Source organism: Nicotiana tomentosiformis, chromosome 2 (assembly GCF_000390325.3).
Source record: "Nicotiana tomentosiformis chromosome 2, ASM39032v3, whole genome shotgun sequence".
Taxonomy (NCBI): Eukaryota; Viridiplantae; Streptophyta; class Magnoliopsida; order Solanales; family Solanaceae; genus Nicotiana; species Nicotiana tomentosiformis.
This window is the reverse complement of record NC_090813.1, coordinates 149856109-149928197: the sequence shown is the minus strand read 5'-3', so window position 1 is coordinate 149928197 and position 72089 is coordinate 149856109. Positions and strand designations below refer to the sequence as shown.

Genomic DNA, 72089 nt, shown 5'->3' with positions numbered 1-72089 from the left:
CATAAGCGTTTCTTTCTATATGATCCTTATGTTGTAAGCCTTTCTTGATAGATATGTTCATGTCCTTTATTCATTCTTTACTGGTGGCATTTCCTTTAAAAGATGTTCCCGGAATGTATCGTAAGGTCGTGAAGTATGATTCACTTTGAGTCTAACCTTGATGTCTCTTGAATGTGGTCTTGCATTGCACTTATATGTATATGTATCTATTTTATTTTGCCGAGTCGCGCTATAGTCGGCTGGGTACGCCACCTATTGTGCAGCCACTGATCAGTTTGGTATGATGAGATATGATGTGAAATGTTTACCGAGCCCTTATGTGGCCGGGTACGACCGAGTCCTGTATGAGAGCGAGTACAGAATGATGTATCATGTGACGTTCTTGACGTTTTTGCAATTTTAAAGTCCAAATTTTGAACTTTTTAAGTACAATTTTGATATAATAAGATTGAGACAATACTAAACCTTGAGGGGTCTTAATAATCTTAATTCCCAAAATTAAATCGGCAACTCCTAAATCTTTCATATCAAACTTACTAGTAAGCATGCGCTTAATAGCATTTATGTTAGCAATGTCATTACTCATTATCAATATATCATCCACATATAAACAAACAATGATTATTTGATTCAGAATATTCTTAATGTAAACACATATTTACACTCATTGATTTTGAAACCAATTGATAATATTATTTGGTCAAATTTTGCATGCCATTATTTTGGTGCTTGTTTTAGTCGGTAAAGTGACTTAACAAGTCGACACACCTTCTTTTCTTTTCCAAAAACCACGAACCCTTCAGGGTATTCCATATAAATTTCTTCCCCCAAATCTCTATTTAAGAATGTTGTCTTCAAATCCATCTAATGGATTTCAAGACTATACATAGCGGCTAACGCTATTAACACTCGAATAGATGTAATCCCCGTTATCGACGAGTATGTGTCAAAGTAATCAAGACCTTCTCGTTGCCCAAATCCTTTGATAACTAATCTTGCCTTATATTTCTCAATAGTACCATCAGCTTTCATTTTCGTTTTGAAAATCCACTTAGAATTCAAAGGTTTATTTTTATGGAGGAAGATCAACCAATTCCCAAGTATGATTACTTACTATGGATTCTATCTCACTATTGACTGCTGTTATACCCCAAACCTCTCCCCCACGTATGAAGTTGAAGGTTAATAAGGTTTTAGTACAACCAACCATATGTCAGCACGTTATAAGGACAAAAAGACGGTTATATTTGACCAAATTGCACCAGCTATCCCATCGGGCGCAGCGGCCAGTGTGGGGCAACCCGTTTGGAATTCGGGGTAGCGAAAATTCCTAAACATGGTATAAAAAGGGAAGTATAGCTTTTCTCTCTTTCATTCTAGAACATATCAACAACTTTAGTTCACCAAAATGCTCTAAAACCTCCTTGAGAATTCCTAAATAGTCTAAGGCTAAATCAAAGGCAAATTCAGTGGGATTTAGTGTGATGAATTTTGAGAACACCACCGTATCATTGATCTTCTTGTTACACTGATATTTTTTGGAGATTCATTGGAGGCGGAGTTCATCATCATAAAGGCCTAAGAACTCAAAAAGTGTAGCTAGTTCTTCAACAAGGTATGTAAGGCATCTTTCTTTCTTGGCATGACTTGACATAAGCGTTTCTTTCTATATGATCCTTATGTTGTAAGCCTTTCTTGATAGAGATGTTCATGTCCTTTATTAATTCTTTACTGGTGGCATTTCCTTTCAAAGATGTTCCCGGAATGTATCGTAAGGTCGTGACGTATGATTCACTTTGAGTCTAACCTTGATGTCTCTTGAATGTGGTCTTGCATTGCACTTATATGTATATGTATCTATTTTATTTTGCCGAGCTGCACTATAGTCGGCTGGGTACGCCACCTATTGTGCAGCCACTGATCAGTTTGGTATGATGAGATATGATATGAAATGTTTACCGAGCCCTTATGTGGCCGGGTACGACCGAGTCCTGTATGAGGGCGAGTACGAAATGATGTATCATGTGAGATTACCGATTCCTCTTGAGACTGAGTACGCCGAGTTTTGTTGAGGTTGCGTACATTCGAGATCTCCTGTGGCTGGGTAAGACCAAGTCCTCCTAAGGCCGGGTATGCTGATTCCTGTTAAGGCTGGATACAATCGAGACCTCTTGAGGCCGGGTATGGAGTGAGTCCTCTTCGAGGACAGGTACGATGTGATATGATACGCCCCAAAGAGCGGCTGAATGATACTATATTATATATATAATGCATAGGCCCAATGAGTGGCCTCCCTTTTACAAAACTTGCATATATTTGAGATTCATGATTTCCGTAGTGTACGCCCCCAGTGGATTGTTTCTGTTATCCAAGTTGAAGTTGTGTACTCATACCTCTTATGTTATGTCTTCGATTTACTTGTATATTATTAGCTTTACATACTCAATGCATCTTTTGTACGAACGTCCCTTCTTTTGGGCGATCTGTTCATGCCCATAGATACAGATAAGTCCGGTGACATTACTCCCTATTAGGTATACATTGCAGCTATTGGTTGTCGTACTCCACTTCTCCGGAGTAGCTGTTCAGAGGTCGATACGTACTGAAGTGGCTTTAGTCATTTTGGGTACGATGGGGCCTCGTCCTGACCAAGTTGTGTCAATACACACACACACACACACACACACACACACACACTATATATATATATATATATATATATATATATATTGTGACACTCTTAGAGGCTTACAGACTGGTGTTCAGATCAGTGTTTTAAAAGACGTTTTCGGGGCGAGCTCTGGGGCAAGGCGCACCAAAAATGTCCCGAGGCGATGGTGTGAGGCGAAAGTCTCAAGAGGCGTACGCCCAGCAATTCGGGGTGTACGCCCGGGCGTTTGAGGCGCGTTTTTGAAGTGAGGTGTAAGCCCTAGAGACTTTTTCAAATTAAAATAAAATTTGTTGAATAAGTCCTTCATATAATACCCAAATTCTCAAAAATCAACTTGTAATTACTCAAAAGTTTTAAAAAGGAACTGAAATGTATTAAATTTAAAAGTAAAGACCTTTTTATTGATTGAAGCCCTAATTTATGAACTTTTCTAATTCTTTATCTTGTCCGCTAGTCTGTTAATATCTCTCAAAAGCAACGAATATTCAATTTTTTTTTTACAAATACAAAGAGAAAACTCCATTCTTTTTCATAGTAGCAAATTCAAAGTTCAAATTGCAGGTTAGTCATCCTTTTTATTTCTCCATGTAAAAATTTTTATTCTTTTCGACTCAAGCTATTTGTGCTTGTTAGTAGCGTATAATAGATTATTTTGACTAATTGTTTGTGGGGATGGAGCACACACACACACACACATATATATATATATATATATAGTTTTTTGTGGGGATGGAACACATCTATATATATATATATTTCACATATTTATAGTTTTCTTCAATTTTTATGCAATTTTACCTGTTTATAAATATTTATTGTAATTATATTATTTTATAAAATATTAAAAATTAAATACCCATGGGGCTTACGCCCCGTTCCTCAGGGTTTACGCCTCGCTGAGGCATATGTAAAACGCCTCGCCTTACGCCCACGCCTTTTAAAATACTGATTCAGACGTATATATAAGGGTTGGTTATGACCTTCTTGGTAATGATTGTGAATATTCATAAGATGTTAATGTTTCTTTCACAATCAATTATGAATCTTTATTAACTTTTGGATATCACCCATGAAGGCCTGGTCGTCCCAGAATCATGATAAGAGATGTAAGTATGGACATTGGTTCGCACAGGCCTTCGGGCGTCATGTGTCGGTCGCACCCCCCGAGGTTGTGGTGTGACAACTGCCTCTTTCCAATTCGAGGAACACATTTCTTCTTTGAACGTTTGAGCTCATTTTCCAACAAGAATGTCGGAAAATCTGGTCCAAAGGAAGTAGTTGTCTTTTGACGTTTATTACGTCTTAGAGTTTTCATTAAACGTGCTTTCCTTTATGTCTTCCCGAGGTCGCTTAGAGTTTTCACTAAACGAGTTATATTCTTTTTTATACAGATAAATATTCACAAAGAATTCAACCTTATTTGATATGATTACCGTATTAATATGAATGTTGGGATTTACTGATTTATGAATCGAAAATCGATATGCCTTACTATTTGTTGCATATCCTATGAAAATGTAATCAAGGATTTTTTGTCCTATCTTTACCTTTTGGGTTTAGGAGCTTGCCCTTTAGCCAAACTGTCACGACCCAAAATCCATTAAGGTCGTGATAGCGCCGGACACCACTGTCAGGCAAGCCAACAATAAATACTAAATTGGGCTCTCATTTTTAATATTTCTGAAATCATATTTCCTTCAATTAAATAGTAAAAGATGGAGTTTACAAAATACATAATAATATCTTTAAAAATTTTAATAGAGTGCAACCCATAACCGCCCAAAAATCCGGTGTCACAAGTGCATGAGCATCAACTAGGAATATAAAATAAAAGACATTATCTGTCCGGAATACAAATTGGACAGGAAAATATAAATACTCTGAAGGAGACTCTGTTGGCCGCGGACTCGTAACGTGGAATGCAGCTCACCTAATTCCCCGCAATAACCGCGCCTCTGTGCCCACAAGGCCACTAGACATATATGCACCTGCATAAAAATGTGCAGCAAGTGTAGCATGAGTACACAAATCAACGCGTACCCGGTAAGTATCTCGCCTAACCTCAAAGAAGTAGTGACGAGGGATCGACTTCGACACTTACTAAGGGCCAACAATATGATATTATTAAATTCTAATTAAGCATGTTATATATAATAATAAAACTCAGAACAAGAAATAACTGAATAATTTATCACCCTATTTAAGGACCCAAATCACTTCCTTCATTAAAAATAAATAAACTTTCAAATAATGAATTTATACCAATTATAAAAGGAACTTGTCGAATGGCGCGAACTATAGATGCATCTATTAACCTGCCAAGGCGAACGACCTGCTCCCATGAGAGTAGTAGAAGAAATACACCGCTCGCGAATCATACATACGACACGGTCAAATATAAATTATCAACAAATCATAACTCTTTCTTGATTCTTTTCAAAATAAAGACAATTCAACTTGAAGCTTTTAAATCCATAAAATCCTTGACTTAGTTCCATTTGATACAATTAACAAATATAATCAAATAACGGTGTCCACAAATCATGGTGCAAACCTAAAACCACCCGGACACAAACAGGAATAGTAGCTACGTACGGACTCTCGTCACTTCGTGTGCACGTAGCCCCCACATAGATGACAAAAATCTCCCTTCCAGGAGCTCCAAAAAGCGCCCAACCAAATGAAAAATGCAGGAAAAATGGCCAAATCCCCGTCTTTAAAACTTCACTGCCCAGGTTCGCCCTTCTTCGCGATCGCGGAAAGACCATCGCGATCACGAAGGCCAAAGAAACACTGCCTCCAATTTTCCTCTTCGCGTTCGCGACACTCTGATCGTGTTCGCGAAGGTCGCCTGCTCAGACCCCTCGCGTTCGCGTTCTCTTCTACGCGTTCGCGTAGACCAAATGACCTTAGGACCAGCTCCCCCTCTCTTATTCGTGTTCGCGAAGGCCAACCCAGCAGCCTCACAAATTTCCTCTACGCGAATGAGGGACTTCCTTCGTGTTTGCGAAGGACACCGGACACCAGCAACAGCAGTCCAAAACATCCCGAAATAATCCGAAATCACCCCGAAACACATCCGAGGCCCCCGGGACTCCATCCAATCACACCAACCAGTCCCATAACATAATACGGACCCGCTCGAGGTCTAAAATTATATCAAACAACATCAAAATCATGAATCACACTCCAATTCAAACTTAATAAACTTTAGAACTTCAAACTTCTACATTCGATGCCGAAACACATCAAATCATGTCTGATTGACCTCACATTTCGCACACAAGTCACATTCGACATTACTGACCTACTCTAACTTCCGAAATCGGAATCCGACCCCAATATCAAAAAGTTCAATCTCGGTCAAACTTCTCAAAAACCTTCAAATTTCTAACTTTCGCCAAATGACCCCAAAATGACCTATGGACCTCCAAATCCATATCCGGACGCGCCCCCAATACCAGAATCACCTTACGGATCTATTACTTGACTCGAAACCCCAAACGGACATCGATAACATTGAAATACACTTCAACCCAAATTTATGAAATTCTTCCAAAATGCCAATTTCCACAATAGGTGCTGAAACGCTCCCGAGTCATCCAAAATTCGATCCGGACATACGCCCAAGTCCAAAATCACCATATGAACCTGTTGGAACCTTCAAATCCCGATTCCGGGGTCGTTTACTTAAAAATCACATTTTAGTCAATTTCTCCAAATTAAAGCTTCCTAAATTTGAATTTTCTTTCCAAATCGACTCTGAACTTTCCGAAATTAAATTTCGACCACACGTACAAGTCATAATACCCGAAGTGAAGCTGCTCAGGGTCTCAAACCACTGAATGATGCGCTAGAGCTCAAAACGACCGGTCGGATCATTACACAAACATCCTCACACTTTAAAATATTTTAAGTTTGATTTCCTTTCTTTTCATTTTTCATATGGAATAAATTGCGTTCTGCTATGGGCAACTCTATTGAGTATTCGGTTAGCTGTAAGAATAGCTTTCTCTCACAAGTTCTGGGGTAAACCAGAACTTATTAACAAGGCATTCATCATCTCTTTTAATGTTTTGTTCTTTCTTTCTGCAATTTCATTAGATTGCGGTGAGCAAGGGATAGTTGTTTGGTAAATAATTCCATATTCCAAATATATTTCTTCAAAAGGAGATTCATATTCGCCACTCCTATCACTTCTTATCATTTTGATCTTTTTGCTTAGTTGCATTTCAACTTCATTTTTGTATTGCTTAAATGCATCAATTGCTTCATCTTAATTGTTAAGTAAGTAAATATATTAATATCTATTAATATCGTCAATAAAAGTTATAAAACACTTTTTCCCACCGCGAGATGGTATTGACTTCATGTCGCAAATATCTGTGTAAATTAAGTCTAAAGGATTTAAATTCCTTTCAACTGACTTATAAAGATATTTAACATACTTCGATTCCACACATATGTAACGACCCGACCAGTCGTTTTGAGTATTTACGCTCCTTTCAATTATTTGAAATCTTGAATAGCTTTATATGAAGTATTATGACCAGTGTGTATTGTCGGATTTGGTTTTTAGGTGTTCGGGATTAGTTCGGATGAATGGAATTCATGTTGGAAGCTTAAATAAAAAGGACTAACTGTAGTTTGACTTTTGTGCAAACGACTCCGAAATTGAGTTATGATAATTTCAATATCTCTGTATGGCGATTTTGGACCTAGGGGTGTGTCCGAAAAATTATTTGGAAGTACGTAGTTAAATTAGGCTTGAAATAATAAAAATAGGAAATTGAATATTTGAAAGTTTAACCGGGAGTTGACTTTATGATATCGGGGTCAGAATCCAATTCTGGAAATTGGAATATGTTCGTTATATCATTTATGACTTGTGTGAAAAATTTGAGGTCAATAGAACTTGATTTGATACGTTTCGGCACGAGATTTGAAAGTTGGAAGATTCAAAGTTCATTAAGTTTGATTTGAGGTGTGATTCGTTATTTCGACGTTGTTTGATGTGATTTGAGGCCTTGAGTAGGTCCATAATATGTTTTGGGACTTATTGGTATATTTGGTTGGGGTCCTGGGGGCCTCGGGTGTGTTTCGGGTATTATCGGATCATTTTGGGCTACTTTGGATCCTGGTTTTCTGATGTCTAGTTTTGTTCTTCGCGTTCGCGAGGATCCTCTCGCTTTCGCGAAGAAGGATTTGGCTTCTGGGATTTTGTTCTTCGCGTTCGCGAAGAAGGAACTCCTAGTGTCCATCGTCCGACTTTGGAAGCTTATCTATCGAAATTTATAAGGAATTTGGAGATGATCAAAACATGAAAGTTGTAGCTCTTGATGTCTAGTTTTCAGAAAGTTAAACCATTTGTCATTTGGAGTTTTGTACAAAAGGTTATGACCATTATACTAGAGGCTGTCTGGAAATAGTTTGGAAATGGCCGTTGAGGAACTTGTTCATCGCGAACGCGAAGAACAAACTACCATTTTCCATTTTTAACGATTTGGAGCTTGGGGATAGGCGGATTTCGGGAGATGTTCAAGGGAAACAGCGGGATAAGTGTTCTTAACTCAATTTTGGTCAAATTACCCGAATCTATTGCTATTTTTAGCATTTAATTGGTGTTTTAAGTTGAAAAAATTGTGCAAAACCCTTAAGGTTAAATTGAAGATTTGAGGGTCGAGTTGATGTCGGAATTTGGTAAATTTGGTCTCCTGGTTGAATGGGCGTTCATATTTTATAACTTTTGTCGAGTTCCGAGACATGGGCCCCACTGGCGATTTTTGAGTGTAATTTCAAATTTTGTGGGAAAATTAATATTTTCATATGAAATTAATTCTTATAAATTGTGTTGACTGTATCGAATTAATTGTGACTAGATTCGAGGTGTTCGGAGGCCGATTCGCGAGGCAAAGGCATATAGGAATAAAGAATTACACGGTTTTAGGTAAGTAATACTTCTAAACTTGGTTCTGATGGTATAAATCCCTGAATTACATATTATGTGAATTATATCGAGGTGACACACATGCTAGGTGACAGGCGTGTGGGCGTGTACTATAGAAATTGTGACTTAATTGATTCCGTGGAGTTGCATAATCAAATAATCATGCCATTATCCACATATTCTCCACGTGTTAGAGGAAATTGAGCTGAGACTCATGTTAAAGATCATGTTTAGGCTACGTGCCGATATTTTTGTAATGACCCGACTTGTCATTTTAAAATTTATATCGCGTTCGATGGCTTAAGGTCTTGAGCATCTTTGAAATATGTATTATGACTTGCGAGGGTGGTCAAGTTTGGTTTTCGGATGATTTAGGATTTAATTGAAAAAATAAATATTATTTTGGAAGCTTAAGTTGAAATAATTCACCGAATGGTGAATTATATGTAAACGACCTTGAAATGGAATTTTGATGATCCCAATAGCTCCATATGGTAATTTTGGACTTAGGAGCGTGTCCAGAAAAGTTTTTGGAAGTCCGTAGTGAAAGTTTGCTTGAAATGGCGAAAGTTGAATTTTTGGGAAGTTTGACCGGGGAGTTGACTTTTTGATATCGGAGTCGGAATCTAGTTTTGAAAATTTTCATAGATTTGTTATGTCATTTATGACTTGTGTGCAAAATTTGAGGTCAATCGAAATTGATTTGATAGGTTTCGGCATCAAATGTAGAAGTTGGAACTTCTTAAGTTCTTTAAGCTTGAATTGGCGTATGATTCATGGTTTTAGCGTTGTTTTATGTGATTTGAGGTTTCAACTAAGTTCGTATGATGTTTTAGGACTTTTTGATATATTGGGTTGAGTTCCTAAGGGCCTCGGGTGAGTTTCAGAGTGGTTTGAGATCATTTTTAACTGCTGGTTTTTTGACAGCAATGCGCGAATTTTCTGATGGGCAGAGCTGACTTTGGAAGCTTATATCTCGAAATCTATAAGGAATCTGGAAATTTTCATAACATGAAAATTGTAGCCCTTTGATTTAATTTCCAGAATGATAAACCATTCATCATTCAGACATTTGTACAAAATGTTATGATCGATTAACTGAAGTTGGTACTGTAGATTTTGCCTACAGCAGTGTGCAGCGCTAGATATTTCTGCTGCAGAGGGTTGATTTTGGGAGCTTATATCTCGCAATCTATTAGGAGTTTGGCAATGAGAAAAACATAAAAGTTGTAGCCCTCTATATCTAGTTTACAGATATGTAAACCATTTGGCAGTTAGAGTTGATTACAAGAAGTTATGGTTGATACACTACAAGCTATCGGGAAAGAGTTTTGGAAGAGTTTGATGTTTTCAGTATAAGCATGTAATGATCCAAAGGTCTATTTTTAAATCTAGAGATCTAAATTCGATTTGGAGACTTCAGGGCTTTTGATAATGAATTATAGGAGTGATCTGGAAAGTTTGGTCTAATTTCATCAAGTCGCGATTGGGTTTTTAGCGCGAAACATGAGTTAATTGTTTAACGAGCGAAATCGGTATCGCATTGAACAAATGAGCTTCGAATTAAGTTTCGATTGAACGACTAGGTTCGTATTATTATTTGTGACTCATAGGAACAAGAATCGTCGAATTCCGAGTTCGTATGATGCAGTTAGAGTCTTTTTAGTGAAAAGAATAACTGTTGGTGCAAGCAAGTTCTGGTGTGGACTTTTAGTAATGATAAATGGACTTTTAGTGAGGGAAAATGGGCTTTTAGTGACGGATTGACAGAAACTTAAGGACCAAAAATGGTCATTTCCTTCATTTCGTTTTGGATTTTTGGAGCACGGTTCTTAGGCAATTTTAAGGATTTCTTCACGACTTCGACTTGGGTAAGTGTCCTATATCCAAAAGTGATTATATTGCATAAATCCATGGTTATATTCATCATTTATTTCGGATTTAAATGGAAGAAATCAAGATTTTTGCAAAATTTTTCAAGAACGAAAATTTTAGATTTAGAGGTCGAGTTATTATCGAAAATTGATAAAATTGGTATGGGTGGACTCGTAATTGAATGAGTTGTCAGATTTTATGAGTTTCATCGGATTCCGAGATGTGGGACCCACGGGCGATTTTTGAATTAAATTTTGGATTTTTGTTGGAAAATTAGTATTTTCATATGGAATTAATTCCTATAATTAGTATTGACTGAATTGAATTAATTTGAATAGATTTGAGCTGTACGGAGGTCAATTCAAGCAAGAAGGCAATTTTGGAATATCGGCCTAACTTCAAAAAAAAGTAAGTATCTTGCCTAACCTTGAATGGGGGAATTACCCCTTAGGCATCGAGTCTTATGTGCCATTTATGAAATGTGAAAAACCTTGTACGCGAGGTGACGAGTACGTACTCGGGTTTATATGTGCAAAATTGATTGGGTTAAAGTCTTAGGCATATTGTGTAGTAAATTGGATAATTGTTGGCATTTATTAAATCATCTATTTGCCATGCCTTAATTCGCATTTGTTGAATTTGTTTTCATATGACAATTTGATGTGGTTATTGCTTGTATATTTATGTGAATTCCGTGAGTTTGGTGATTTGATATTTCCTGGAAATAATTATATTATGAATTTTCCATCTGTAAATAATTAATTAAATAAGTTTAAACTGAGGCGTTATATAATTATCAAGAATTTCGATTAATGAAGGTGTTGCCCTATACTGAGTATTTTGCATCTCTGTTGTTGTTTTGAGGTTTTATACACATTGTGTGGAGGCTTGGGCTATTTGTTGTGAAATTAATTGATTTTGTTATATCTTTGGAATTGGTTGTGGCCATTGGACAAATTGTGATATGAATTGATTTTGTTATGTTGTCGTGATAATATTCCATGTAAATTGTTGTATTATTTGAGTTATTATTTTGAAGATAAAAGGGTGGAATTTCACTATTGATATTATGTGGGTATAAGGATGGTATTTCATTGTTGTTATGTGTGTTGGGATATTGTATGGGCGGAGCGATAAGGATGGCTATAGGAGAGATAAGGGTGCCTACATGTCACGACCCAAAACTCAAACATGTCATGATGGCGCCTATCAATGATACTAGGCAAGCCGACTTTTTCAAAATACCCCAGTAATTCAATAGAAAAGGTAGTTTAAAATTTTTTCATATCAGAAATTTTCATTTAAACCAAATTTGAACTCAATATAGAATCAAAATACGGAAACCAGCCCCAAACATCGGGGTGTCACTAAGTCATAAGCATCTAGATAACCAAACTAGTACAACCAGTGTCTAAGTATAAATGCAAGACAGAAAGAAATATAGAAGGAGAGACAAGGTCCTGCGGACACCGGCAGCTACCTCGTAGTCTCCGGTACTCGATCGCGCCCGAACTTAACGACCTCCATGATCAAACACACCTGGATCTGCACATGAAGTGCAGGGTGTAGCATGAGTACAACCAACTCAGCAAGTAATAGATATAAATAAGGAAATGAAAATAGTGACGAGCTATACAATTATAATTCATTTTCAGTAATTCCAGCAAAGAATGGACATGCTTTCAAATCCGCCAGTTTAAGTCAAATCAATTTTATACAATTCAAGTTCATGTAATCCGGATATAAAATCCTTCAGAAATTTCACCACAACAACATATAGCAACTAAGTGCATCAACCAATGAAAAACAAGTACAACCTCTCAGAACAACAATCATTCACTGGGCTCCCATCCCTCAGCACTCACACTCAATGGGTACCCGCAATCACTGGGGGTGTACAAACTCCGGAGGGGCTCCTACAGCCCAAGCGCTATAATCTGCACGGACAACTCACGTGCCATAATATAAATATCTGGATCCGCACGGCCAACTCACGTGCTATAGTATAATATAAGGATCTGCACGAACAACTCACATGTTGCACGGACAACTCACGTGCTATAGTATAATATCTCACAATCAGGCCCTCGGCCTCACTCAGTCATAAAACTCTCCAGTATCTCGGGCCCTCAACAATCATAAAATCATCCCAAACAACAATGATATGATACATCAATAATGAACAACAGAGATTGAGATAAAATAATCAAGTAAGTTGTGACTCAGTACAAAACAACAATTTAAGCAGATAATTCAACATGTACACGACCTCTGTGGGTCCCAAGAATACCAACATATAGCCTAAACATGGTTTCTAGCATGACTTATAGTCAAGTTTCCACAACACATAGAGGGCACATAACTATCAACAAGTTATTTAGCTTTACAGTTTACATGGGACGAACCAAGTCACAATCCCCTCGGTGCACAGTGCACACCCACACGCCCGTCACATAGCATGTGCGTCACCTCCAAAATAATCATATGACACAAAATCTGGGGTTTCATACCCTCAGGACCAGATTTAAAACGGTAACTTACCTCAGGGCGTGAAATTCTTTACCCTGCTATGCCTTTGCCTCGCAAATCGGCCTCCGAATGCCTTGAATCAAGTCACAAATAATTCGTTTCAGTCAATAAAATTTATTGGAATTAATTTTATATGAAAATACAATTTTTCCATAAAAATCCGAATTTTACTCCAAAAATCGCTTGTGGGGCCCATGTCTCGTAACTCAACAAAAGTTATAAAATATGAACCCCCATTCCACCACGAGTCTAACCATACCAAAATTACTAAATTCCGATAAAAATTCAGTCCTCAAATCCACAAATTTATCCAAGAGGGTTTTCAAACTTTTCCAACTTAATTCACCAATTAAATGATAAAAACAACCATGGATTCGGGTAATTTAACCAATATTGAGTTAAGAACACTTATCCCGTTGTTTCCTCTGAAAATCTCGCAAAAGTTGCCTCAATCCGAGATCCAAATCGTTAAAAATGGTCCCATTTTCAGAACTTAAACTTTCTGTCCAGACCTCTATTCTATGCGATCGCGGACCAAGTCATGCGATCGCGAAGCACACATTTCCACTGCCAAAAATTGACCATATGCGATCGCGGATTATTTCACACACGAACACGGTTGACTCCAAGCGAACGCGGAACACTGCCTCTCAAACCTACGTGAACGCGTTAAGACCCACGCGATCGTGTAGAGCAATTTCCTCCCCTCATCCACTATTCAAATCCTTCTATGCGAACGCGACCTCATCCACGCGTTCGCGAAGCATAGCTTAATACACGTACATGATCACGTTCCTTCCTCTGCGACCGCAAAACAAAAATATCCCTGCCCCAAATAACCTTACGCGATCGTGGATGGACCTATGCAATCGCGTATAAGGAAACTAGAAGAAGGCAGCAACAGATATCAGCAATCTCACCAAGGCCAAAAATGATCCGTTAACCCCCTCGGAACTCACCCGAGCCTCCCGGGACCTCAACCAAACATACCATCAAGTCCTAAAACACCATACGAACTTAGTCGAACCCTCAAATCACCTCAAACAACGCTAAAACTATGAATTACACCCCAATTCAAGCCTACTAAACTTTGAAATTTCTAATTTCTTCAAATAACTCCGGAACCTATCAAATCACGTCCGATTGACCTCAAATTTTGCACACAAGTCATAAATAACATAATGGAGGTATTTCAATTTTCAGAATCGGATTCCCACCCCGATATCAAATAAGTCAAACCCCAGGTCAAACTTTTCAAAAATTCAACTTTCGGCATTTCAAGCCTAATTCCACTACGAACCTCCAAATAATTTTCTGGACACGCTCCTAAGTCCAAAATCACTATACGGAGCTATTGGAATCATCAAAATTCAAATCCGAGATCGTTTACACATAAGTCTTCATCTGGTCACTTTTCTAACTTAAACTTTTTTAATTATGAGACTAAGTGTCTTATTTCACTTTGAATTCCTTCCGGACCCGAACCAACTACCCCGGCAAGTCATAAAATAACTGTAAAGCATAAATTGAGTAGTAAATGGGGAAATGGGGTTATAATACTCGAAATGATCGGCCGGATCATTATATTCTCCCCCTTTTAAACAAACATTCGTTCTCGAACGGGTTTAGAATCATACCTAGAGTAACAAATAGGTGTGGATATTTGCTCTGCATCTCCTAATAAATCTCCCAAGTAGCTTCTCCGACTGGCTGGCCTCTCTATTATAGCTTCACTGATGTTATGTTCTTTGACCTCAGCTTTCGAACCTGCCGGTCTAAAATAGTCACCGGCTCCACATCATAAGTCAAATTACCATCCAGCTGCACTGTACTGAAATCTAGAATATAAGAAGGATCCCCGACATATTTTCGGAGCATTGATACATGAAACATTGGATGAACACTTGATAGACTAGGTGCAAAGCAAGTTCATAAGCCACTTCTCCAATCTTCTTAAGTATCTCAAAAGGCCCAATATACCGAGGGCTCAACTTGCCTTTCTTCTCGAACCTCAACACACCCTTCATGGGTGAAATCTTGAGCAGAAACTTCTCCCCAACCATGTGAACAACATCACGAAGCTTCTTGTCGGCATAACTCTTCTGTCTAGACTGTGCCATGTGAAGTCATTCTTGAATTACTTTGACTTTCTCTAAAGTATCCTGAACTAAGTCAGTACCCAATAGCCTAGCCTCACCCGGCTCAAACTAACCCACCAGGGACTGACACCGTCTCCCATACAAAGCCTCATACAGAGCCATCTGAATACTCGACTGTTAACTGTTATTGTAAGCAAACTCCGCGAGTGGCAGAAATTTATCACAAGAACCTCCAAAATCAATGATACAAGAGCGTAGCATATCCTCCAATATTTGAATAGTGCGCTCGGACTGCCCGTCTGTCTGAGGGTGAAATGTTGTACTCAACTGAACCTGTGTGCCCAATTCTCGCTGCACTGCTCTCCAAAAATGTGATGTAAACTGTGTGCCCCGATCTGATATGATGGACAATGGTACACCATGTAGGCGAACAATCTCACGAATATAAATCCCAGCCAACCGCTCCGATGAATAATTAGTACCAACTGGAATAAAATGCGCAGATTTGGTCAACCGATCTACTATCACGCAAACAGCATCAAGCTTTCTCAAAGTCCGTGGGAGCCCAACTACGAAGTCCATGGTAATACGCTCCCACTTACACTCCGGAATTTTAAGTCTATGGAGTAATCTGCCCTGTCTCTGGTGCTCGTACTTTACCTGTTGACAGTTTAGACATCGAGCTACAAACCCAACTATATCTTTCTTCATTCGCCTCCACCAATAGTGCTGCCTCAAATCCTGATACATCTTCATGGCGCCTGGATGAATAGAGTACCGCGAACTGTGAGCTTCCTGGAGAATCAGCTCAGGCAAACCATCTACATTAGGCACATATAGCCTGCCCTACATCCGTAATACACCGTCATCTCCAATAGTGATTTCCTTGGAAACACCGTGTTGAACCACGTCCTTAAGGACAAGCAGATGTGAATCATCATACTGGCGCTCTGTGATGCGATCATATAAAGAAGACTGAGAAACCACACAAGCCAAAACTCGATTCGGCTCGGAAATATCCAATCTAACAAACTGGTTGGCCAAGGCCTGAACATCCAATGCTAAAAGTCTCTCTGCCACCGGTAAGTATGCTAAGCTGCCCAAACTCTCTACCTTACGACTCAAGGCATCGTCCACTACATTGGCCTTTCCGGGATGATAGAGAATGGTGATATCATAATCCTTAAGCAACTCTAACCACCTTCGCTGCCGCAAATTTAGATCCTTCTGTTTAAACAAATGTTGTAGACTCCGATGATCGGTATATACTTCATACTGGACACCGTACAAGTAATGCCGCCAAATTTTCAAGGCATGAACAATAGTTGCTAACTCAAGATCGTGGACTGGATAATTCTTCTCATGTACCTTTAACTGTCTCGACGCATAGGCAATCACCCTACCATCTTGCATCAGCACTGTGCCGAGACCAATACGTTACGCGTCACAATACACAGTATAAGACTCTTAACCTGTAGGCAATACCAATACTGGAGTTGTAGTCAACGTTGTCTTGAGCTTCTGAAAGCTCTCTTCACATTCATCCGACCACCTGAACGGAGCACCTTTTTGGGTCAATTTAGTCATAGGCGATGCAATAGACGAGAAACCCTCCATGAAGTGATGATAATAACCGGCCAAACTAAGAAAACTCCGAATCTCAGTAACTGAAAATGGTTTGGGCCAATTCTGAACTGCCTCTATTTTCTTCGGATCCACCTTAGTTCCTTCACTGGACACTATATGTCCTAAGAATGCCATCGAACTAAGCCAGAACTCACACTTAGAGAATTTGGCATAAAGTCTCTCCTCTTTCAATCTCTATAATACAATACCCAAGTGTTGTGCATGCTCCTCCTGGTTACGTGAATACACCAGAATATCATCAATAAATACCACTACAAATAAATCAAGATATGGCTGGAATACACTATTCATCAAATGCATAAATACTGATAGGGCATTGGTTAGCCCAAAAGATATCACAAGAAATTCATAGTGGCCATAACGAGTTCTGAATACCGTCTTTAGAATATCCGAATCCCGAATTTTCAACTGGTGATACCCAAACCTAAAATCAATTTTGGAGAACACCCTCACTCCCTGGAGCTGGTCAAATAAGTCATCAATACATGGCAAAGGATATTTATTCTTGATTGTAACTTTGTTCAACTGCCTATAATCAATGCACATCCGCATAGTACCATCTTTCTTTTTCACAAACAAACTGGCGCACCCCAAGGTGACACACTACACCTAATAAACCCCTTCTCAAGGAGTTCCTGAAGTTGCTCTTTCAATTTTTTTAACTCAGCTGGTGCCATACGATACAGATGAATAGAAATGGGCTGAGTGCCCTGCACCAAGTCAATACCGAAATCAATATCCCTGTCGGGTGGCATACCCGGCAGGCCTACAGGAAATACATCTGGAAAGTCTCGCACGACCGGTACTGAATCAGTAATAGGAGTATATGCATCAACATCTCTCACAAAGGCCAAATATGACAGACATCCCTTTTCAACCATACGTTGGGCCTTCAAATAAGAAATTACCCTGCTAGGAATAAAATTTAGAGAACCTCTCCATTCAACCTTTGGCAACCCCGGCATCGTCAACGTAATGATTTTTGCGTGACAGTCCAGAATAACATGACATGGAGACAACCAATCCATACCCAGGATTATATCGAAATCAACCATACCGAGTAATAAAAGATCAACTCTAGTCTCCAGTTCCCCAATAGTTATCACACACGATCGATACACACGGTCCACAGTAATAATATCGCCCACCGGAGTAGATACACAAACAGGTGAAACTAAGGATTCACATGGCATATCCAGATAATGAGAAAAATATGATGATACATATGAATAAGTGGAACCAGGGTCAAATAATATAGAAGCCTCCCTGTGGCACACTGAAACAATACCTGTGATCACTGCATCTGAGGTAACAGCATCTGGCCTGGCAGGAAAAGCATAGAATCGAGCATGCCCGCCACCTGATCGGCCTCCCCTTCTTGGGCGACCCCTAGCTAACTGACCCCCACCCCGAGTTGGCTGGGCGGGTGGTGGAACTGCTGGTGCTGGTGCCGTCAGTCGAGGACTCTATTGTGGAGTCCCACTCAACAGCCTAGGACAATCTCTCTTGAAATGACCAAATTCTTCACATTCAAAATAACCCCTCCTCTGACTGAACTGCTGCTCCTGATGACCCGAGGAATTAATTGCAGAAGCCTGAGCGGATGAGGCATGATAAGAACTCTGCGCTGGTAGTGCACTGAATGAAGACTGGCCTGAGTGAGTACTATAAGAACGGTGGCTAGCTGATGCACCATGATGAGCTGGATGACCCGTCTGCTCGTGTCTGTAAGAATGACCCTTACCGTGGTAAAACTGACCCCCTGAAGGAACACCGCTGTAATCACCTGGACCACGAGGCCTCTTAGCCTCTCTCTCTCCACGTTCCTGGCTATGAACCATCTCTATCTGCCAAGCAATGTCCACTACCTCATCAAAAGTAGCACCAGATACTCATTCCCTAGTCATAAGTAACCGCAACTGATATGTGAGGCCATCAATGAACCTCATAATCCTCTCCCTATCAGTGGGAACCAACCAGACTATGTGACAAGCCAACTTAGAAAATCTCATCTCGTACTGCGTCGCGGACATATCACCCTGGCGAAGCTGCTCTAACTGTCTGCGCAGCTCCTCTCAGCGGGACTGAGGCATGAACTTCTCCAAAAAGACCACGGAGAACTGCTGCCAAGTAAGGGGTGCCATACCAACAGGCCTACACCTCTCGTAAGTCTCCCACCATCTGAGTGCAGCCCCAGAAAATTGAAAAGTAGTGAATGAGACCCAACTAGTCTCCAGAATACCTGTTGTCCGAAGTATCCATTGACACCTATCCAGAAAACCCAGAGCATCCTCTGACTCAGTACCGCTAAATGGTGGAGGTCGAAGCCTCTCAAATCTCTCAAGTCTCCTCTGCTCATCATCTTCCATAACAGGAACTACCGGGGCATGAGCAGCTACAACCAGCTGGGCTGGTAGTGCTCTCGGTATATGAAGTCCCTGCACTACCTGGTCTGGAGTACGTACAATAGGGGTATGAGTACCTCCCCGGCCTGAGAAGTGGCAGGTGTGGCCTGAGCCGAAACCGCCTGAGACAGACCAGTGCAAGCTGCCAATATCTGGGCCAAAGTCTCCTGAAGGCTTGGAATCTTAATGGGCACAGCTGGTTCCTGAGCTGATCCTGTCGGCTCAGCTATATCTGGAATCTGCTCCTGAGTTGGAGCAATTGGTGGTACTACAGGTGCTGGTCCAACTGTGGTACGAGCTACACTTCGACCTCTACCTCGACCTCGGCCTCTACCACAGCCGCGGCCTCTCGCGGCCCTAACTGGTGGCACTGGTGGCTAACCTTCCGATCTAGTAGTACGTGTCCTCACCATCTATGAGAGAATAGAATAACATAAATTTAGTTTCCGGAATCAACAAATTTGCACGACAGAATACAAGAAAGTGAAATTTTCCTAAGGGTTCTGCAGCATCTCGAAGATAAGTACAGACGTCTCCGTACCGATCCGCAAGACTTTACTAAACATGCTCATGACTCGTGAGACCTATGTAACCTAGGCTCTGATATCAACTTGTCACGACCCAAAACTCAAACTTGTCATGATGGCGCCTATCGATGGTACTAGGCAAGCCGAATTTCCCAAAATACCCTAGTAATTCAATAGAAAAGGTCGTTTAAAACTTTTTCATATCAGAAATTTTCATAAAAACCAAAGTGGAACTCAATATAGAATCAAAATACGGAAACTAGCCCTAAACATCAGAGTGTCACTAAGTCATGAGCATCTAGATAACCAAACTAGTACAACCAGTGTCTAAGTATAAATGCAAGACAAAAAGAAATATAGAAGGAGAGACAAGGTCCTGCGGACGCTGGTAGCTACCTCGTAGTCTCCGGTACTCGATCGCGCCCGAACTCAATGACCTCCGTGATCAAACACGCCTGGATCTAAACATGAAGTGCAGGATGTAGCATGAGTACAACCAACTCAGCAAGTAACAGAAATAAATAAGGAACTGAAAATAGTGACGAGCTATACAATTATAATTCATTTTCAGTAATTCCAACAAATAATGGATATGCTTTCAAATCCGCCAGTTTAAGTCAAATCAATTTTATACAATTCAAGTTCATGTAATCCGGATATAGAATGCTTCAGAAATTTCACCACAATAACAGATAGCAACTAAGTGCATCAACCAATGAAAAACAAGTACAACCTCTCAGAATAACAAACACTCACTGGGCTCCCATCCCTCAGCACTCACACTCAATGGGTACTCGCGCTCACTGGGGTTGTACAGACTCCGGAGGGGCTCCTACAGCCCAAGCGCTATAATCTGCACGGACAACTCACGTGCTGCATGGACAACTCATGTGCCATAATATAAATATCTGGATCTACACGGCCAACTCACGTGATGTACGATCAACTCACGTGCTATAGTATAATATAAGGATCCGTACGGACAACTCACATGGTGCACGGACAACTCACGTGCTATAGTATAATATCTCATAATCAGGCCCTCGGCCTCACTTAATCATAAAGCTCTCCAGTATCTCGGGCTCTCAATAATCATAAAATCAGCCCAAACAACAATGATATGGTGCATCAATAATGAACAATAGAAACTGAGATAAAATAATCAAGTAAGCTGTGACTGAGTACAAAACAACAATTTAAGCAGATAATTCAACATGTACACGACCTCTGTGGGTCCCAATAATACCAACATATAGCCTAAACATGGTTTTTAGCATGACTTATAGTCAAGTTTCCACAACACATAAAGGGCACATAACTATCAACAAGTTATTTAGCTTTACAGTTTCCACGGGACGGACCAAGTCATAATCCCCTCGGTGCACGCCCATACGCCCGTCACCTAGCATGTGCGTCACCTCCAAAATAATCACATGACACAAAATCCGGGGTTTCATACCCTCAGGACCAGATTTAAAACGGTAACTTATCTCAGGGCATGAAATTCTTTACTCTGCTATGCCTTTGCCTCGCAAATCGGCCTCCGAATACCTCGAATCAAGTCACAAATAATTCGTTTTAGTCAATAAAATTTATTGGAATTAATTCCATATGAAAATATAATTTTTCCATAAAAATCTGAATTTTAACTCCAAAAATCTCCCATGGGCCCCACATCTTGTAACTCAAAAAAAGTTACAAAATATGAACCCTCATTCCACCACGAGTCTAACCATACCAAAATTACTAAATTTCGATAACAATCCAACCCTCAAATTCACAAATTTATCCAAGAGGGTTTTCAAACTTTTCTAACTTAATTCACCAATTAAATGATAAAAATAACCATGGATTCGGGTAATTTAACCAATATTGAGTTAAGAATATTTACCCCGTTGTTTCCTCTAAAAATCTCCCAAATATCGCCTCAATTCGAGCTCCAAATCGTTAAAAATGAAAAATGGGAGGAAGTCCCATTTTCAGAACTTAAATTTTCTGTCCAGACCTCTCTTCTATGCGATCGCGGACCAAGTCACACAATCGCGAAGCACACATTTCCACTGCCAAAAATTGACCTTATGCGATCACGGATTATTTCACGCGATCGCGTAGCACAAAAGAGGCTGCCCCCAAATTTGGCCTTTTGCGAACGCAGTTGACTCCACACGAACGCAGAACACTGCCTCTTAAACCTATGCGAACGCGTTCAGACCCACGCGATCGTGTAGAGCAATTTACTCCCCTCATCCACTGCTCAAATCCTTCTACGTGAACGCGACCTCATCCACGCGTTCGCGAAGCATAGCTTAATACACGTACGCGATCACGTTCCTTCCTCTCCGACCGCATAGAACAAAAATATTCCTGCCCCAAATAACCTTACGCGATCGTGGATGGACCTATACGATCACGTATAAGGAAACCAGAAGAAGGCAGTAGCAGATATCAACAATCTCACCAAGGCCAAAAATGAACCGTTAACCCTCCGAAACTCACCTGAGCCCCCCGGGAACTCAACCAAACATACCATCAAGTCCTAAAATACCATACGAACTTAGTCGAACCCTCAAATCACCTCAAACAACGCTAAAACCATGAATTACACCCCAATTCAAGCCTAATGAACTTTGAAATTTCTAATTTCTACAAATGACTCCGGAACCTATCAAATCACGTCCGATTGACCTAAAATTTTGCACAAAATTCATAAATGAAATAACGGAGGTATTTCAATTTTCAGAATCGGATTCCAACCCTGATATCAAAAAAGTCAACCCCCTCGTCAAACTTCCCAAAAATTCAACTTTCGACATTTCAAGCCTAATTACACTACGGACCTCCAAATAATTTTCCGGACATGCTCCTAAGTCCAAAATCACCATACTGAGCTATTGGAATAATCAAAATTCAAATATGAGGTCGTTTACAAATAAGTCCGCATCCGGTCACTTTTCTAACTTAAAATTTTTTAATTATGAGACTAAGTGTCTCATTTCACTCCGAATTCCTTCCGGACCCAAACCAACTACCCCCGCAAGTCATAAAATAACTGTAAAGAATTAATTGAGTAGTAAATGGGGAAACAGGGTTATAATACTCGAAACGATCGACCGGGTCATTACACTATATGAGCGATAAGGGTGGCTATTGATATTGTTAGGGCGGAGGGATAAAGGAGGCTATTATAGGAGTGATAAGGGTGGCTATAGGAGAGATAAGGGTGGCTATTGTCAGGGATGATATGTGATGACATGGAGTTATTGCGTTGGTAATTTTCATGTGATGTTGTGATTTTCCTTATGTTTATTTTTATACCTTGTGCAATTTGTCTTGTTGTTGGTAAATTGATAATAGTCTGATCTATGTTGAAATTGGGAGCATGTGGTTATCGCTAGGCGGATTATGAAATAAAATGTGGGAATGAGGTGCCGTGAGTAAATAATGATGATATTGGCACGTGAACTGTCTGTGCAGTTGTGATATGAAATGTGGGCACGATGTGCCGTGAGTAAATAATGATGATATTGGCACGTGAATTATCCGTGCAGTTGTGATATGAAATGTGGGCACGAGGTGTCGTGGTTAAATGATGATGATATTTGACACGTGAGTTGTCCGTGCGGCTGTGATAGAGAAATTGGCATGAGGTGTCGTGGAAATATGAAAGTGGGTTGAGACCCGTATTTTATGATTTTGAAATGATGTGTCATAGGGTGACTTTTATTCGAAAGAGATTTATTTGAAAGAATTTTATTTGAAAGATATTTATTTGAAGGAATTATATTTGAAAGAGATTTATTTAAAAGAGATTTATTTGAAAGTATTATATCCTGAAGATTTCTATTTGAAAAACATATAGGCGAAAGATTTATATTGGAAGGACTTGATTAATTAGTTGTAGTTGTATTCATTATTTGTTGCGCAATATTTATGGTGTTCTTGTCACCCTGCTGTGTATATCACTGGTTGATTATTGTTGCCATCATTGTTATTTGTTTCCTATTATTTTTGTATACTACATTGCACAAGTTATTAGACTAGTGAGTGTCTCGGCTGTACCTCGTCACTACTCCACTGAGGTTAGTTTTGATACTTACTGGGTACCGACCGTGGTATACTCATACTATACTTCTGCCTATTTTTGTGCAAAACCAGGTATTAGAGCTATCGGATTCGGACAAAGTTAAAGTGTGATCGCAAGGATTCAAGGTAGAGTTGCTTGATCGTCGCAGTCCCTTGAAGTCTTTCCATTTTATTGTACTGTTAATTATTAATCAAATAGTATTGAGTATTCGATCCTTGAGATTATTTCATGTATTCAGTTAGAGTTCGTGACTCAGTATTACTAGTCTTGGGAGGTTTTTATATTTGTAATTATTTTCGATGTTGGTTTTTATATATATATATATATATATATATATATATATATATATATATATATATATATATATATATATATATGGCTTGAATTATTATTATAATCGGCTTACCTAGTCTTACAGACTAAGTGCCATCACGATGCCTATGGCGGAATTTTGGTTCATGACAAGATGGTATCAGAGCTTTAGGTTCATATGTTCTACGATTCACGAACGAGTTTAGTAGAGTCTTGCGGATCGATACAGAGACGTCTGTACTTATCTTCGAGAGGCTACAAAGCTAGTAGGAAAATTTCCACTTCTTTCATTCCTTATTGTGCGTCATTTATTCAGTTTGAAGCATATATCTTATGTTCTTTTGCATCCACTCGTGTATGAAATTGCACACTCGGTATCAACTATGAGCCAATGGTTCGTGATACTACAGAGGGTTATAAGGGAGCCAGGGTGCTCAACCATTGTTACCACATGTCGTCCAAATCGAGGATGCGGAAGTTTTGAGAGATCATTCAGTTGTGCATATGGTGGTGCAGCAGGTTCTGACATCTGGTTGATAAGTACGATCTTAAGAAGGTTTAATTAGTTGCCTAATCCTCACAATCGTGGTAGGGTCACGAGGTGGATGTAGATCTGAAGATAGTTGGTGGTATTAGAGACTATGTGGTTCGTATGAGACTTTTATTTAGCGAAGGGTACATACTAGCAGCCAAGACACTGAAGGAAGCGAGTTTAACTGTCACGAGGATGACATGCGCCAAATAAATAGTTTGAGGTGTCTTATGACCGGTGTCGTACGAGCGATGAAGGTTAGTATTGTGGATCATCAGAATGTGTCTTATGGCTTCGTGCCAAGTGAGGGGAGTCCACTATCAACGATCATATTACGGGATCATGTATTATATCCGTTTTGGCTTGAGATGTATTTATGTGGTATTGAAAGGTTCTCCGAAACTTGTATATGATTAAGAGTTGAGATTTGTATGGGATGATGCTGGGACTTGCGGTATTCCCGCGTCCTTAATAATTCTACATTTCAATATCAGCGGGGTCATGGAAATAATTTCAGAATACTCGGGGTGTTCCAGTAAGTTCTTTTAATGCACCACCGGCACGGGGTTCCTATAATGGTTATTCCAGTTATTCGGCACAGACTCAGTATGAGCAGCCGAACCCGTAGAGGGATTGTTATATGTGTGGTGATACTAGGTACATCATGAGAGATTGTCCGAGACTTGGGAGAGGCAGATTTCATCAGAATACTCAGGCTACATGCTTTTTTTAGTTAATACTCCACGTGCACAACCAGTTAGGGGTGGAGGACAGGCGGGTAGAGGGCACCCAAGAGGGGAAGGCCCGGCCCATTGATATAATTGCTATGATTTGGCTGAGGTCGATACACCAGATGGTGTCTTTACAAGTATGATTTAATTTATAACAGATGAGCACTATTCTTATTTTGATTCGACTCCGATTATCAAGGCGAAAGCTCCTTTCATGCTCCTTATATGGTGAGTTTGTGAATTTGTACTCCACTCACGTGCTTATCCCTGTTGGGAGATTTGATGGTGTTAGCCCGTGTCTATCATGTTATTTTGCACACTATTGAGGGCTATGAGTCCAAAAGTGACTTTCTGTTACTCACTACAGTGGTTTTTGATGTAATTTCGGGATAATTGATTACAATTTTAGGAATTATATGCCCTACCGATATAGGGGTTCATTATGTGTTGTGAAATTATTTCACGGAATTTATCAAAAATAAAATTGAAAAATTTCAGTTGCCACAATGTGCAAAGTACTCGTGAGTCACAGTTGAGGATGGGATCCTCGCGGTTTAATATGATTTGATATGTTTAACCCGGGCTACGTGTCGCAGTGGAAGTAAATCAGGATGAGATCCTTGTGGTTAAATTCATGTGTTTTAAATTCTTCCTTTGTGAAATTTAATTTGTACTATAGTACTAATAGGGAGTCATGCTTGTTAGGCTTATTTGATAATTCTTTTATATGTTTCTATGCATATTTAGCCATATTCGTGTTGTAAACATTGCGTTTTAGCTTATAAGGTGAGTGCCCAGGTGGTGTTAAATGCGACTCGTTGATTCAGATAAATAATTATGAGGTCTTCATGCCTCACGTGTTGCTGTCAATGTTGCGAAAATTTGAAATGAGATTTTAGTTAATATGAGATTAATAGAGGATGCTGGAATTAATTATAAATAGCTATTATGACCAGAGATGTGGTTATGGGCATACGTTGATGTGTGCGTAGGCACGAGTTGTTGTAGCTGGTTGAAACTAATACCGTGTGTTGATGTGATAATAAGGCCTTTTAAAATTAATTGGAGTGTAAGAAGTTGGCTTTAAAGTTTATAAATAAGGATAAAAGAAATAATCTCAACTGAGATGGTGTTGTCGGACCCATGCTAAATTGTGGTGACGTAGAATCACCCGCGAGTATGTGTGTAATAATACACTCAGAAATTTAATGTCCTCGGAATAATTCTTAGCACGTTCAAGGACGAACGTATGTTTTAAGAGGAGGAGGATGTAACGACCCGACTTGTCATTTTAAGAATTTACGTTTCGTTCGGTGGCTTAAGGTCTCGAGCAGCTTTGAAATGTGTATTATGACTTGGGAGTGTGGTCAAGTTTGGTTTTCGGATGATTCAGAATTTAATTGAAAGAACAATTTTTGTTTTGGAAGCTTAAGTTGAAATAATTGAGCGGATGGTGAATTATGTGTAAACGATCCCGAAATGGAATTTTAATGATCTCAATATCTGCGTATGGTAATTTTGGACTTAGGAGCGTATCCGAAACTTTTTTTGGAAGTCCGTAATGAAATTTTGCTTGAAATGGCGAAAGTTGAATTTTTGGGAAGTCTGACCGGGGAGTTGACTTTTTGATATCGAAGTCGGAATCCAGTTATAAAAATTTCATAGATTCGTTATGTCATTTATGACTTGTGTAAAAAATTTAAGGTCAATCGGAATTGATTTGATAGGTTTCGGTATCGAATGTAGAAATTGGAAATTCTCAAATTCCTTAAGCTTGTATTGGGGTATGATTCGTGGTTTTAGTATTGTTTTATGTGATTTGAGGTATCAACTAAGTTCGTATGATATTTTAGGACTTTTTGGTGTATTGAATTGAGTTCCCGAGGGCCTCGGGTGAGTTTCGGAGTGGTTTCAGATCATTTTTAACTGCTGGTTTTTTTGACAGCAATGTGCAAAATTTCTGATGCATAGAGATGAATTTGAAAGCTTATATCTCGAAATATATAAGGAATCTGGAAATTTTCAAAACATGAAAGTTGTAGATCTTTGATTTTAGTTTCCATAATGATAAATCATTCATCATTCGGACATTTGTACAAAAAGTTATGATTGATTAACTGAAGTTGGTACTGCAGATTTTGGCTACAGCAGTGTGCATCGCCAGAAATTTCTGTTGCACAAGGCTAACTTTGGGAGCTTATATCTCGCAATCTATAAGGAGTTTAACGATGAGAAAAACATAAAAGTTGTAGCCCTCTCTATCTAGTTTGCAGATATTTAAACTGTTTGGCAGTTGGAGTTGATTACAAGAAGTTATGGTTGATATACTATAGACTATCGAGGAAGAGTTTTGGAAGAGTTTGATGTTTTCAGCATACGCATGTAATGATCCCAAGGTCCATTTTTAAATCTAGAGATTGAAATTTGATTTGGAGACTTCCGGGATTTTGATAATGAATTATATGAGTGATCTGAAAAGTTTGGTCTAATTTCATCAAGTCGTGATTGAGTTTTTAGGCGCAAAATATGAGTTAATTGTTTAACGAGCAAAATTGATATCTCATTGAACAAATGAGCTTCGAATTGAGTTTCGATTGAACGACTAGGTTCGTATTATTATTTGTGACTCATAGGAATAAGAATCGTCGGATTTCGAGTTCGTATGATGCAGTTAGAGCCTTTTTAGTAAAAAGAATAACTGCTGGTGCAAGTAAGTTCTAGTATGGACTTTTAGTGACGAAAAATGGACTTTTAGTGACGGAAAATGGGCTTTTAGTGACGGATGAGCAGAAACTTAAGGAACCAAAAATGGTCATTTCCTTCATTTCGTTTTAGATTTTTGGAGCACGGTTCTTAGGCGATTTTGAGGATTTCTTCACGACTTCGACTTGGGTAAGTGTCCTATATCCAAAAGTGATTATATTTCGTAAATCCATGGTTATATTCATCATTTATTTCGGATTTAAATGGAAGAAATCAAGATTTTTGTAAAACTTTTCAAGAACGAAAATTTTAGATTTAGAGGTCGAGTTGTTATCGGAATTTGATAAAATTGGTATGGGTGGACTCGTAATTGAATGGGTTATCGGATTTTGTGAGTTTCATCAGATTCCGAAACGTGGGCCCCATGGGCCATTTTTGAGTTAAATTTTGGATTTTTGTTGGAAAATTAGTATTTTCATATGGAATTAATTTCTATAATTAGTATTGACTGAATTGAATTAATTTGGATAAATTTTAACTGCTCGGAGGTCAATTCAAGCAAGAAGGCAATTTTAGAATATCGGTCTAACTTCAAAAAAAAGTAAGTATCTTGCCTAACCTTGAGTGGGGGAATCACCCCTTAGGCATCGAGTCTTATGTGCCATTTGTGAAATGTAAAAAGCCGTGTACACGAGGTGACGAGTACGTACTCGGGCTTATATGTGCAAAATTGATTGGGTTAAAGTCTTAGGCATATTGTGTAGTAAATTGGATAATTGTTGGCATTTATTAAATCAACTATTTGCCATGCCTCAATTCGCATTTGTTGAATTTATTTTTATATGACAATTTGATGTGGTTATTGCTTGTATATTTATGTGAATTCCGTGAGTTTGGTGATTTGATATTTCCTGAAAATAATTATATTATGGATTTTCCATCTGCAAATAATTAATAAAATAAGTTTAAATCAAGGTGTTATATAATTATCAAGAATTTGGATTAATAAAGGCGTTGCCCTATATTGAGTATTTTCCATCTCTGTTGTTGTTTTGAGGTTTTATACACATTGTGTGGAGGCTTGGGCTATTTGTTGTGAAATTAATTGATTTTGTTATATCTTTGAAATTGGTTGTGGCCATTGGGTAGATTGTGATATGAATTGATTTTGTTATGTTATCCTGATAATATTCCATGTAAATTGTTGTGTTATTTGAGTTATTATTTTGAGGATATAAGGGTGGCATTTCACTATTGATATTATGTAGGTATAAGGGTGGCATTTCACTGTTGTTATGTGTGTTGGGATATTGTTTGGGTGGAGCGATAAGGATGGCTATAGGAGAGATAAGGGTAGCTATATGAACGATAAGGGTGGCTATTGATATTGTCAGGGCGAAGGGATAAGGGATGTTATTATAGGAGTGATAAGGGTAGCTATAGGAGAGATAAGGGTGGCTATTGTCAGGGATGATATGTGATGACATGGGGTTATTGCGTTGGTAATTTTCATATGATGTTGTAATTTTTCTTATGTTTATTTTTATACCTTGTGCAATTTATCTTGTTGTTGGTAAATTGATAATAGTCCGATCTATGTTGAAATTGGGAGCATGTGGTTATCGCTAGGCGGATTATGAAATAAAATATGGGAACGAGGTGCCGTGAATAAATAATGATGATATTGGCACGTAAACTGTCCGTGCAGTTGTGATATAAAATGTGGGCATGATGTACCGTGAGTAAATAATGATGATATTGGCACGTGAATTATCCGTGCAGTTGTAATATGAAATGTGGGCACGAGGTGCCGTGGTTAAATGATGATGATATTTGGCACGTGATTTGTCCGTGTGGCTGTGATAGATAAATTGGCATGAGGTGTCGTGAAAATATGAAAGTGGGTTGAGACCCGTATTTTATGATTTTGAAATGATGTGTCATAGGGTGACTTTTATTCGAAAGAGATTTATTTGAAAGAATTTTATTTGAAAGATATTTATTTGAAGGAATTATATTTGAAAGAGATTTGAAAGATATTTATTTAAAAGAGATTTATTTGAAAGTATTATATCCTGAAGATTTCTATTTGAAAAATATATAGGCGAAAGATTTATATTGGAAGGACTTTATTAATTAGTTGTACTTGTATTCATTATTTGTTGCGCAATATTTATGGTGTTATTGTCACCCTGCTGTGTATATCACTGGTTGATTATTGTTGCCATCATTGTTATTTGTTTCCGATTATTTTTGTATACTTCATTGCACAGGTTATTAGACTAGTGAGTGTCTCGGCTGTACCTCGTCACTACTCCACTGAGGTTAGTTTTGATACTTACTGGGTACCGACCGTGGTGTACTCATACTATACTTATGCTTATTTTTGTGCAAAGCCAGGTATTGGAGCTATCGGACTCGGACAAAGTTAAAGTGTGATCGCAAGGATTCAAGGTAGAGTTGCTTGATCGTCGCAGTCCCTTGAAGTCTTTTCATTTTATTGTACTGTTAATTATCAATCAAACAGTATTGAGTATTCGATCCTTGAGATCATTTTATGTATTCAGTTAGAGTTCGTGACTCAGTATTACTAGTTTTGGGAGGTTTTTATATTTGTAATTATTTTCGATATTGGTATATATATATATATATATATATATATATATATATATATATATATATATATATATATATATATATATATATATATATATATATATAAATGTGCTTGAATTATTATTATAATCGGCTTACCTAGTCTTACAGACTAAGTGCCATCACGATGTCTGTGGCAGGATTTTGGTTCGTGACAATTTTGGGATCCACAGAGGTCTTATTGCTATTGAATTACTTGTTTGAATTGTAAGTTTGTACTCAATCACATCTATTATTTGCATATCATATCTCAGTCTTTGTTATCATTCATTGATACATCATATCATCATGTCGGGTTAATTTTTATGTCATTGAGAGCCTGAGAGACTGGAGATTTTGAGTGATATTTATGGGATCGGGCTGTACGCCACAACATGTTTTATTTATTTATATCTGGATCTGGCTATTATAGCGCTTAGGCTGAAGGAGCCCCTCTGGAGTCTGCACCCCCCACAGTGAGCGCGATTGATTTTATATTGAGGGATGGATCTTCCCTGGACATAGATCTTGTCCGAATTATTTATATTTGGGGATGGACTTCCTTTGGGCATGGATCTTGCCCGAATCATTTATATTGAGGAATGGATCTTCCCTAGACATGGATCTTGTCCGAATCATTTATATTTGGGGATGGATCTTCTCCTGGGCATGGATCTTTCCCGAATCATTTATATTGAGGGATGGATTTTTTTCTGGACATAGATCTTGTCCGAATTATTTATATTTGGGGATGGATCTTCCCTGGCATGGATCTTTCCCGAATCATTTATATTGAGGGATGAATCTTCCCTGGATATGGATCTTGTCCGAATCATTTATATCTGAGGATGGATCTTCCACATGACTGGATTGCCTTATACAGTACTGATTGACTGATTGTCAGTTGATGTGTATATATACGGGATGGATCTTCCCTGAGCTGGATTGGCCATAAACAGTACTGAGTGATTGAGTATTTTGAGATTTGTGCGTGCACGAGATTTTCACCGAGGTGCATCACATACAGCATCTACATTGGCATGTAGATATAGAGAAGTCACATTCCTCATATCATTTAGAATTGATCTATTTTATTTGTTCTGAGTTAACTATTGAACTTGAAAGCATGCCTACATTTATGTACTATTATTTCTATATTAGACTGTACCTGTGGAGCTCGTCACTACTTTCATCCCAAAGGTTAGTCTTGTTACTTATTAAGTACATGAGGTCGGTTGTACTCATACTACACTTCTGCACCTTGTGTGCAGATTTTTGATGTAGCTGCGTACGGTGGGAGCTGGATATGAAGATGTACCTGCGTTCCAGTCATTACTGCCTCTTGTTCATGGTAGCTTTAGAATTTTTAATCTGTTCATGTATACTTCAGACAGATGACGTATTTTTATTTCACATCAACTTTATAAATTCTAATCTTAGAAGCTCATGATTTGTACTATCAGTCCTTTGGGAGTGTATTAAAGTCAGTTAAATATTAATTAAATCGAATTGTTGTTATTTGACTTACCTAGCGGATAAGGTTAGGTGCCATCACGAATAGTTAGATTTTGGGTCATCACAACATATTTGACATTTCGAGTTATTGTATTCAAACTTAGGCAATACTTCTAAATTAATCATTTTTCGCAGAGTTTTGAAGTTGACGTGGTTCATGCCATAAATTATTTGACTCAAGCAAGTAAGAAGAATCTAAAATTTTATTCATACCAATGGCGATTACATTGAGTTTAAAAAGGCCCTCAGTAAGGTAACATTTTCCTACATACATTTCATTCTTACTAACTACAACCTTGTCGGAAACAAAAATGCACTTAAAGTCGTTCTTGACTAGAAGTGATATTAAGACTATATTCTTTCGCATTTCAGGAACATGAAGGACATTGTATAGAGTAACAATCATGCCAGAAGTCATCTTCAAAATTATCTTGCACATTCCTTCAATTTTTGCAGTAGAGAAATTTGCCATAAAAACTATATTGTCTGGTCCAGCTGGAGCGTAAGAAGTAAACAACTCCTTGTTAGGACAAACATGACGAGTGGCCACATAATCAATCCACCATTCTTTAAAATTTCCTGTCAGGTTGCATTCAGAAAGCATGGCACACAAGTTGTCCATTTCTTCGTCCTTCTCAATCATGTTTACTTGGCTTTTATTTTTGTCTTTCTTTAGTGCATGACAGTCATCAACCTTATGTCCAACCTTTCCACAATTGTGGTAATTATCTTTAAACTTCTTTTTGCTTGGATAATCTTTAGTCGAGACGACGTTTTTTTTTGCTCGTTGAAGCTTCCTCAACAATATTTGCTCCTATTATTATTGAGTTTCTACGAGATTATTTTTCTGCAACCTTGTTGTCCTCTTCAGTCCTTAGGCGAACAATAAGGTCTTCAAGTATCATCTACTTGCGCTTATGTTTCAAGTAGTTTTTAAAGTCCTTCCACATTGGAAGAAACTTTTCAATAAATGCCGCAACTTGAAATGCTTCATTTATGACCATACCTACAATCATAAATTTATAATTAGTAGTATAATCAATATCTTTAATAAAAATATTGATTCAATTTATACCTTCGGCAAGAAGGTCATGAACGATGACTTGCAGTTCTTGGACTTGAGTTATGACAGACTTGCTGTAAACCATTTTAAAGTCCAAGAACTTTGCGGCAACAAACTTTTTAAGTCCAGCATCTTCCATCTTGTACATCTTTTCAAGATTATTCCACAATTCTTTCAAAGTTTTTATGATACTATAAACATTGTACAAGCCATCTTCCAAACAACTCAAGATATAACTTTTGCCAAGAAGTCTGAATGCTTCCATGCCTCCGTGCCACAAACCGCTCATTATCCGAAATTTCTTCAGCCAAGATTGAAATGTCCTCGTTGATAAAGCGCTGCAAACTGAGTGTGGTTAGGTAGAAGAATATTTTCTGCTGCCAGCGCTTGAAATCCACGCCGAAATTATTTTGGGCTTTTCTGCTGGTGCGATCACCGGTGCAAGCGTTGTGCGACTTGAAGACACAGTCGTCATTGCAATAGTAATAATCGTAACAAAACTATTTTGTTGTTCTGTATTTGTTGTCATTTTCCTGTAAAAGAAATTGATACAACTAAAATTAGTAAGTCGATGAAGTTTTTATATCTTCAAACTGTATACACACAACCGAGTAGAATATCATAAGGATTTTAATCTCGGATTGAGTAGAGAGTCACAAAGACTTTAATCTCAAACTGGAGTAGAAAATTCGAAGATTTTAATCTCCAACGCGGGAGTAAAAAATTACTAGGATTTTAGTTTCCCAAAGTAGAAAGTAAGATGAACACAAAATTATAGTTAATTCCTTAAGCTTGTTAATATTCTATATTCAAAAACCAAAAAAATCAGAAGACGTTAGTTTGAGAAAACAAAAAATCAGAAAATTTCGAGCCCATAAGTTTCTTGTGTCTCTTTAAGAAATTTAATCCTCTCACAGTTGCCCATGATTTCAGATTAATTCTTCCAGGATAGAACGAAATAACTATTATGTTGTGATAACGACACTGCAAATCACATAATTTTGGCTAACTTCAATGGCGGAGCAATTAACACTAGATGCTTACTTTTTGTTTCACAATACTACCCAAAGGCAAGTACAAATTCCATATATTTCTTCCAAAGCACAAGGATATTCTCGTCAATTAATGAATGTTCTCTCTCCTTTACTCTTTATCCTTTTTATTTTTGCTTTTCCATTTTCCATACTTACAAATTCGATGTCTTCCCACTTCCATGATCCCTATTTTCATATGCATATGCATATATTATACTCTGTACAAAAAATCATTATTACATACATGTGATTCTCCCGTGGGTATTAGATGGCTCCTACAATGAGTGACGTGCAGTTGACGGCTGCCGGAGATGGCGCCTTTGAGGAAGTCAGATTATTGGATGCTTATGACGAAGAGAATTCCGATAAATTGAACGATAATTTGAGGAGGATTCAAGTGAGAGTTTCGGGTATGACGTGTGCAGCTTGTTCAAATTCTGTTGAGCAAGCTTTGATGGGGATTAATGGTGTTTTTAAAGCGTCTGTTGCTTTGCTTCAGAATAAGGCTGATGTTATTTTTGATCCTAATTTGGTCAAGGTTGACTATCTCTTCATTGCTTGTTTCAGCTTAATTGCTTAGTTGTGTTTTTTTCCTTTATCATTATTTTTGTGGGGTTTTGAATAAATTAGGAATTTTAAGTTCAGGTTTTAGCATTATTGCAATCTTTATGCTTTTTGGGGACATGGGTTGGCATTAATTCCTAATTCTTTTGGGGGGTTTTAGTGGGTTTGTTGTTAAGCTTGGATCTTTGTGTGATTTGCCTATGTGATGATATTTTTCCTTTTTCAGCTTCATGATTATATTACTTAACTGTGGTTTGCTTTGCTGTGGGTGGCGCATGAAATGGACCTCATAACACAAACTGATATTCGGTCATGGGGTTGCAAATTAACGAGAAGCTGATACTCCCTCTGCTTTATTTATATGACACTATTTATGTATTAGTTCATTCCAAAAACAATGACAACTTTCTATATTTGGAATTTATTTGACTTTTAACTTCTCAATTTACTATTAATGACATGCTTTTATAGCCACTACTCGTGGCATGTTTAAGACCATAAGTTCCAAAAGTCTTTCTTTCTTTCCTAAACTCCGTGCCTAGTCAAACTACGCAACCTAAATTGAAACAGAGGGAGTACTAAGTTACAATTGTCTCTCTCAATGGACTGTTAACTAGATTGCCACCCTCTTTTTCTATTGGTGGAAGTACGTCGTTGGCCTTGATGGAGCAGTTCATTTCTAAGTTTGATATGCAACGGAATTGAATTCTCTTTTGCTTCTAGCAAGTGTCAGTTACTTGTTCATTCTTAATGTATACTTTCTGGTATGTAGAATTTATACCTGATGAACATATGACTGCAAAACATTGCTAATTTGGGATTGAGACGTAGTTAATTGAATATATTTATGACTACAAACAAGTGAAATGGGATAGACTTTTAAAATATCTCAATAGTTAAAGCTAAAAATTATGTGCGTAGGTTGATCTTGAGATGCCTTCTTTGTGGTCTTCTTTTAATTTATCATCTGCATTTTAATTTGCTTGGGTTTGACTGTGCGTATTAGTCATGTTTTAGCTTTCTGATGTGTCTTTTGGTTTAAAATCAAGGAAATTCAGCTATATTCAAGTTTGTAATTCCCTGTTAGAATTATCACTTAACAGTTCCTTAGATTGTTGGACTGGCACCTTTTAGTTCCATATGGTACTCTTGTCTGGATTTCAGTTTCAAAATATGGAAAGGAGAAGGAAAATAGTCAGGACACCCATGGGATTCTCTGGTTAACCTAAGAAAGAATGGCATGACTATCTGTTCTGTCATAAAACTGTTATTAGTAAATACATAAATATTTGTGCTTTTGGCTGGTTCTTGCTGAGATTGTGGCAGTGCTTTGTCCTACTGTTAGCATTGTCAAACACCATCATGATTTTTTTTAATGGTGTATATTAGCAGCTAGATGCAAATATCAAACCATTGTCCCCTTTTATTTTCAGGATGAAGAGATTAAAATTGCTATAGAAGATGCTAGGTTCGAGACAGAGCTTCTTGAAGAACCTAGTGCATCTTGCACAAACCAACATGGAACTGTAGTAGGACAGTTCATGATTGGTGGTATGACATGTGCAGCTTGTGTAAATTCTGTTGAAGGTATCCTAAGAAAGCTTCCAGGAGTAAGAAAGGCAGTAGTTGCTTTGGCTACATCACTAGGCGAGGTTGAATATGATCCATCCATAATCAGTAAAGACGATATAGTGAATGCAGTTGAAGATGCTGGTTTTGAAGCTTCCTTTGCACAGAGCAGTGAGCAGGACAAGATTGTACTTGGGGTGGTTGGAGTATCTGCTGAGATGGATACGCAGTTGTTAGAAGGCATTCTTTCCAAGTTGCATGGTGTCAAACAGTTTTATTTCGATAGGATATCAAGAGAACTAGAAGTTGTCTTTGATCCTGAGGTTCTTGGCTCAAGATCCTTAGTTGATGGTATTGAGGGAGGAAGTGGTGGAAAGTTTAAGTTGCTTGTTAAGAACCCTTACACAAGAATTGCTTCTGGAGATCTTGAAGAATCCTCAAGCATGTTTAGGCTATTCACAGCAAGTTTGTCTCTCAGTGTAAGTTACCCTTTTCGCTACTGTTCTAGAACTGCAATCCTCTCCTCTGGTTTTTACCTCCCTCCTCTAGTGCCGGCCTATCCCTTCCCCCTCTCCTCCGGATGGTGCAGGAAGGTTGGAAGGGCATGACTTAAATGTTCTATTGGAGACTTCTAACCGATAAGTATGGTTTCTGTACAATGAAAACTAGGCTGAGAGTTGCTATCCCTGCAAGAAAGGGAAATATCCTGTCTGCCACCACCATCATTAAAAATTTATGTAATTTGGAGTTTCAAACTATAAGACTCCTTATCCTTAATGTTAATTCTTTTAAGCCAGATGCTAATCTGGAAATCGTTGAATGAGAAATGTGTGCTTGTAACTTCCTATTATATGCTGGAATCGACTCCCGGTGCTGCTAACAGTTAAAACTGTGTCCATCCTCTTTGTCTCCATTCAGTTGTTAGACTTTTAGTTATCTAACATCTATATATTTGTGCCAGGTTCCTCTATTTCTCATGCGAGTCGTCTGCCCTCACATACCTCTGCTTTATGCTTTATTACTTTGGCAGTGCGGTCCCTTCCTAATGGGTGATTGGCTAAAGTGGGCTTTAGTGACTGTTGTCCAATTTGTCATTGGTAAGCGTTTTTACGTTGCAGCAGGAAGAGCACTTAGAAATGGTTCCACAAACATGGATGTCTTAGTTGCAGTGGGAACTACAGCTTGCTATGTTTACTCTGTATATGCGCTACTTTATGGTGCAATTTCTGGATTCTGGTCTCCCACTTACTTTGAAACAAGTGCCATGTTAATAACATTTGTACTTCTGGGAAAGTACTTGGAAACTCTTGCAAAAGGAAAGACATCAGATGCTATCAAAAAGCTCGTGGAACTGACTCCAGCTGCTGCTACATTGCTTGTCAAAGATAAAGGTACAAGTATTCAGAATTTCTTTTAGTGTTTCAATAATAGTACCTATCAGGTTTTTTCTGTCAGAGTTGCAATATACTACTGGCAAACGTAGGAAAACAACCAACAACTTTTACCAAAACGCAAAAACCAATGTTGATAACAAAGGACTGTCACTGAAGTTATGTTTAATCTGTCTTTAGGTGGAAGAGTCATAGGACAAAGAGAAATAGATGCTTTGTTGATTCAACCTGGTGATATTCTTAGAGTGCTCCCTGGTGCAAAAGTTCCAGTAGACGGTGTCGTTGTATGGGGTTCAAGTCATGTTAACGAGAGTATAGTCACTGGAGAATCTGTTCCTGTTCTGAAGGAGGTCAATTCAGCAGTCATTGGAGGTACAATAAATTTACATGGTTCACTTCACATACAGGCTACAAAAGTTGGCTCTAACGCAGTTTTGAGTCAGATTATATCGCTGGTCGAGACAGCACAGATGTCAAAAGCTCCTATTCAGAAGTTCGCTGACTATGTGAGTATTATTTGTCATATCTTTTGTCAAAATAGTGTCATGACTTTTGTGCAAATTAACCGTTTTAGTGGTGTTGAACTTTATTATATTTGCTTGCTCTAGGACAAATGATTGACGGCCTTGGAAAAGCACTTATGAATAATTGAATAAGTCTAAGAATGTCCATATAGGAACTACAAACCTCCTTTCTTTCCATTACATACAGTTCATCTATGCTGTCAGATGTTCTCCCAGCATTCCTATCTAAATGTTGTAGTGGTACAAGTCTAGAGCTGTGGTATTGAAAATAGATGAGAAAAAAAACTCATCTCCTTACTTAGTCAGAGTCATTGTTTTACTCTTTCTATCTGCATGACTGCTTTCTTATATGCTGTCCTGCTATTATCCTCCTGGATCTGTAAAGTGCTTGTTGCAGTTTGATGCTTTGGGCGAAGCATGTTTCTATTTATTTTTTTGACCACATCAAATATTGGATTGCCAATTTGAATTTCCAACAGCTTAAGTAGCTGAAAATCATAACAGTTTAGGTTCGACTAGTAAATTTCTTATTCAGTTTGCTTATTTACTTGACCACTAAATTGAACATCGATTTTTTGTACATCAATGGGCATGGCCAAACTCTATCCTTCGTTGTCCTTGTCATGTTTTGCTAATGGAATTCTATTTAAGAAGTGTGTGATAAAGGGACAACTTAAAGAGTGAATTTGTTGCAGGTTGGAGTTTATACAACTTCAATAGCATATCTTAGTGGTCAAGAAACAATAAGCAAACTGAAATAAAGAAATTCATTAGTTGAACCTAAACTGTATCCTTTGCCGTCCTTGTCTTTTCTTGCTACTGGAATTTTATCTGGTAAGTGCATGATAAAGGAACCACTTAAAAGGGTGAATTTGTTACAGGGTTCGAGCTTATACAGCTTCAGTAGCATATCTTAAGTAGTACTTAAAGTGTCAACGAGCGTCTTCACTTCTTTATCTTTGCCTCTTTTGATTTTTGAATTTGTAGTTGAATTCTTGATCTAGCATTGTATTTCATGTTGTGAGCCGCCAGAATTTTCTCATTATGGTTATCTTTTGACTTTCAGATTGCAAGCATTTTTGTCCCTACAGTTGTAACTTTGTCTTTATTTACGTTCTTGGGATGGTGAGCTTCTTCTCTTAACTATTCAATTTGCAATTGTCTGCTATGCCATAATATATCACCAATAATTTTCTTGTTGTGTGCCTTAATACTGGATAAGTTATTACACTCACCAGGTATGTTGCTGGGCTTCTTGGAGGCTATCCAGAAGAATGGCTGCCAGAAAATGGCAATTATTTCGTGTTTGCTCTCATGTTTGCAATATCAGTTGTGGTGATTGCATGTCCATGTGCACTTGGTTTGGCCACTCCCACTGCTGTTATGGTTGCAACAGGGGTTGGTGCCAGTAATGGTGTGCTGATAAAAGGAGGAGATGCATTAGAGAGGGCACAGAAGATTAAATATGTGATATTCGATAAAACAGGTACTCTGACCCAGGGAAAGGCTACAGTTACGACAGTAAAAGTTTTCACAGAAATGAATCGTGGAGAATTACTTACACTTGTAGCTTCAGCGGAGGTACATTCAAATCCTCAAGCTAGTTTCCTCACCTTTCCCTTGTTCTCTTTTGATACTATCTATATGCTGCTTTCTAAATGAAAAAATAAGTAAGAAAGTAAAATACTGTTAACAAAGAGCAGTCACTTCTAAAATAATGAGAAGAGCACACAACATTAAAACAAAGAGATTTCTGTTCTCTTTCTTTTTCCTTCCTTTTCTTCCTTCATAAACCACTAACTGATTTCTAGAACGAGCTTTTAGCAGCCTTTTTTTTCTCGCTAAGGCAGTCATTTGTTGCTATGATGTTTACGTCCAATATGGCAATGCGGTTCATTTAAACCAGCTGTAATGTTCCAAGAACTACTTTCTAACATCAACTACAAAAATATGCTTTATATGTAGGCTAGCAGTGAACACCCCTTGGCTAAAGCCATACTGGAGTATTCTCGCCATTTCCATTTCTTTGACGAACCTTTTGACACCAAGGAGTCTCAAAGTAACAGTGAACAAGACAAGTTCTCTGGATGGCTTCATGATGTCTCAGATTTCTCTGCCTTACCTGGAAAAGGCGTGCAATGCTTCATAAAAGGGAAATGGATCTTGGTGAGTTCATTGATATGTGTAGATTTGTGGAAAGGAAGAGAAGCTTTCTGTAATCAGGAAATAGTGATGATTTCTTATGTTTCTGTGACAGGTTGGTAACCGGAAGCTGATAACAGAAAACGGGATAACCATACCTTCCAATGTAGAACGTTTTGTTGTAGAGATGGAAGAAAGCGCCAGGACTGGCATTCTTGTCGCACGAGATAGTGCTATCGTAGGTGCTATCGGGATAGCAGACCCACTGAAGAGAGAAGCAGCTGTTGTTGTAGAGGGGCTCCTGAAAATGGGCGTCAAACCTGTCATGGTCACTGGCGATAATTGGAGAACAGCTCGTGCAGTTGCTAAGGAGGTCTGTATCTTAATTCAAACTGATAATACAAATGTGTATATGCAATGTAATATTAATTTGCCAATGGAGTACAGAGAAACTGATGCCTCAGTTCAATTCCTGGAACTAGTCTTTTGCTTTTCTACTTCTCTTCCTTCCATTTTCCCCATGTTTGACTTGCATCTTAATAATATTAAGCCATCAGTGCAGCTATACCTTGAAAAATAAGGCCCACCCTTTTGAAACTTAAAATTGTTCACAGCTATGTGCTATAGCTGACTTCCATCAGCTATGGACTTCCTGTAATAAGGCTGAGCAAAGTTCACATGCCTGTTCTTCTTAAACAGCTGTAATGATGCTTATGGTAATTTGTGGCCATTGATTCCTTGTCTTTGTTGAACTGTTGGTATTTGAGAGAATCCACCATATGTGAGAGTGATGCGGAAGGTGCGACTGCTACGAGGTAAGTACAGAGATAGACAGATAGTTATCCACATGATGTAGCCAGTTTGCTGAGGTCAGTTGCTAAAACAGGGGTTGCAGTATCATTGAGTTTCGTTACAAGGCATTGTATAGATGCCGTACCATTTGAGTTTTATTCCATGCACATGCAGTTTATCAATTATCCTTAGATAGGCTACAAATTGTAGATTAAATGCAGTAGCTTTGCTTGTCGTTTTGCATTGCAGGTTGGCATTCATGATGTTAGAGCAGAAGTATTGCCTGCAGGAAAAGCTGAGGTCATCCGTTCATTTCAAAAGGGAGGAAATGTAGTTGCTATGGTAGGTGACGGAATCAATGACTCGCCTGCATTAGCTGCTGCTGATATCGGTATGGCAATTGGAGCAGGGACTGATATCGCAATAGAAGCTGCTGAATACGTGTTAATGAGGAGCAACTTGGAGGATGTTATCACAGCTATAGATCTGTCGAGGAAGACATTTTCCCGTATTAGATGGAATTATGTCTTCGCCATGGCATATAATGTGATTGCAATCCCAGTGGCTGCTGGTGTTTTCTTTCCTTTAACAAAGCTCAAGTTGCCACCTTGGGTAGCTGGTGCATGCATGGCTATGTCATCTGTAAGTGTTGTATGTTCTTCTCTGCTTCTAAAGAGATACAAGAAACCCAGACTTACTGCTATACTGGAAATAACTGTAGAATAGGAATAAGGTAAAAAAATGGTAATAAAATTGAGCAAGAACTGGAAATCAAGTCTTGTGTACTTCTCTAACTCCCCCTCCTCCCTCTGTTTCCATTTTTAATCATTTCTTAGTTTCCATGGTGGGTGAATTTTCTCACCATGTAGTGTAAATACGAAAAAACTTATACAGCGCTGGTGTTTGCACCAAACTACATTAGTTAACTTTGGTTAAATTGAGGTGACAATATATGGTTGGAAGTGGAGGGTGCTCACCACTAGAGCAACCCACTCTTGTCAATATATATATATATATATATACATTGTTGTTTCTGATAGTTCTAATACTATTGCTAATTTTCTGTTGATGATGCTACTAAAAAGAAATTAAAAAATGATAATAAAATTTTGACAAGAGTGGGTTGCTCTAGTGGTGAGCACTCTCCACTTCCAACCAAGAGGTTGTGAGTTCGAGTCATCCTAAGAGCAAGGTGGGGAGTTCTTGGAGGGAGGGAGCCGAGGGTCTATCGGAAATAACCTCTACCCCAGGGTAAGGGGAAGGTCTGCGTACACACTACCCTCCCCAGACCCCACTAGTAGGATTATTCTGGGTTGTTGTATATATATAAAGTAATCATGGTTAGTGATAGAAGTTGTGGGTTCGAAAGACACAATTTGTGTGTTTATTGGTTGGTTTGGTATAAACACAAGTTGTGGGTGTAAGATTCTTCGAAACATTTTGTAGGGCCTTGAACAAGAAGAGGCAAAAATGAGTGAATAGAAAATAGAAAATGTACATAGTTGTTCTAGCATAAATACTTGGAATAATTCTACCATTTGTACTAGGAGTAGCCTTTTTAGTGCTAGTTGAATGTAAAGTAATGTAAAAATAGCGTCAGCTAGTCAATTTTCGGATTGATAGTTGAAAAATAGTCGGCGTTTGCAAAATCATTGAAAAATAGCCACTATTTTGTTGCAACAAGGAAAGTTCCAGCATAATATATTGGAGATTGGAGCATATGTGTATGAATTTTCAGTATATTATGCTGGACCAATATATTATGCTGGAAGTTCACATGTAAAAAATTCGAACTCCAGTATATTATGCTGGAATATTTTTCGGATTTTAAACAGTGTTTTCGTTCAGATTTATCTTTATATGAAAAGTGGCTAAATTTCGATTACTTTTGAAACGGTGACAATTTTTCAATTATCACTTGTAAATCTGACTATTTTTGAATTTCACCCTAAAGTAATGGCTTATGGGTAAATGGTTTGAAATTGACTCAAACAGAAACTATTTCACCAGGCAATGCTAATTTCTTCCTTTTTAGAAGGGTTCCAGCGTCTACATTTGTGTTAACTAGTCACTTGTAGGGGTTGGCGTTTGGGAAATTTAGATTGTATATGAAAATTTCGGTTTTGATTTTTGACTTTTGGATTGAAGAAATTACATTTCAAATCCAATCCAAATAAGTTCGGATTGGATCGGTTAATTTATGTTTAAGATAAATCGATTTGGATATTTTGAATTTTTTGGTTTAAATCCGAGTTGAGCTACTTCATACAAAAATAACATCCAAATAAAGTATGTCCAATTGTCCTAATAGTTCATCACTCTCACGACAATCATCCAAGTCCAAATAAAGTATTTACGTAAGCTATGATACCATTATCAAGGAAACACCATAGAAGCACCAATATGGCCTTAAGAATTAACAAGTCCAACATATTAAAATCATGTCCAAATATAATGTGTTTAGCAGTGACTTGGTAAGTATTTGTGATATGGGTAATGGGCTAAAATTTAACAGGTAGGGCTAAATATAGGGTATAAATTTTTTAAATTTTCGGATATGTCCCAAATCTAAATCCAATTATGAAATTTAAAATTTAAAAACTAAATTCGATCCAATTCGTAATCCGAAATTCAAATAAAAAATCCAAAAAATTTGAATTTCGAATTTGCCCGAACTGTGCCCACTCCGGTCACTCAGACTGTTGTACCTTTTGATTCTGATTGTGAGTTTTCCCTTGAAAGAAAAGTGTATCTTCAAAGATTCACCGGCTTCCTCTTTCTCCCCAAACTGCAATTCCCCAACAAAAAGGAACGTGATTAGTAGCTTGTGTATGTAAAGTTGTAAAGTGTATTAAGCAAAAATTCGCTTTCCAGTAAATCACCTCAATTTTTTTGCTTTATTGATACAAGTGATAATATTCACTCAATTAACGATGTTATGAGAGATAACCTGAACTTGAATATGATTTGCTTGACCCTTTTACAATTTAATATTATAAGTAATCGATGAAGCTTCGGGAACGTTTTCAATATAGCACGTTCTGTCTATACGGTATAGGATTATTTACGTCTTTCACTTAAAATGACGAGTAAAGCGTTACCTCCTCTCAGCGATCTATTTGTCTGTCACTTTTGGTGGCTAAAGTCGCATTTCGTTTATGAATTAATTTCTGGAGGGTATTACATCTACATTTTGACTTCAAAATCCACTTCTTACCTTTAATATGTGTCACACCCCTTTTCTACCCCCAAAAAGAATGTGTTATGGATTGTTGTGGGTTAAAGAATTTTTCAATTAAAATGACAAACTTGAGTAGAGATTATTTTATTTACAGAGTCGCCACTTGGAATTGATTTTTGGTGTTCCAAGTCACCTTTTATTTGAATCCCTAGTCAAAGGACGGTTTGGCTCTTTTATTATTGGTCTGCGAAAACAAAGTCCGGATAAGAAATTCTGTTGACCGGGGAGAAGATGTAAGGCATTCCCCGAGTCTCGTGGTTCTAGCACGGTCGTTATTGACTTAGATTTGGCTTGAATTAATGTTGGACAAACTATAATTTATATGTTTTTTTTTTCATATTTTTTTTATATCCGCTTTTATTGCTTGATTATTAGAATATTAAAGAAAGACTTGGATAATATTACGTTGTCATAACCACACTACACAAGCGAATGCGTGATCGAAACGAAATTTATTAATTTTGTCATAACAGCACTACGCAAGCGAATCTGCAGTCATGACAAAGGGTTATTAGTACGTTATTACTTAAAAAAAAAAACTACATTTGAGAAAATTGATTTTTTTGGAATTTATTAAATGTCAACTATCGCGCTACACAAGCGAGTCCGCGATTTATAGCAAGGGATTAACTAAATAAGGAATTAATTAAAGCTATCGGATATGGTGTGAAATTAATGAATTAATTGAATGCTCAATATCACGCTACGCAAGCGAATCCGTGAACCCTAGCCTTATACCACCGCATGCGTATCAACCCTAGCCTTATACCACCACATGCTTATCAATATCACAACACAATCACAACTCGCACCACAAGTGCTCATATGCCATAACTTGCCACAAAGTCAAAACCACCAATGTTTTCATAACAAATAGCCCATGGCTCAACCACAATGTGTACAAGAATTTCAACAATAACAAAACGAATGAGAATGCTCAACAAGGAAAGGTATCTCAACAATTAACAACTTCGCCTCAATGTGATAACGACTATTACAACTTCAATACCAATAACTCAGCAAGATGATATTCTACGAAATAACAACTTCAATTAAAAGTGATTCAACAATTAAGAGGTAACAAGACAATAAGGAAGACAATAACTTCAACGAAAGAATGTAAGATCAAAATAACAAGTAAAAGGTAGAACAAGTGCTAACAACGTCAAATAGAGCATGTAAGAATAGATATAACATGTTATGGCAATACAATTAAAGGCATGAAAAGAGTCTAGATAACCTAAATCGGTCAAAAATCACATATAGCCCGTGTAATCACTCGTCACCTTGCGTACACGGCTTTCACATAACACGAATAACACTATCAACCCAAATTTTAAGGGGTAGTTTCTCCCACACAAAGTTAGGCAAGATACTTACCTTAATTAGGTCAACTCAACCATCAGAAATAGCTTTTTCCCTAAAATTCGCTTTCACACGGCTCAAATCTAACAAAAAATGACTTAATAACATCAAACAATGCAAGAGAAACCAATTGAAATAAATAAAGCTATGATCTTTATATTTTTTCAAAAAGTCAACAAAAGTCAACCCGGGGCCAAGTGTAGATTCCGATACCCATAAACCCATGAGTCCATATATGGATTTTTTTTTCCAAATCCGAGTCCAAATCGACTCTCAAAACTCAATTCTTCATTTTTTAAAAACTTGACAAAATTTTCCAATTTTCCTCTTTGTTTTTCATAAATTTGATGTTAAAATCTAAGGTATATTCATGAAATATAGTTGAAAATTGATTAGAATCAATTACCCAATATTTGTAGATGAAAATATCTTCCAAAATCACTAAAAACCGAGTTCCAAAACCTTGTGAGAAAAAGTAATTAAATTCTGAAACAAGAAAAACAAATACATCAGCTGTTTCAGGTCGATTCAGATCCTAGGTAATCCCAAAACTTATATTTGATAAGCCCAATACGATCCTTGCGAGATTACACCCAAGATAGCCTCTTGAATCACCCAATTTGGCCTTAAAACGAGGGAGATATGATGTTTTGAAGTTTTAAAAAAAATCTGAAAATTTCAATGGCATTTGCGTAATTATTTACATCAGAAAAAAACAGCAATAAGAAAATCTTCTTTTTAGCACCCAAAACTTATTCGGAACCTCCCGGACACAAATAATATATGTATTTTAATCATAAAACACGCTACGAACCTGCTCGCGTACTCAAATCACAGAAAATAGGTCATCTTGATCCGATGTTGAACATGGTCAAACTTCAAATTTAACTAGTTTCTCAACCAATATTCCAAAATACCCCTGAGACCCTCGAGACCCCATCCAATCATACCAATAAGTACAAATACATCATACAAACTTATCCAAAGTCTCAAAATACCCATAGGAATATCACAACAAAGAATCGAGGTTCAAACCGAATATAATTTCTCTTAAGTTGTTAAATCTTCATTCTCTCAAAAGAGTGTCCGAATCAAACTTAAACACTTCGGATTACTTTCAAACTTTGCACACAAGTTTAATTCAACTATATATACCTATTCAAAGTCTCGGAACACCAATTGAAATCCAATAACATCAAAGTCAACTTTTGGTCAAACTTATGAACTCTTAAGTTCTTTAAATTGCCAACTTTCGACAAATAGAACCTCCGAAACTAAATCCGAACATACGTACCAGTCCAAAATAATCATACGAACCTATCAAAATAATCAAAACCCGATTCCGAGTCTGTTTACCTAAAAGTCAAACCTTGGTCAACTCTTACAACTTAAAGCTTCTACAATGAGAATCATTCTTCCAAATCAATTCCGAGCCATTCGAAAACCGAAACCAACCATACACGCACATCATAACACATAATATGAAGCTACTCAAAGTCTCAAACCACTGAATGTGTAATAACCTGACCGGTCGTTTTGAGTAATTTGCACTTCGCTCGGTAGTTTGAGGGCATGAGTAGTTATGTATGATGTATTATGACTTGTTTGAATCATCGATTTTGGTTTTCAGGTTATTCACACTTGATTTGGAAAAATAAATTTCATGATTGAAGCTTTAAGTTAAAAGAGTTGACCAAGTTTAACTTTTTAGTATTTGACCTCGGATTAGAGTTTTGATGGTTCCGTTAGGTTTGGATGGTGATTTTGGACTCGAGCGTATTCCCGAATTTGCATTTGGATAATTCTAGAAGGTTTCGACGCTAAATTGGCGAAAGTTGGAAAATTTGAAGGTTTGAACAGTTCATAAGTTTGACCGAGAGTTGACTTTGAGGATATCAGATTCATATTGTGGTTCCAGGAATTGGAATAGTTTCGTTATGTCATTTGGGACTTGTGTGCAAAATTTGAGTTCATTCCGAGTTGATTTGATATGTTTCAGCGCGAGTTTTGGAAGTTAAAAGTTTATTAAGTTTGATTTGAGGTGTGATTCATCGTTTCGATATTGTTATGCGTGATTTGAGGCCTTGAGTAGGTCCGCATTATGTTATATGTCTCAGGGGTGGGCATAATACCAACCGAACCAAAAAATTGATCGAACCGTAAATTTCGGTTTATTCGATTTCTGTTTTTCGGCTTATTCGATTGGTTTGCGGTTTATGTTTTCTATAATCAGTGTTCGGTTCGGTGCTAGGTTTTGCAACTTCGGATTTCGGTTAAACCTGTCACGACCCAAAACCCAACCGTCGTGATGGCGCCTATCGTGGAACTAGGCAAGCCACTACTCAACTATCTCAACACAGTAAAAGCTTTAAAATCTAGGCGGAAGCAATTTAATAATTAAGGAAAAAGCCTTTTGAAAACAAAAATATCCAAAATACGATACAATCCATCCCAAAACCGGGGTGTCACTGAGTACATGCGCATATATGTCAGAATACAGTCTACTACAATATCTAAGGAGTAAAAACTGAAGTACAGATAAAGATAATGAAGGAGAGTCAAGGCCTACGAACGCCATGCAGCTACCTCGATAGTCTCCGAGATCATATCACCTCAATCAACAGCCGCCTTAACTAGAAGTACCTGGATCTGCACGCGAGGTGCATGGTGTAGCGTAAGTACAACCAACTCAGTAAGTAATAAACCCAAACTGTGGGCTGAAAGTAGTGACGAACTCAACCGGCACAGTTTAATATAGAAAATAACAGTGCAGACATGTAGACATGCTTTCAAGTTCGGTAGATATCTTAAAATAGTAAAATGGATCAATCTGAATGATATGAAAAATATAACTCCTCAACCTCTACCATGCCAATGCAATGCTGTATGTGATGCACCATGCTGACAGCCTCATGTGCTCACACTCTCGAATACTCAACCACTCGGTACTGTATATGGACCATACGGCCCAGGGAAGATCCATCCCGGAACATATACATCAATGACTATAAGTCACCCAGTACCGAGGAAGGCCAATCCAGCCCTGTGGAGAAGATTCATCTCCAAGTTCACACTCTCAAATAATCAATCACTCGGTACTGTATATGGCTCATACGGCCCAGGAAAGATCCATCCCAGAACATATACATCACTGACTATAAGTCACCCAGTACCGAGGAAGGCCAATCCAGTCCTATGGAGAAGATCCATCTCCATAAAATATCAATCGTGCTCACTGGGGGTGTGTGCAGACTCCGGAGGGGCTCCTTCAGCCCAAGCGCTATCATAAACCAGTATAACCACTGCGGCGTGTAGCCCGATCCCATAAATGTCACTCATAATTAGGTGCTCGGCCTCACTCAGTCATCAATCTCTCCAGTCTCTCTCTCACGGGCTCACAATGTCATGATACTAGCCCGAAAACAATGATGTGATGCATCAATAAATAACAACAGAGACTGCGATGGGATATGAAATAAATGAATATGACTGAGTATGAAATATCAATAAAATCAGTAAGACAACAATAAGAAACCACCACTATGGGTCCCAATAGTACCAGCATAAAGCCTAAACATGATATCTAGCATGAGTGACAGCTCAATTACTTTATCACATGATAAATACATGGGTATCAACAAGATAAAACCACTATACGGTGCCATGGAGTCAACCAGGTCACAATTCTTATGGTGCACACCTGCACGCCCGCCACTTGGCATGTGCGTCACCTCAATACCAATCACATAACACATAATTCGGGATTTCGAACCCTCAAAACCAAGTTTGAAAGTGTTACTTACCTCAATCCGGGCTAAATTCTACTCCAAAATGCCCTTGCCTCTCAAATCCGTGTCCAAACATCCTGAATCTAGCCACAAGTAGTACAACACAATCATTATAGGCTATAGGAATTAATTCTACAAGAAAAATACGAAATTATAGCCAAAATCCGAAAATCGGCCTAAACCCAACCCCCGGGCCCACATCTCGAAATCCGACAAAAGTCACAAAATTCGAAAGCTCATTCACTCACGAGTCTAACCATACCAAATTCATCAAAATCCGACACCGATTGGTCATTCAAATCCTCAAAACCAACTCTATAAATCCCTAGCCTCAAACCCCCAAATTTCACCTCAACACCACACAATCTAGGTGGGAAAATAATGGGGAAACAAGATTTATGATTAAAAACGAGTACAAGAAGCTTACCTCAATAATCCCCTCGAAAATCCTCTCCAAAATCGCCTAAGTCCGAGTCCAAAATGTTGAAATGAGACTAAAATCGCGAAGTCTCGTATTTAAGGAGTCTGTCCAGGCCTTCCGCACCTGCGGCCATGTACCCGCATCTGCGGCTTCGTGGGTACGAACAGGTCGTCTGCTTCTGCGAGGAATTCCGCTCCTGCGGGATCTCTCCTGCGAGGAAAAATCTGCTTCTGCGAAGCCCAACCCACAGTCCACTTCCGCTTCTGCGGTCCTCATGCCGCATATGCGGTCACGCATCGCACCTGCGACCATCTGTTGCCTCGCCTCAAGCTCCGCACCAGCGCTGCCCTCTCCGCCTATGCGAGCTCGCACCTGTGGTTCCCCACTCGCAGGTGTGATTATACCAGCAGGAACAACACTTCAGCTATCCTTCAACATCAAACTTTGATTCGTTAGCCACCCGAAATCAACCCGAGGCCCCGGGGTCTCAACCAAACATACCAACAAGTCTTATAACATTATACAAACTTAATCAAATCTTCAAATCACCTCCAACAACATCGAAAACACGAATTACATACGGATTCAAGCCTAAGAACTTCAAAATTTTCAAATTCTCCAAACGACGCCGGTACCTATCAAATCACGTCCGATTGACCTCAAATTTTGCACACAAGTCATAAATGACCGCACTAACCTACTGCAACTTCCAGAATCGGAATCCGACCCTAGTATCAAAAAGTCAATCCCCCGGTCAAACTTTCCAAAAATTTGACTTTCGCCATTTCAAGCCTAATCCCACTACGAACCTCCAAAATATTTTCCGGACACGTTCCTAAGTCCAAAATCACCATACGGAGCTACTGGAATCATCATAATTTGAATCCGGGGTTGTTTACACATAGATCAATATTCGGTCGACTATTCCAACTTAAGCTTTCCATTTAAGAGACTAAGTGTCTCATTTCACACCGAATTCACTCTGGACCCGAATTCCTATAAAGCATATATGGAACAGTAAATGGGGGAATGAGGCTACAACTCTCGAAATAATCGGCCGGGTCGTTACAAAACTGAAAACCAAAGTTTTCATAGAGGGTACGTCTCTAAAGTCTTTGTACTAAATAGTTCTTTCCACAATCTTTTTATAGCACATTTCTAAAACAACTCGAGTGAATTTCCCAATGTGCATATTCCTCATTTATTTCTTGCTCATCAACCAAAGATGTTGTAATGGAAGCTACATACCTTTGAGATTTGAACTTGCTTAGATTGCTTCTAGATGATTGTCTACGTCTCTACGAGATAGTTATATTGTAAGTAATATTTGTCAAATAAATTTTTATTTCCTACATCAACTAAATGATTTGGCTTATCATATTACAAGTATGACGTTTTCGAGTTTTAGTTGCACTAAAATATGAAATTAATCATATTTTTAGTAGAAAAAGTCCAATTTAAAAGTTCAATACGACAAGACCAAACCGACCGAATTGAACCAAAAATCGGCCGAACCGAATTTGCAAAACCCGAAGAAATGGAATTCATTTTGGTTCGGTTATTGGTGCACCAAATAGAAAACCAAAAACCGAACAAATCGAACCGAACTTTATAAAAACTGAAATGAACCGGTCGATGCCCACCCTTAATAATTGTTGGTATATTCAGACAGGGTCCCGATTGGCTCAAAAGAGTTTCGGATTGTTTGGATCATTCTTGGTTAAGGATGAGGGCAGGTCTATTCTGGTGTGACCGCATCTGCGGAGGGCTGATCGCAGATGTGAGCCCGCAGATGTGGGGCCTTTTGGTTGAAAAAGCAAAATCAGGCTGGAAGTGGCAAACCACAAAAGCGGAATTAGGGGCACATATGCGCGTCCGCAGAAGCGTAATTGTGAGCCGCAGAAGCGGCATGTGGCGTAGAAGCATGTGTGGTTGTCGCACCTGCGTGTGCGTAGAAGCGGGGAAATTCCGCAGGTGCAATAGGCTGGTCTTCTGTGATTTCTCGCAGTTGCGAGTCGTTTGCCGCAAAAGCGGAGGTTGCAGGTGCGACTACTTATTCGCATTTGCGAAAGATCTGGGCAGAAGCTATTAAATCGAGGGTTTGGTAATTTTATTCATATTTGGAGCTATAGACCTCGGATTGAGACGATATTTGAAGCAATTTTCACCCATATGGATTGGGGTAAGTGTTCTCTACCCAGTTTTGATTTTATTTCATGAATCTAATTTCATTTTTGGCATTTGATTGAGGATTTCAAGAGAGAAATTGGGAGTTTTTGTCTAAAGTTTCATAGAGTGAATTTTTGAGTTTTGAACAACAATTCGGAATCGGACTTGTGTGAAACTAGTACGGTTGGACTGTAATCTAATGGGTTATCGGATTTTATAAGTTTTGTCGGGTTTCGGGGTGCGAGCTCGGGTTTGACTATTTGGTTGACTTTGGGTTTTTGATTAAATATTCGACCTTTATCAGGCATTATTTGATGTATTTGAGTTGTTTTTGGTTAGTTTCGAGTCGTTCGGAGGCCGGTATATGCGGGATGGCATTTCTAGAGTATTGTGTGGCTTGCTCGGTATTGGATTTAGCTTGTTCGAGGTAAGTAACACTTCTAAACTTGGTGCTGAGGGTATGAACCCCTGAATATACGTGATATATGTTTGGTGTTGAGATGACGCACAGTCTAGGTGACGGGCATGTGGGCGTGCACCGTGTGAATTGTGACTCGGTTATTTCTATGGTACAGTGTAGTTACCTAATCTTATTTGTATCTATGAAATCTCTACGTGCTAGAGTAATTGAGTTGAGATCCATGTTAGAAACCATGTCTAGGCTATATGCTTATCCTGTTGGGACCCACTGAGATCATTTTTGTTGTTGAGTTATTTGCTTACATTGCAATTACATACTAAGTCATACGCATTCATTTGCATATCATATCTCATTCTCGGTTACCATTTATTGATACATCACATTATCATTTTGGGGCTGATTTTCATGACATTGTGAGCCCGAATGACTGGAGAGATTGGTGACTGAGTGAGACCTAGGGCTTGTTTGTGAGTGACATTTATGGAATCGGGCTACATGCCGCAGCAAGTTATATTGATTCATGCTAGAATTTGGCTTATTATAGCGCTTGGAATGGATCTTCCCCTCCGGAGTCTGCACATCCACATTGAGCGCAGTTGCTATTGATTTATTTGCATTTGGGATGGATCTGCCCTGGATTTATTTGCATTTGGGGCTGGATCTGCCATGTACAGTACTGAATGCAAGTGCTAAGTGCTGAGTGCGAGTGCCGAGTGACTATGAGGACTGAGTGATTGTGAGGGCTGAGTGACTATGAGGATTGAGTGATTGGGAGGATTGAGTGCATTGATACTCCGTGAATATGCACATGGCTTTATCATCGCATTGCATTACAGTTGGCATGCACACTTGACATACATGCATAGAGATACATTTTTCTCATGCTGTACGGTATTGCATCATTCACGACTTCACATACGCATTGACATGTAGGCATAGAGATGTATTTTCCTCATGCCATTTGAAAACGAAACATTTACCTATTGAAAGTTTTGGGAAAAATCACAGTTTTACAAACTTACTCATATTTTGGTGATTCGGTAAAAGATTTGGGTTTTCACTGATATACTTGAAAAGCATGCCTATTTTTCAAAACTGTGAACAAGCTGAGCATTTTATCTCCGAGTTACTACTTTTATCACTTTTATTATGTTGTTATAAACTGTTGTTGGCTATTAGTGTTGGACTCCGAGCTTTGTTCTAGCTCATCACTACTTTCAACCTAAGGTTAGGTATGTTACTTATTGAGTACATGGGGTCGATTGTACTCATACTACACTACTACATCTTGCGTGTAGATGTTGGATGATGATGTTGCTGTGTACGGTAGGAGATGGATTTGAAGATGTACATGCGTTCCGGTCATAGCTGCCTCTTGATCTTGGTAGCTTTAGAATTTTAATCTAATCATGTATATTTCAAACATATGATGTAATTTATTTCATACCGGCTTTGTAAATTCTAAATCTTAGATGCTCATGACTTGTACTACCAGTCCTTAAAAAATGTATGAAGGTTCAATTATTTTATCATTCATTTGTCTCAATAAATCTCATTAAATTGGATAGTTGTTAATTGGCTTACCTAGCGGGTTGGGCTAGGGGCCATCACGACTAGTTGGATTTTGGGTCGTGACAAGTTGGTATCAGAGCTCTAAGTTCATAGGTTCTACGAGTCATGAGAAAGTGTCTAGTAAAGTCTTGCGGATCGGTCTGATGACGTCCATACCTATCTTCAATAGGCTATAAGGCATTTAGGATAAACCTCCCATCTTTCTTTCTTTATCGTGCATCATTGATTCAGCTTGAAGCATATCGCTTTGAATTCCTTCCACTCACTCATATGCATACGTGAGCGCTCGGTATCAGCTGTGCATCGACGACTTGTGATTCCATGGATGAGATGCGAGATGTGTTTTTCTGTATGCTGGTGATTGGCCAGTCTGGAAGACTTGAGGCCGGGTTTGGACTGTAACTTACTCTCAGTAGTTTTAGTTATGTGAGTTCATGCTTTTGGGACTTATATATCCGGTAGTGTCCCTATGAGTGGGATTTATGGCTCAATGAGTGGTTGGATGGCTATATGATGAGTATGATGTGACTACGGAATGTGTTCAGATGGTTTGAATGTGACGAGAAAAGTTTTCTTAAGATGTAAAAAGGACTATATGGTGCTTGATTTTTGTTTTGATGTGACGTATAGTCTCGAGTTGTGAGTGTGTTGAAGGGTCTTTCATGTTGCCTAGTTGTGGAACAAATCAGATTTTCACGTCTTACTGTGAGTTCAGACTCAGGAAGATTAAGTGATGGCGTAGTAGTTGTGGCTGTGAAAGGGTATAGAAAGATGTCAGTTTGAGGCTAAGAGGGTGTGATCCTTATGATGTTGTGTGGGGAGTTTCCTTCTACTAGTGGGTTATATGTGATGCGATTCGAGCTTGGATTGGTTGAGAAAGTTGACCTGACCGTCGCGAAGATGAATGCGAGCTTAGCAGATGATTTGAGGTATTATATGGTTTGCGTTACATGGGCTTATGAAGGATATAGTTGAATCTCACTGCGGTATTATAGCAGTAATAGGATATTGTTATTGTAAGTTATCAGATGTTTTATTCCATGGCTTTGAGCCAAGTGGGGGAGTCTTTTATTGACTATTTGATTGCATGGTTACGTGTTGTACTGGTTTCGGTCTGAGGAATACTTGTGGATCAGTTATGACTTGTAGAGGCTGGTTTGGAGGATGACTTAATCAAGGAAATTTCTGGATGCATGGTGTATTACACTTTACAGGTATATGGAAATCATGGAATGATTTGAATGGTTATTCGTGAGGGATGTAGTGCGCATGGAGTAGGAATTTACTCGGTTGCTTAGAGGTGCGAATTACTTCTTTGGGTGTTGTCATGCTAATGGGGCACAAGTCGTTCGACCCGTTTGGGTGGTGCAATTGAGAATTGAGCAGAGTGGAGGACTCTAGAGAAGGTTCAATGGATTCAGGATTTATATGTGGCAATTGAGAAATTCCGGATTTGTATATGGCTAAGATCTGGGATTTGCATTGATATGGTGTCGGGACTCGCAGTGTTTCTGTATCACTATGGATCTACATTTCAGTATCAGGAGGGTGAAGGAAACGACTTTAGATTCATAGAAGGTCTCTTCAGAGTGAGTGTCTCGGTTGTAGTGCTTTGGGGTGCTTAAGAGGTAATTCAGTAGCTTATGGGCCTTAGGGTGATGTTTTTTTATGCTAGGATGTCGTGGGGTGAGTTTTGGTTAAAGATCATGGTGTTCTATCAAGGAGAAGTGTCAACTTGAGGGTAGTTCGGAAGGAACTCAGAGAAATATGACAACTTAGTAGTAGGTTGGATCAACATGGTAATGGATATGATCAGTTCTTTGGGTACTTATGATGTGGTGAGACTCTATAGGTGTTTTATTGTAATAATTTTGGGTTTGGCGACCTGCGTGGCTTGGTTGAGTTAGAGATATTCAGTTATGATGGCTTGGTTATGTGCAAATGGGTTTCGAAGAGTTCTCGATGGTTTTTACCACGGTTTGAGATGGATATTTCCTACCGGCGTGAGAAGCCTATTGTGTATTGTGATTTTCTCCTGGATGGGATCAAATGGAAGGTTTTCGACTGACCGGGTATGTATTCTGCTTGTGACTCAGAGTTGATTATTAGATTCTTGTACTTTTCATTTGCGTGTGCAAGGTTACGATTTAGTTTTGAAGGGAATGTCATAAATTATTGGGCAACATGGATGGTTTCAGATGACTAGATAAATGATATTACTACTTGGTATTTCCTGAGAAGGGTGCGCATTTCAGAATGTGTACTAAGTTTTGACTTACAGATGCTTCGTTGGTATTGCGGTACTCGCCTGATTGATCGACTGCTGATATTTAGATTTTTTCTATGTGGCACGGAAGAATTATAAAAGCATTCCTCGTGGGATGATCGTATATGAGAGATGTGTTAGACATTCGAGTGTTGAAGTTGGGGATCAGCTATGGTGATTCATGTGTTCTATGAATTTGGGGATTGGGAGTTCTCAGAAACAAATTATTTTGTGGTTGTGGACCATGAAGATTTGGCCAAGGATATACAGAGGATAGTATACGTTATGGTTAGGTCATTGTGGAATTTCGGAGGATTAATTATCTATTTGTGGATGACCAAGGTTGATTTGGAGGCTTATTGGTAGGCCTAATGGGGATGTGTATTCTACACTAGGTCAGATTTGTTGACTCAGCACGGTTAATGTTGAGGGGTGAATCATTTGGTTAGAGTAAGCTTGTTTATGTTCCGATATGTTCTACACGTTCCTCTTCTATGCTACAAGGAGTTGTGATTTGTGGGTTATGTGCACACATAGTGCGGTTCTGTTTGGGCCTTATATCGGACTTCATGTGATTTGGGGTGTGGAATGGATGATTGCGCCTTGGTTATGGTCTTTTCGGGCTGTGGTATATTGTGTTGTTTTCTTCTTCATGGTTATGTTCACGCACTTGTGTGCTTGGCATCGAATTGCTTATAGTTGTTGGTTTTGAGCATTGGGGCCTCGAGGTATTAGATCGGTGTTAGGATGGGTCACGTATTGCAGCTGGGCTATGATAGGATATGATCTTTTGTGTTAGATTCATGTGTTTTGGTTCTACGGTGTGATGGGTTCTTAGCAATGTGTTGTGGTGGTACTTGTTGAGCTTCCGAGATGGTTCTCTCATTTGAGTCATTTTCCATTTTTGGGTGCATTGAAATTTTTGCGTATTGGTGCACGAATTGCACAGTTTGTGGCTTTAGGTTGTATTGGTGTGGCATATCAGCTTAGAATTTGGGACTATGGTTCTGGTTAGGCGAGAGGACTCCATGACTTGTTGACCCGATGAGTGGTTATGAGTTTCTGCGTGTTTCTTTCATCATTAACAACGTACGAAGGTTTTGAACGAGGTTTTATTTGAGATAAGGTTTATTACCGGTATTAGGTTTGTTTTTAGCAGCTACTGTGGTTAGAAGTTATTGCTGTGAGCATCTGAGTTATGTGGAATATCATGTAATGGCATCTTGGGCTTTGGTTATGGCTTGATATAACTTGTTCAGACTTATATAGTGTGTAGACGTGAGATTCGATTTATGGGCTAAGTTTGAATTAAAGATCTTCAGTAATGTTATGCCGCCAGGCTTATGTGGTTTATGGCTTTGGAACGACTCTTGGCACATTCGAGGACGAACATATGTTTAAGTGGGGGAGAATGTAACGACCCGATCGGTCGTTTTGAGCAAGTTGCACTTCGCTTGGTAGTTTGAGGGCATGAGTAGCTCTGTATGATGTATTATGAATTGTGTGAATCGTCGATTTTGGTTTTCAAGTTTTTTGGAATAGATTTGGAAGAATGAATTTCATGATTGAAACTTTAAGTTGGAGAGTTGACCAAGTTTGAATTTTTAGTATTTGACCTCAGATTGGAGTTTTGATGGTCCCGTTAGGTCCGGATAGTGGTTTTTGACTTGAGTGTATGCACAGATTTGCATTTGGATAATTCTAGAAGGTTTCGGCGCTAATTGGCAAAAGTTGAAAAATTTAAAGGTTTGAAAAGTTCATAAGTTTGACCGAGAGTTGACTTTGAAGATATCAGATTCGGATTGTAGTTCCGGGAATTGGAATAGCTTCGTTATGTCATTTGGGACTTGTGTGCAAAATTTGAATTCATTTCGAGTTGATTTGATATGTTTCGACGCGAGTTTTGGAAGTTGACAGTTCAAAAGTTATCACGCCCCGACCTCGAGGAGCGTGACCGGCGCTCAACCGAGGTACCCCAGTTAAACAAGCCTACTATATGCCTTCTACCCAACCTTGCCTATTAACAATATAAGAATCAGTGCAAGAGATAGACATGAGAAGAGTCAAAGTGTTCCACATTCTTTTCCCATTATTCAAAGAGATTCATTTACGACTTCCAAAATATTACAAGTTTATAGAAATGGTGAAAAACATGTTTGCCACATACCAACACTTCTAGTTCATTACCCAACAACAAACACCACCCATAACTTGTCTACGGATCCTCTAAGTACAACAGAAGTGAAGAACGGAAGTGTCATCGGCAAGGCCCCGGCTATACCTTAAAGCACAAAATACAACGTCATATGACATAAAGCCCGGAACAGAGTAGGGCTCACCAAAACCTGCTGAATAGGGAGTAATTGCTATCGAGGATCAAGACTTCCGCTGATGAACCATCTGCATCCATTGAAGATGCAGCGCCCCCGGCAAAAGGGACATTAGTACATGTGGAATAGTACTAGTATGAAAACCAAAACACCTATTCAAGGACTTGGAAATACAACAGATATGATAAATCATGGTAACAAATAAAGGGCTTAGATAGCCGTTAAAGTCAAAGAAAATTTATTAAGAGCTTCCAATAACATTTATAAATTTTAAGTCGGGGATCCTCTGTAACCACCTTTACACAAAGCGGCCCTGCCGCTTCACCCCAATGTACGCGGGTGGAGGTGTAATCACAATACCACAACTCTACACAAAGCGGCCATGCTGCCTCACCTCGATGTATTCGGGTGGAGGTGCAATCACAATGCCACAACTCTACACAAAGCGGCCCTGCAGCCTCACCCCAATGTATGCGAGTGGAGGTGCAATCACAGTGTCACAACTCTACATAAAGCGGTCCTGCTGCCTCACCTCAATGTATGCGGGTAGAGGTATAATCACAATACCATTAACTCTACACAAAGCGGTCCTGCCGCCTCACCCAAATGTATGCAGGTGGAGGTGTAATCACAATACCATAAACTTAGATTCCCAAAACGATAATAGTTTGTACAAATAGTTCTCTTCCAATCAACCATTTGGCACCTGTGGCCTTAGCAAGTGTAAGTTCATAAGGGTTCATCATATGAGAAATAAGCATTTGATTACATTGATTTCATACAAGGTTTTCTTCCCAAAATGAGGTATAACATAATTAAATCACAATAGAAAATCTTTAACACATCATTTATTCTTGAAATACATTTTCCCAAAAGGGCAATACACAATTTCAACTTATAAATATATAAGAGCTCAAAACATATTGGAAATACTTACAAAGCACGAAATTAGTTAGAACAACCACATTTGGGCATGACTTGAGTACATAAGCTTTTAGGCACATCTATTTTCGAAGTCGATTTGGAACAATTGAATCAAGGCTCATTTCATAACCTTTCATATATCATTTCATTTCTTTGGCACCATTGGCCACAAGTATAATTTTTATTATTGGCACGGTGGCCACGCTTTACATCTCCAACCCACTTCTTTCACTTTCAAGAACCCTTATAGATTATCAACAACAAGGCATTTCAAATTAAGACTTTATGTACACATATGAGCAATAGGACTTTTAGACGCATGAAGTATTCTTTCCAAGTTAAGCATAATGGACTTTCATTTGAAACACAACTCAGAGCCATAACATTTTAATACACATATCATTATTGAACACATTCCTAAAGGATAACATAGTGTGATAGGAACATTCTGAACACATTTTGAATACATAACTCTCGACACATTGCTTACTCGGGACAATCAAATTTATTGGGAACAACTCGGAACACGGGGATAAGGAACTTGAGCTAACCATACTTGAAACTTACGGGAACATCATGACCTTCAATTCTAAGAGAGTAGTTTAGCCAACATACCTTGTTTGAGCTTTCCTTAAGTTACTACAATGTCCCAACACTTCTAGCAATAACAATCTATAGGAAGATAGCGAAAATCAGATAATAATTAGAAGGATTCTCATGGTGTAACTCTCTTAGGAATTTTGTCAAACACCTAGTATGCAAAATAGACTACAAAGTTCTACAATGGTAATCCCTTCCTCCCTCCACTAATTTCAACAAGAACTAACCAAAATGGTTCATTAACCCCACATACTACAACCTATTGTCACATGCATGGCCTATTTCTAACCCCAACAATACACTAGAACTCATAACCTCTTGCATGAAAGCTTAGGAGTAGGACTTACTCGGATAGATGATAATCTAGTGATTGACTTCCTTGATTCTTGAAGGTTGGTGCAAGATTGGATGATTAGAATGCTAGGTTTCCCCTTCTCTCTCTAAAATACTCTTACCTCTCTCTAAAATCACCAGACAATCATTCCAAAAAATCCCCGAAGGCTATTTATTAAAATGGGGTCAAGTTATAAAAATAGGAAAATGGACCCTCCGAACTCAGGTATGCGGTTGCAGAATGGACCGCATAATGGATATGTGGCCCACAAAATGTGCCGCGAAAATGATGCCAAGAACTGGGCTGGGCTGGTCTGGACTGGTCTGCGGTCCGTAAACCACTCATGTGGCCGCAGAATGGACCGCATAATCATCCAACAAATTTCTTCAAGCCAAATCTATGATGGAAAATGCGGACCGCGAAATAACTATGCGATCGCATAATGGACCGCAGAACAACCATCAAAATTTAACAAATTCTCTTCTCAACTCCGCGATGATTATGCGACCCGCAAAATGGTTCTGCGGTCGTGAAACTTACCGCAAAATTTCCTTCTTAATTATTACATCCGTACACATCACCCTACCTCGGCACCACAAAACTTGAATCCCTTGGCAAAATTTTACGGGGCCTTACAAAAGTTTATTAAGTTTGATTTGAGGTGCGATTCATCGTTTCGATGTTGTTATGCATGATTTGAGGCCTCGAGTAGGTCCGCGTTATGGTATAGGACTTGTTGGTATATTCAGATGGGGTCCCGAGCGGTTCGGAAGAGTTTCAGATGAGGTTCGGATCGTTTGGATCATTCCTAGTTAAGGCCGAGGGCAGGTCTATTCTGATGCGATCACATCTACGGAGGGCTGATTATAGATGCGAGCCCGCAGAGGCGACCCTTTGGTCACAGAAGCAAAATCAGGCTGGAAGTGGAGAGCCACATAAGCAGAATGAGGGGCAGATCTGTGCATCCGCAGAAGCGTAATTGTGAGCCGCAGAAGCGATGTGGGGCGCAGAAGCGTGTGTGGTTGTCGCACCTGCGTGTGCACAGAAACGGGGAAATTTCGCAGGTGCGATAGGCTTGTCTTTAGTGATTTCTTAGAGGTGCGAGTCATTTGCCGCAGAAGCGGAGGTAGCAGGTGCGACTACTTGTTCGCATTTGCGAAAGGTCTGGGCAGAATCTATTAAATCGAGGGTTTGGTCATTTTATTCATATTTGGAGCTATAGACCTCGAATTGAGATGAGTTTTGAAGCGATTTTCACCATATGGAATGAAGTAAGTGTTCTCTACTCGGTTTTGATTTTATTTCATGAATCTATATTTGTTTTTGGCATTTGATTGAGGATTTCAAGAGAGAAATTGGGAGTTTTTGTCAAAGTTTCATAGAGTGAATTTTTGAGTTTTGAACATCGATTCGGAGTCGGATATGAGTGAACCTAGTATGGTTGGACTCGTAATCGAATGGGTTGTCGGATTTTGTAAGTTTTGTCGGGATCCGAGGTGCGAGCCCGTGTTTAACTTTTTGGTTGACTTTGGGCTTTTGATTAAAGATTCGACCTTTATCATTTGGTATTATTTCCTTAGGCATTATTTGATGTATCTGAGTTGCTTTTGGTTAGTTTCAAGTCGTTCAGAGACCTGTACGCGCGAGATGGCATTTTTAGAGTATTGTGTGGCTTGCTCGGTATTGGATTTAGCTTGTTTGAGGTAAGTAACACTTCTAAACTTGGTGCTGAATATACGTGATATGTGTTTGGTGTTGAGGTGACGCACATGCTAGGTGACGGGCGTGCGGGCGTGCGCCGTGTGAATTGTGACTCGATTATTTCTGTGGTACTGTGTAGTTACCTAATCTTATTTGTATCTATGAAATCTCTACGTACTAGAGTAATTGAGCTGTGATCCATGTTAGAAACCATGTCTAGGCTATATGCTTATCCTGTTGGGACCCACTGAGGTCATTTTTGTTGTTGGGTTATTTGCTTACATTGCAATTACATACTCAGTCAAACGCATTCATTTGCATATCATATCTCAGTCTCTGTTATAATTTATTGATACATCACATCATCATTTCGGGGGTGAATTGCATGATATTGTGAGCCCAAAAGATTGGCGAGATTGATGTATGAGTGAGGCCGAGGGCATGCCTGTGAGTGAAATTTATGGGATTGGATTGCACGCCGCAACAGACTTTATTGATTCATGCCAGGATTTGGCTTATTTGTCATGACCCAAACCGATGGGCCGCGATGGGCACCCATTACCTTACTCAACCAAGTACCAATATAACGTATCTTTTTATATCATACTATCATAGATAACTGAGCCGAAGAGGTTGCCATGAGATAAGTAGAATATAACATGTAATACCAATGCATACATAAACCATATGGGCTTATAAGACCAAAATAACCACTCGTACACTGAACATAGACCGACAAGGCCATACAATCTTTTACATACATGACATCTGTCTACAAGCCTCTAAGAATACATAATCATCATAAAGGTCGGGACATAGTCCCGCCATACTAAACAATACACGTCTAAATCATACTGACTAAACAAGCAACTCCGGAGCAAATGGAGCTCACCAATACCTTCCGCTGAGCTAATAGCCTACTTGGAGGACTCTCGACCCGTCTATCGAAACCTGCGGGCATGAAACACAGCTTCCCCAGGCAATAGGGATATCAGTACAAATAATGTACTCAGTATGTAAGGAATGAAAATCAGTAAATAATAGACATGAGAGAAACATGGAGTAAAAGACTCGACATGTAAGTCTGAATAGCTCTGTGAATCATTCAATACTTATAATGTCATGCATATGCGTATATATATCATACCAAGCATGCGTATATGCGTTCATAACATCATCAGGCCTCTGAGGGCATCCCATCATATCATTTCGTCCACTGTGGGCAAATTATCAACGTATACCAGCTGATCAGGTGGTGGTGCGTATATAACGCCGTAACCTTTTTCCATATCCCATATACATATAATATACATATATATACGTATATAATGCCATCTGGTCATGAGTCAATGTAAATGAATGCAATGCATGAGAAGTACGTCAATAAAATCTTTCAGAGTGTCATAAGACCATTATACCTTTGATTAATATCATGAAATAAACTTTATCAACTTACGTATTTTCTGAGACCCATGAACAGATGATAGAATAATAAGACACTTGGGGAATCAATAATATAGACACCCCTAATATTTCTATGAATAGAGTCATTTATGAAAGTTGCGTATTTTGCTCGTTTCATTTGTATGATTAGATCATGCCAAAAGGAAAGAAGGGATAGCCTTAACATACCTGAACCGATTCTCTTGACAATCCCTTTAACACCGTCTTTTGCGATGAAACACGTAATGACGGATCGAAGTAGGAAAATATCCGTATGATGTTCTTGAGAAAGATTGTACCGTACTCCCTTAAAATTACAAATTTTGTTGCGATTACACAGTGTAACTTCGTTGCAATCCTCTTAGAATTGTAATTCCGTATTGAAGCATCATCCGTACTTTGTAGTCATAAGCCTTCATTTTGTGAATTTAATCATAATCTCATATGAATCCTTTTTTGAATTTGAGAAGTCTTTCAGGGATTTTGTTGAAGATTTCATTCTTTATTTTGATGAAGCCTTCATCCATTCCCCTTAATAAATTTGGGATGTTTCTTATTATAGGTGTGGGCCCCATTTGTAAGATGACTTAGCCAAGAATAGCTCTAAATGTGACACCTCATTTGTTGAGTAAAGAGTCACTTAATTAGGCTAAGCTTGCTTCCACGTTGAGGAGCCTTTTAGGTTTATCCACCACATCTTAATTAATTACCAAATTCCTTAATTAACTTGGTAATTTCCACTAATCCAATAATTAATTAATTACCCATATAATTAAGAATTATCCCAAATTACTTAAAATACTACTTATTTTTAACACACCTTATACACCTTACTATCATGGTCATGTGGTACCTTGTATGGCACTAGTCCATAAATAACAAGTATTATAGCTCGGACCGTATTTTGTCCCAAATTGACAAACTTCGACGAAACTCACTTTCTTCAATTTGCTTACCCTCTAACCTTCACGAATTTACTTATTACTTGTTTGATATAACGTAATACTTATAATCCCAAAATAATCTCATTCCCGAACCTACGTTGATTAACTTTCGACGAAATTTTAACGTACAAAAATGCAGGATGTAACGTCTCATTTTCGAGCTTTCATCAATTTATTTATTGCGTACTTTCACGTACGAAAATATGGGGTGTAACATCATTCCCCCCTTTGGAACATTCATCCTCGAATGTTGACTGATGCACTTATCATTCTCATAACCCATAGCTCTTCCGAATACTTTATTACTCCTCTTGCCATCTAGGCAACTATTCTGTGAATGAATCCCAAATGCCAGGGCATTCCCCCCTTTAGGCCTCTTTCTCACACCACGACTCGTGGTCGGAATCATTCCAATCTTGTAACTGTTGCTATCTTTTATCATGCAGCCTGTACGACTCTGACTTTGTAAGTGCGCCTATGCGACTCTTCTCTCCTTTTTCCTCCAGCTTTTAGCCAATCCCTAGGACTCATTTTGTGAACATATACAGAGCTTAATAATATGTCCCAATGGGCATCTATAAGTACAATGAAGTTCTTCACTCGATACTTTGTTGAACTTACGAATATTGTTATATCTTATTTCATAGACCCGGTTATCCATTCGTTTGACTTTACTGCATCTAAGTAGGTCGTACTATACCATAATTCTTAATTCGATTTATCGTTACTGAGGTCTGCTACCAACTCCAGGTTACTCTCGTTGCTTATCCTATATGTATAAATCTAAGTCCTTTAATGCTTCCTCATTACTGTTCATCCTAAGAATGATGGTCTAATCTCATCTCATATTTTGTAACTTTCATCCATCTATTTTTGATTCACTTCAATATTGATCTATAATCTACCATTGATTACTTGAAACCTCTTATGTAATCACTAGGGCTTACGTTGCATCGTGGGACATTTGAAGTGATTTTCCTGATCTACCTGGGGCGATATGATACTATACTTCCATGATCGTATTTCATAGCATCCCAACGTGATTCATCTTATGAGGGTATTCTAATCCTGTGCAGTTCATGAAAACCTCTTCAAATCATTACTCAATCGAAGGCCCAAACATCATCATTTATCTATCACAATTACACCCTCATTGTAATACCAGGGCAGCATTCCATCTCTTCCAAATGCTACTAGTCTTAGACTCTTCTGAGCTCATTCAGGATATACTGAGCTTTCTATAACTTAGAGAAACCATTAGCTCTCTTGTTTTCATGGGCTTAATCCCGAGGACTTATCCATTTTTGTCACTTCTTCACTCGCCTTTTCTTATCCTTACTCCCGACTTGCTAAAACCTTGTCGTTTTACCATACTTTAACTTGCGATCTACACATATCTATTATTACTACTTGCAACCTTCCTTCAACTTGCTTGCACCCTGGATTTCCTTGCGTTATTCTGGAATATCAAGCGAGACATCGCATCATCTCTAACTCTTCTTTACTCTTTTAACTAGACTTCTTGATACCTAGAAACCATAAGCTAAAAGATATGCCGCTGACGACGCCACTATCATTCCTGGATACCGAATCCCAACGCTTCTAGCCCTTTATCTGAAGTATAGATTATTCACAACCTTCTGCACCTGAGTATCTCGTACGTTGTTCACCTTAACCTTACTTACCTTAAAATCTCGCCTCACATCTTCTATCTCTTTTATGACCTCCCTTCCACATAGGTATAATTCACATCCACGACTTGAAGCTCTATTATAATACTTGCACCTCTGGTGCATACACAATCCGGTGGGAGCTTCATACCGACTTCTTATGAGGCTGGTACTTCTTCTAACTGGCTTTATCGTAGAGCCATTATAGGATATAACTACTGTACTATCTCTCTTGTACCTCTGATATCTAAGAGTAATCCTGCAATATTCTCAATCACGAGGTCTATAATTTTCTGAGTCCAATAATCAGATTCCTGATTTACTTCGTTGATGTAACTCTTTAGTTTCCTCCTCCTTCTGATCATCCTTTATGTAGGCTTAAACTATCTCCCAATCTGCGGCTCATGGTATTAGTTATTACTTTAGCCTTTCATAGGCGCTATGGAATATCTATGATACAATCTTCTATCAATTCCATCCTTTGTCTATGCCCGGGGCTCAATTCTTTCTTTTAACTTATACCGGAATCTTCTATGGCTATATGATTGTCGATATATATGCTGCATGTATAAAACTCCGAACTCTTAAGTGCGTTCATAACATAACTAACTCCGGATCAATAATCAAATAATTCTTTTCGTTCCTTCTCAGCTTTCTTTAAATGTGAGCTATTACTTTTCCTGGTCGTTTTGCCACTTGTTGCATACATACTTAGCTTATCTCAGTTCTCACGCATACCGAAATTTTCGTGCAACTCATATGATCTCGAATATTACTTTTGGTTTCATTTCCCGCTCATTAGCCATGCTAGGTGCCACTTTCTTATGGAGTGCATACAATGTTGTTGTGAGACTGTTGCTACAAGACCATTTCCTCTTTAGGTCACTGTGCTTAGTTTGAAGCCTTCTTCCTTATTTCCTCAGCTAGCCTTTCATTGTAGTATTTAGGAAGACCTTCTGGCTCTTGTAAAGTTACAAGCTTATCACATCGTATACTTGATGGAATTTTTTTGATGTTCTTCCCCACCTATAATTATCCGTAGTTACTTATTTCCACGCCCTTGTGCTTGTAGGGTTGCTTTTGAACTAATATTTTGACTGTCTTTCCAATGGCATTCTCTTTTATTTACCTTTAACTACCACAACTCCTATTTGAATATATCTCAAGGATCACAATGTCATATCTGCGAGACTGAATTTCCCATGTTGGGGTTCGCTATGTTCATCTTGCATAATCTGTTGATTTGTCTATGTCCTCTTGTTTAGCCATAACTAGGCTCTTCCTGGATCAACTACTAACTACTCGTTGGCCCATTCTCATATCAATATTCCGTGTAATATTCTTGGGTTATCTCCTTTATCTTAACTTACGTCTCGCGCATGCTCCTTATTTATTAATAACACCTTGGGCAGGAACCCTTACTTCCTCTCCTTGACGTCGTGCTTGCATAATATTCTGGAATCGTAGCACATCTGTAGGATTTGAATAAGTGTAATCTCATCCCCTTTTTATTTTTGTTGCAATCTTCCTTTACCATTCCATAGTTACTAGAATTACTTAATTTCGACTTAATGCCACGTATCTCCATATTTCCCCTTTAGGGGAGTGCTAAGATTTAGTGCTACGATGGTCTACGTATAGATATTTTACCTCTTCATCTTTAGCATCTTTTCACATCATCGATGACCCTTACTCGCCTTTGTGGCAATCCTTCTGTACCAAGGATAACAAAATTCCTTACTTGCGAGGGTGACACTTAGTGTATCTGGCACACATAGTCCCTTAAGCTTAACTTTGCTCACATTGCTTGCTTTAGGGAAAGCGTCTTCTTGAATGGCCTTTAAATGTTATTCTTCTGTCGTTCATTCTATAATCGCCGAAACAAAATCTGAAATTCTCACGTCGCCAACTATTACTCAGTCAATAGTTCATGTTTAGTTTATCTTATTCATTAGTCCATGCTGATTTCTCATTACTCTGGGGTCTAACTTTTCCTTTTGGTAGTCGCGTTGGAGTCACGAACTTATTTCTCGAAATGAGAATATGACTTTATAGCCTATACTCTTTTGTTGTCTCCAGGCCTATCACCTCTCGTGTTTTTCTTCACTTGACTATAGACTCTGTAATACTGTTATTTTCTTGATCTACCATTTTGTCCATGTATCACATCTTACTCATAATGCTTCATTAACTTTCTTATTATTTCTTGTTAACATTTATGTCCATCACTTTATTCTGAAAACTCGAACAAGACATTCTTTTGATTTTAGCTCCCCTTGCTCCATCCACTGGCTCTTCGGGTTGCCTAATATTCTCTCTCTACTAGGGACGAGGGTCACACTAAGATAATATTTATCCCTTCTAGGCTTTCAGTGCCTATCTTTGTAGTACTCATATCTAGTTGAACTATTTTAGAGTGTACCATCTGGGCGTCTCACAAGGAGATCTATTAGCATATTTGCAATATCCTTCAGAAATGTCAGCTAACGCTAACAATCTATCCACTTATTTGGGTTACCCTAATCCCAGCTATATCCTGATATCTTGCCTTCTCTTATACTACTTCTGTTAGCCCCCATAGGGCATAAATGAGATGGGTGTGGCCAATTGTACATACCTCTGTTATTGTTGAAGGTAACTCAAAAGGCTTATATTCCTCTGCGATAATCTTCATTAGCTGGGTAGCTCGTACCCTTTTTCATCTTGCTTCTTTTACTTGCTGAAACTTGTGTCTACCTTCCGATTCTCTTATTCCTTTTTACCGTAAGAATGGATAGACATTCTTGCCTTAGTGATCCTTATCAAAAAGTTTACACATCTTAGTACACACATGATCTGCTGAATACCTCATATTTATCCATCATAAGCATGATGCAAAAATTGAGTTCCTCTGACTCAACTCTTCCACCGCTATATCTCTTACAAACCGTCTTTCTGGATGTAGGCATCATCGTATTATGAATAAGATAGAGTTTAAGAAACTGAGTTCTTACAACTGAGCTCTACCACACGATCTAGAGTAAGAAGATAGAGTGACAGTCCTAATTGCCCTGTAGCTTCCTGCTTATAAGTGTGGTGCACAACACACCCATAAACAAGACTCTCCTATACACGGCTTGTAGACTCCATAGGACATAACTGCTCTGATACCACTTTTGTAACGACACAAACCGATGGGCCGCGATGGGCACCCAGTACCTTACTCAACCGAGTACCAACATAACGTATCTTTTCGTATCATACTATCATAGATAACTGAGCCGAAGAGGCTGCCGTGAGATAAGTAGAATACAACATATAATACCAACTTATACATAAGACATACGGGCCTATAAGACCAAAATAACCACTCGTACACTGAACATAGACCGACAAGGCCATACAATCTTTTACGTACATGACATCTGTCTACAAGCCTCTAAGAATACATAATCTTCATAAAGGTCGGGACAGAGTCCCGCCATACCAAACAATACACGTCTAAATCATACTGACCAAACAAGCAACTCCGGAGCAAATGGAGTGCACCAACACCTTCCGCTGAGCTGATAGCCTACTTGGAGGACTCTCGACCTGTCTATCGAGATATGCGGCCATGAAATGCAACGTCCCCAGGCAAAAGGGACGTCAGTACAAATAATGTACCGAGTATGTAAGGAATGAAAATCTGTAAATAATAGACATGAGAGAAACATGGAGTAAAAGACTCGACATGTAAGTCTGAATAGCTCCATGAATCATTCAATACTTACAATGTCATGCATATGCATATAAATGTCATACCAAGCATGGGTATATGCGTTCATAACATCATCAAGCCTCTGAGGGCATCCCATCATATCATTTCGGCCAGTGTGGGCAAATCATCAACGTATACCAGCTGATCAGGTGGTGGTGCGTATATAACGCCGTAACCTTTTTTCATATCCCATATACATATAATATACATATATACGCGTATATAACGCGATCTGGTCATGGGTCAATGTAAATGAATGCAATGCATGAGAAGTACGTCAATAAAATCTTTTTAGAGTGTCATAAGACCATTATACCTTTGATTAATATCGTGAAATAAACTTTATCAACTTACGTATTTTCTGAGACCCATGAACAGATGATAGAATAATAATACATATGGAGAATCAAGAATATAGACACCCCTAATATTTCTATGAATAGAGTCATTTATGAAAGTTTCGTATTTTGCTCGTTTCATTTGTATTATTTGGATCACGCCAAAAGGAAAGAAGGGATAGCCTTAACATACCTGAATCGATTCTCTTGACATTCCCTTTAACACCATCTTTTGCGACAAAACACGTAACGGCGGATCGAAGTAAGGAAAAATCTGTATGATGTTCTTGAGAAAGATTGTACCGTACTCCCTTAGAATTGCAAATCTCGTTGTGGTTACACAGTGTAACTTCGTTGCAATCCTATTAGAATTGCAATTCGATATTGAAGCATCATTTGTACTTTGTAGTCATAAGCCTTTTTGTGAATTTAATCATAATCTCATATAAATCCTTTTTTGAATTTGAGAAGTCTTTCATGGATTTTGTTGAAGATTTCATTCTTTATTTTGATGAAGCCTTCGTCCATACCCCTTAATAAATCTGGGATGTTTCTTATTATAGATGTGGGCCCCTTTTATAAGATGACTTAGCCAAGAATTGCTCTAAATGTGACACCTCATTTGTTGAATAAAGAGTCACTTAATTAGGCTAAGCTTGCTGCCACGTTGAGGAGCCTTTTAGGCTTATCCACCACATCTTAATTAATTACCAAATTTCTTAATTAACTTGGTAATTTCCCACTAATCCAATAATTAACCAATTACCCACATAATTAAGAATTATCCCAAATTACTTAAAATACTACTTCTTTTTAACACACCTTATACACCTTACTATCATGGTCATGTGGTACCTTGTATGGCACTAGTCCATAAATACCGAGTATTATAGCTCGGGCCGTATTTTATCCCAAATTGACAAACTTTGACGAAACTCACTTTTTTCGATTTGGTTACCCTCTCACCTTCACGGATTTACTTATCACTTGTTTGAAATAACGTAATACTTATAATTCCAAAATAATCTCATTCCCGAACTTATGTCGATTAACTTACGACAAAATTTTAACGTACAAAAATGCGGGATGTAACATCTCATTACCGAGCTTTCATCAATTTATTTATGGCGTATTCTCACGTACGAAAATATGGGGTGTAACATTATTATATCGCTTGGGTTGGATCTGCCCCTCCGAAGTCTGCACACTCACAGTGAGCGCAATTGCTATTAATTCATTTGCATTTGGGCTTGATCTACCCTAGATTTATTTGCATTTGGGCTGGATCTACCCTGGATTTATTTGTATTTGGATTGGATCTGCCCTGGTTTATTTGCATTTGGGCTGGATCTGCCCTGGGTGGATATGCCTGTATAGTACTGAGTGCAAGTGCCGAGCGCGAGTGCCGATTGACTGTGAGGACTGAGTGACTATGAGGGCTGAGTGACTGTGAGGATTGGGTGATTGGGAGGACTGAGTACATTGATACTCCGAGAGCATGCACATGGCTTTATCATCGCATTGCATTACAGT

The 72089-nt window shown here is 38.6% G+C and overlaps 1 protein-coding gene across 1 annotated transcript; it reads left to right on the top strand.

Annotated features, from left to right (window-relative positions):
- The first annotated feature begins 34354 nt into the window (after positions 1-34354).
- Positions 34355-42065, top strand: LOC104093565 (copper-transporting ATPase RAN1-like). Its single transcript, XM_009599326.4, has 9 exons — positions 34355-34846; positions 36306-36920; positions 37403-37832; positions 38013-38338; positions 39423-39481; positions 39595-39937; positions 40322-40522; positions 40614-40871; positions 41540-42065. The coding sequence occupies exons 1-9, from the start codon at positions 34577-34579 to the stop codon at positions 42014-42016; spliced, it is 2979 nt and encodes a 992-aa protein (XP_009597621.1). The 5' UTR covers positions 34355-34576; the 3' UTR covers positions 42017-42065.
- The last annotated feature ends 30024 nt before the right edge of the window (positions 42066-72089 follow it).

What these genes read in the sequence shown, in the direction of transcription:
- LOC104093565 (XM_009599326.4), top strand. Translation starts at nt 34,577, where the DNA reads ATGGCTCCTACAATGAGTGACGTGCAGTTGACGGCTGCCGGAGATGGC. An exon ending in TTGATCCTAATTTGGTCAAG is followed by an intron (nt 34,847 to 36,305) that starts GTTGACTATCTC and finishes TTTTATTTTCAG; the next exon opens with GATGAAGAGATTAAAATTGC. An exon ending in TAAAAGGGAAATGGATCTTG is followed by an intron (nt 40,523 to 40,613) that starts GTGAGTTCATTG and finishes TTTCTGTGACAG; the next exon opens with GTTGGTAACCGGAAGCTGAT.